Raw genomic sequence first — 71,890 nt, forward strand, 5'->3', positions numbered from 1 at the left:
GAGAAGTAAAGTATGGACATTAGTTGAAAGGCCTAGTAATAAATCTACTGTAGGTACTATGATAGGGAAGCGGTGGCGGATTGATGAACGTTGCTCTTATTGAAGAATCAAACCTAGAAAAGATCTAGACTCGATGAAGAATAATAAGGGATGAATGGGGAAGGTGGCGGCAATAGATAGGGTTCTTTAGGGTTTCTTTTTTGTGCTGAAAACAAGATAAAAAATAAGATTAAAACAAGATAAAGAAAAGATAAAGGAATTGCAAATAAAATAAGATAACCAAGAAGTCAAAAGATCTCCCTTATGAAGGTGAACGGTAAAGATGATTGATGACGTGGATGGATATGTGGAAAATCAATGGATAATGTCCTATCGAGCCCTCCTAGTCGCAATGAAAAGGAAAACACGATAATATGCCTCTAACCAACCCTCCTAGTCGCGATGAAAAGGAAAATTGGACTGTGAAGATTAATCTCCCTCACAAGAACTTGAAAGAACTCAAGGAGAAGAAGCTTCGAAGGCACAAGGCAATCAACACTTGCAAAAACGAACTCTCGTTGTATTATTAATCAAAGAAATCTTGAATTACAAAGTTTAATGAAGCCTCCTTTATATAGGGGTTGAGTTCTAAAGGTTCTAAATAACTAATGAATAAAATAATAATAAACTAAACATATCTTAACTCTAATACCTAATAAAATAATAATAACTAAAGATAATATTTTTAACCCAATCTTAATTCCTAATAAAATAATAAATCTAATCCTAAAAGATAATGCATCATCCTATATTAAGTTATATTACAAATAATCAATAAAAATATTGAAAATTCGAAATATTTACAAAATCCCGTATATGATTTTCTACATGCACCGTCTTTAGAAAAATAGCCATATCTTGAGTTCCCGATATCGGATTGATGCGATTCAAGAACCGTTAGAAAGATAAGAGACAGACGGTCGTATCTCCATAAGACATCTTGACTAAATAAGATTAGGATCCTATTCAAAAAGTCATCATAAGTCTGATTCTATTCTGATCTTCTTTTCCAATGCTTGGACGAGTGGATCATTTGGAATAGTTATTACTTCTTCCTTTGATGTGAGCCTTGTGATGCATGTATCATACTAGATGAGTGTTTAGGAATAAGCTTGATGAAAGTGGTAATATAGTGAGAAACAAGGCTAGACTTGTTGCTCAAGGCTATACTCAAGAAGAAGGCATAGATTATGATGAAACATACGCTCCCGTAGCTAGAATGGAAACCATTATAATGTTATTAGCATTTGCATGTTTTCATGAATTTAAATTATATCAAATGGATGTTAAAAGTGCATTTTTAAATGGTTTTATAAAGGAAGAAGTGTATGTGGAACAACCTCCATGTTTTGAAGATTTAAAATTTACAAATCATGTTCTTAAATTGACAAAAATACTTTATGGTTTAAAACAAGCTCCTAGAGCTTGGTATGAAAGATTGTCAAATTTTTTAATTGAAAAAGGTTTTTCAAAAGGGAAGGTTGACACTACGTTGTTTTTAAAGCATAAAGGTAAAGATTTATTAGTAGTTCAAATTTATGTTGATTATATAATATTTGGTTCTACTAATGATGTTCTTTGCCAAGAATTTTCTAAGCTAATGCAAAATGAATTCGAGATGAGCATGATGGGAGAGCTCTTATTTTTCTTGGGACTCCAAATCAAGTAAAGAAAAGATGACATCTTCATCAATCAAGCTAAGTACGTTAAAGATATGCTCAAGAAGTTTAGACTGAAAAATGGGAAGCCACATAACACTCCAATGAGCTCATCAACAAAGCTTGACTTAGATGAAGGAGGTAAATGTGTGGATGTTAAATTATATAGGTCAATGATTGGCTCTTTGATTTATCTAACTGCAAGTATACCGGACATTATGTTTAGTGTTTGCTTATGTGCTATATTTCAATATTGTCCTAAGGAATCACATTTACTAGCTGTTAAAAGAATCTTTAGATACCTTAAGGACACTCCTAGTTTAAAACTTTGGTATCCTAGAGACTCTAGCTTTAGCTTGCATGCCTTTTCTGATGCGGATTATGGAGGATGCAAATTAGATAGGAAAAGCACCTCCGGTACTTGAAAATTCCTTGGAAATATGTTGATTTCTTGGTTTTCAAAGAAACAAAATTGTGTTATATTATCTACCACTGAAGCGAAATACATTTCAGTCGGTAGTTTTTGTGCAAAAGTTTTATGGATGAAACAACTGGTATCAGAGCAGGTTGCAGGTTCGAATCCCCCAGGTGTCGTTAGGGGTGATTGTTGGGTTATGGGGTCCAGCGATCACCCTTAGGGATTCTATCGTATATGGGCGCGATATCGATGTGTGACTGCCCAAACCTGCCGAGGCCCACGTGTGCCTTGCGAAGCCCCTAGGCCCGCCCGCAGCACGCTATAGATGCGGGGCTCTGCAATGCCGTGGTGAACTATGGGGGTGCCCCACAAGAATCCACTTTGGCTTGGGGGAACCCAGTGTTCACCCACTATAAAGATATGAGGTTAAAATGACTCATCTACTTATCACCAATTGGTTTTAAGAAGGAATGGTGACCATTCGCTTCAGAACTCTGTGGTTAAGCGTGCTTGGACTAGGCAAATCCAAGGATGGGTGACCTACTAGGAAGTTGTTTGGAAATGAATGACTTGATCCTAACAGTTACTAATAAAAAATAATTTATGGGGATTTTTTTATTTAATAACGCCGAGGCATTTGGTGCCAAAATCCAAAAAACAAATAAAATACTAGAGTTATGGTATTAAAATTCATTTTAATTTTATGATGTTTTAATATTTTTAAACTTCTAATGTTGTTATTAAAGGGCAGGTTGAAGTGGACTTTTGTATAATTTACCGTGCAAATTGAAAAAACTTTAATTTCACGTGTATCCATCAATATTAATTAATTATGTTTATGACCTGACCTAGAATTAAAAAAAGGATAAATTAAAGTAATGATCACTCAATTACAACTACACGCGAATCATGTAGGTTATCTATGTAGAGTAAGTCAATGAAGCATATTTTTATTTTCCAATACTAATATTTCGTGAAGAATCATTACAAACTATAATTGTTTTAAAAATAAAAATGTCATAAATTTATAAATAATATCATTACATATCTTACGAGGCATATCTTTTGAAAATAATATAATGATTGATCACGTAACAAATGATATTAGAGTGACTATTTGATTACTTAGATTTCAAAATATTACGTTTTGAATAAATAAAAAACATTAATCCCATATTAGAAAGGAAAAAATTATGAAATTTATAAATAACAACTTTATACATATCTTATATATACTTGAATATATATATATATATATATATATATATATATATTGAAAATAAAGTAATAGCACGTAACATAGTGCCAACTTGATGTTTCAGTTTGTGGCCATTGTAAGTAAGTGAAAAATAAATTGGAGTTGACAATTTAAACGGAATATTTTGGAGTGTTATATTGACCAAGACAAAGATGAAGACGAGAAGCATCCAAGTCGTCGCGCGTGATACGATGACGAGTAAATCTCTACTTGTGTCCGTACAAGGGGATGGTGATATTAATGGTCGTCACAGACGTTGAGCAAATAATTGTGAAGGGGAAGAAATGTTTTTAAGGTTGTCGACGATGAAGCCACCACTACTGTGTTGTTCCAAATCCTTCTTCTTCTTCTTCTTCTTCTTCTTCTTATTTTCATGCAGTCAGTCCATTAATGCCCAGATTAATCCCACCACAGATCCTTCTGAAGGTACTCTCTCTCTCTCTCTCTATATATATATATATATATATATATATATATATATATATATATATATGCTAGTATTTTATCGAAAACCATATTAATATGTCGAAAACTATCCAACCACATAATTTATATGAATGACCGTATCCACTGATCAGCGACACAGAAATCTGATCTCCCTCGGCCGGCCTACTTTTCTTGCTCTCTCATCTTTTGTTCGTGGATAAATGGTTTGAAAAATGAAGTTTTTACTCTTATGTAAAGTGGTGTGTTAATTGGTTTTGATTTCTGAATTTAATTAGTTATAACAAGTGTTTTATCGAAAAATTTTAACGTGCGACAGTCTTAAAATACGGTTAAGTAAAGATGTTATTGGTTTTGTTATTATTATTTTAACAAAATTAGTAAAAAATTAACTAAAATATTATTATTTATACCTAAAATATTAATATTTTTTAACATTTTTGATAAAATATCCAATAATAATAAAATCGATAGAAAAAAATAATATTTTAGATAATATTTTACCATATATGTTAATAAAATAGGTAAAAATAATAATTTTTTTGATAATTTTTTTCTGATTTTATTTTAAAAAATAATAACAAAACCGTATATTAATACTGTAACACGTGAGACTTTCCCGTGATTTATTTTTTTCTTTAACTTTTTTACATTACCTTTTATAAAATTCGTAAAATATCTTTCACGAGTTATTTTTATATTATAATTAAATTATTCATTTTTCATTTCAAGCCTTCAAATCACATGATTATTGTATATATATAGGGTAAACTATTGGCCATCAAACTATTTATTCATTTTACTTTCGTCATTGATCTTTTAATTTTATCAATTAGATCATCTAACTATTTAAATGATATCAATCAAGCCACTAATCGTTGACTTTGGACGGAAATGATGACATGACAATTAACAAAATTAGTGTAATTATACATTTCATCCTTAGTAATTATACATTCTATCAATTTGGTTCTAAATTTAATTTAATTCAATAAATTTAATACACCAATTAGATGGTGATGTGTGTCACAATTAGATTAAATGTCACCATCTAATTGGCTGGATTAAATTTATTGAATTAAATTAAATTTAGGACTAAATTGATAAAATGTATAAGTATTGTGGATGAAATATATAATTACACCAATTTTATTAACTGTCACGTTAGCATTTCCGTCCAAAGTTAACGGTTAGTGACTTGATTGATATCATTTGAATAGTTAGGTGGTTTGATTGACAAAATTAAAAGATCAGTGGAGAAAGTAAAATGGATACATAGTTTGATGGTCAATGGTATAGATTACCCATATATATATATATATATATATTGAAACAATGATTATTGTATATTAAATATACTTAAATCTATAACTTTCGAGATATTGCAATTATAATAATACATAATCAATTTATATTTTATACAAGAAACTTCCCTAGGAAGTGGGAGGGGTCTAAACGCATCCTCCATTTTTTTAATTGTTTCTTAAATATATTTTGAAACTAAATAAAGTAAATGTTATTTATTTTTTATTTTAATTTTTTTAAGTTCTTACTAATTTTAAAATTTGTAAAATTATTATAATTAACATTTCCATGATTTTGAGTTTTAAGTCATATTAAAATTTTAATTAATTGATTAATTATATAACTAAGTATAGTGATGGATCTAGAAATTTAATATTAAGATCTAAAATTTTAATTTTAATTTTTAAAAATAATGGATATGCAATTTTTTTTTTATTTTTTTCTTAAAATATCAAGATAAATTTAATTATTTTCTTAAAATAACGAGATGTACTTGACCCATACGAGAGATTAATACATGCCATGATTACATATATATATATATATATAGCCATCATCATGATATCATTCCCATGATTCTAACTTGTATAGTTTGTCAATATGTTGAAACTTTTGAAGGCTTACATTGGTCATCGAGACTAAAGGTGGGTATACGGGTTACCCGTCCGTTTAGCCCGCGGGTTTTGACGGTGCGGGCTTAAACAGAACGGGCTAAAAAGCCCCCATTTATAAACGATTTTGAATTTTAAGGCCTGCGGCCCGTCCATTTAACCTGCTGGCTAAACGGGCTTACCCGCGACTCGTTTAATAAAAATAATTTTAATTGCTTTAAATGCAATAAAAAATAATGTTTTAACTTACTACACCTTTAAAAATGATCGAACAACTTGAAAAGGAAGCTAACACCGTCAAAATAATAAATAATATTTAAATTTTATTTTAAATAGTCGGAAATGATTATAAAATAATATTTTTTTAATTTTTTTAATCATTAATATATATATATATATATAATGATATAATTACTTAAACTCAAATTAAAAAAAATATTCACTTACATCACCAAATTGAAAAACAAATAAAACAATAACCACATTATACTTTTATAAAACACGATTATTCAAGGCTATAATATGAAGACACATAAGTGTCTGAAAGCAGAAATTCAAACATAAAAATTCAACAAAGTCAAACATTATACAAATCTAACAAGAAAGTTGTCAAATGTTCCTAATAATTGTATTTTATGGATACTTTAGAGAAATACTAAAACATAATATGAAAATATAAAATAAAATACTTACAGTATAAGAGTAAATTTGAAAGATACAGTTATACTAAAATTGATAAAATATAAGTCATTAATTTGTTAAAATATATTTATTTTGTAAAAGTCTTTAAAAGTTTAAAAGTATATTTTCAATTTTTTCTTTTACTTTTCTTTCTTATTTTTAATCCAAATATTACGTGTCATGTGATATATTATTAGAATATCACGTGACTTTTTATATTCAAAGAACAAAATGGATAACATACTTCATGAAAAAAATAAAAGTCAAAATTAAATAAAAAAATCTTTAAATACCAAAATGATAATGATGTATATTTAAATGAAAAAAATATCAAGCAACTGTAAAATTATGACAAACGCCCTAATAAATTTAAGAACTACAATAGTTATAAGTAACATCATATTTATAGGTAATTTATTTTATTTTTCTATAAAATTCTTTAAGTTTATTTTCTCTAAAATTTTATAAATTTTAAATTAAGCGGGCTTTAGCGGGTAGCCAGCGGTTATACCCATTAAACCCGCGGATTTAACGGTCCGGGCTAAAAAGCCCGTAATTTAAACGATCTTCAATTTTTGAGGCCCGAAACCCGCACGGGTCGTGGGTTAAACGGGTAGCCTGCGGGCCTTAGCCCATATACCCAGCTCTAATCGAGACTCTTTTTCAATATTATAATAATTTCTTTTAAGAATATTTGTCCATTGTCAATAAGTACAGAACCATACAGATTCATCACATTCTCAAACATTTTTCTAAGACTTGTTGACAGTTTCCCCAAATTGAATAACTCAATGACATATTATTATCTTTTTTCAGACACTTGTTTTGAAATTATTTAGAAATTATATGGTTGATTCGACCTAATTCGAGTTTAGATATGAGTTTTTTTAGCTTAATTTAATTTAATCCAATCGAAGTTGAATTTTAAGAAAATAATTTTTGAAATTAAGTATTTAAGAGTCTAGCTTAGAGAATTAGTCCTTTCAATATTTGATATTAATTTCATCCTTGATTCCTGCTATTGTGAACTGGTCCGGACATGGCATAATAATTATTAATATTTAACGAAAAAGTTTCTCTTTTATTATTTTTATTATTATTATTATTATTATTATCAATGTTTATAGTGATTACAGATATTGATAATTGGTAATCACCTAACATGATTATTATCTTTTCTTTCACCATTGGTTAAATGAATGGGGAAATAGTGAGGGCATTGAACTCAATCTTCCAACAGTGGGATACACAAGCAGCGAATACATGGAACACAAGTGGAGAGCCATGCACTGGAAATGCGCTCAGCCAAACTGATTCTGTTTTTGAGGATCGTCTCAATAACCCTGCTATCAGATGTGATTGTACTTTCAACAGTAATACCGTTTGTCACATTACTCGACTGTATGCTTTCTCGCTTTCTCATTCTTCTGCAATATTCTTAAGCCATTACTATCAGTTCTCAAGGCTAATTTGAACCAAAAGCTAGTCCATTCATGTTAGCTGGTTATAAGTTAAAATGGGTCTCCACTTTTCTCAGGAGGGTATATGCTCTAGATAAACGAGGAGTGTTGCCAGTGGAGCTTTTGGATTTGCCTTATCTCAATTTCTTGTAAGAATGTCCCTTTTCTTTTTTATTATTTACAGAATGAATACAGATTTTTAGAATGTTTACAGTATGTCTTCCAGTTATGGAAATGGTTAGTTTTGCAGTAGCTGATCATAATCATTTCTATTGTTTTGTTATGCAGAAAGATTGATCAAAACTTCTTCTATGGTCCCTTGCCAGCATTCATTGGAAATATGTCTAACCTAGGGTTATTGTGAGTACTCACATATAATCTTCGTATCAATGTTCGAATATGTGTCGGACACAAGTAGTAGTCTTAACAATGAGGTTACCTTAATCATCTTCAAACTAATGAAGGTGAACCGGTAAAGCATTGAGTCCACCCTGTTTTATGCATGATGGACAATGGTTCTTTTCCCTGATTTCCATGCAGATCTTTCATTTTTTTTCTTACTGTTTGTTAATTTGTTCGGATCATTTTATTTCGTATAGGTCGATTGCTCACAACGATTTCTCTGGACCAATTCCAAAGGAGATTGGAAATCTTAAGGAGCTATATATGCTGTAAGAATTGGTTATCTTACAATATGTCTAGCTTTTGACAGGAAGTTTACTGCAACGTTTACTTACCATGGTACTATTCTGCAGGTCTTTTGGTAATAATAATTTCTCTGGAACATTGCCTCCAGAAATTGGTAATTTGATCAACCTTCAACAACTGTAAGTTCTTTGTCTTGTTCTTTGTATGGGGATGTTCATGATTGTGTTTACAGGTGACCCTATTAAATTATGACAATGACTGGTTTATGACTTTGGCAGATACATTGACAGCTCTGGTTTGGGTGGTGAGATTCCCCCAACATTTGCTAACCTTGGAAACATGCAAACTGTGTAAGAAAGACCCTTGTCTTAATTTTAAGCCCTTTTATATCTCCTGATCCTGTAAATTTTCTTGCCATATTAACAGTAAGCATTTTTGAATTTCAGATGGGCATCTGACAATGCATTCACAGGAAAAATACCAGACTTTATTGGCCAAAACTGGACAGAGCTTAGAGAATTGTAATTCATCAAATCATCTTGGTTATAATCTGCATATATGTTCTTTCTGAATCAGACATCAGGAAGGATGAATAGCTTTGCCTATAATTTTTTCATCAGTTTGACTAGTATGTCAAATGTTTATACAGGAGATTTCAAGGGAACTCCTTTCAAGGACCAATTCCATCCAGTTTTGCTAATTTAACCTCATTGACTACTTTGTAAGCAGAGATATCTTGCATTCGTGATAATCTCCCGCTACTGCAGCACTCTCTTCCTTTTCTGCATATTCATGCAGGATGCATGTATGATGTATACACATACTTATTTATATGCTCGTGTATCATGTAGGCGACTTGGTGATATATACAATGGGAGTTCTTCTCTTGATTTCGTAAGAAATCTAGAGAACTTGACTGACTTGTGAGTTAAACATACTCTATACTTTTTGAATTCATCTGTTTTCCTTAAAAAAAGATCATGATTTTTCTAAATTTATGGAACTAATATATTTATTTTTCCGATCTTTTGATTTCCTATAGGGTTTTAAGAAATGCCATGCTCACTGGTATTTTTCCACCTTATATCACGGATTTACAATCTTTACAAAATCTGTAAGTTTTATCTAAAAGTTAACTGCATAAGTAATTTATGAATATTCACTTGTTTCATGTATCTAATTCCATTTTGTTCCAGGGATTTGAGTTTCAACAACTTAACAGGCACAATTCCAATTGCTTTGTTCACTATGAATTCTCTCCAACACTTGTAAGCAACAAAAAAATTCAAAATCTCTGCTTAAGATTCGTGGTTTTCACTTGACATTATTCATGTCTTTCATGCAATTGAAATGGTCAGGTTTCTTGGAAACAACAGTCTATTAGGTTCCATTCCAAGCCAAAAGAGTGATACACTTCAGACCATGTACTTCATTCTATCTCACCAACTTATTTAGTGAACCATCTGAATGAAAAAGCAGTTAAATTTTCCTGATTCTGGCAATTTGTTCATACTCCACACTCACTTTCTGCTAATATACTTGTATACGCAGAGATTTATCATACAATTTACTATCGGGAAACTTGCCTTCTTGGGTAAACTCAGGCTTACAACTGTATGTATCTTCAACCAGGATACTTCCTTTACTTTCCTTTGCTTTCTAGATTTTAACACCATTAAGAGCTTGTTTCATGGAATTTTATGTAGGAACCTTGTGGCGAACAACTTCACACTTAACAGCTCAAGCAGAAGGTGAGTTACCGCCCTGCAGCACCCGATTTCCCCCTCCTAAACTTTCTTGAAAGAGTTCTTGTGCCTCTATGAAAACAAATGCTTCATGTTATATCTGCTATGTAGTGCATTGCTTTAAAGTTTCTAATTTCGAAATTGTTTTGAAATTCCACAGGCTTTTACCAGGGTTAGAGTGCCTTCAAAGAGGCTTCCCATGCAATAGGAATGCTCCACGATGTACTAGCTTATACTTTGGACCCAGTATCTGTTGTTGAGGTCTTGATTATAAGATTTAATCAAGACCAATGCTTGATGCTTTACTAACATATTTCATTGTCGACATCGGCAGATGCAAACTTCTCGATCAAGTGTGGTGGATGGCAGATGACATCTAGTGGAATACTATTCGAGGCTGAAAATAGCACGCTTGGCGCTGCAACGATAAACGTAACCAGCACACAGAAATGGGCAGTTAGCAATGTAGGCTTGTTTGCAGACAGACAGAACCAACAGTATGTGGAAAACACTTTGTCACAAATAAGAAGTACCAACACTCCGGAGCTGTATCAGACTTCAAGGCTATCCCCTGGATCACTCAGATACTATGGCCTAGGCCTTGAGAATGGAAACTATACTGTAAACTTGTTCTTTGCAGAAACTGGTTTCCCGGACCGAACCACACGGACTTGGAAGAGTCTAGCAAGGAGAGTTTTCAATGTTTATATTCAGGTAATGTTTTGTTTAATGAAGAATTCCATTCCATTCTAATCCTGTATATCATTTGTTCCTTCCATTCCCCCTATCTGCAGTGTTTTCACACTTAGAAATACTTATTGGTATAATGATTTTTCAGGGAACTTTACAATTAAGAGATTTTGATATATCAAAGGAGGCTGGTGGGGTTTTGAGAGCAATAACTAGGAATTTCACTGTAAATGTAACTGAGAACCATCTTGAAATTCACCTGTTTTGGGCTGGTAAGGGGACTTGCTGCACACCAGAACAAGGCTATTATGGTCCATCCATTTCCGCCATTAGCGTTACTCCGAGTAAGACATTTTGACACTTGTGAATTGTATGCTTTAATGTGTTTATGTTTAGTTTTCTGTTTCTAATACATCTATTATGTGTCTCAGATTTCAGACCAACTGTCAGCGGTATACCGCCGGGAAATCCTAAGGAGAAGAACCACACAGCATTGATTGCTGGTGTCACAGTTCCTGTTGTGGCATTGGTTTTGATCCTAATATTTGCAATCATTTATGCGAAGAGAAACACCGAAGACGAGGACGAGGAATGTAAGAACATCAGTTTTTACAATAAAATGCATATCACATTTCCAATTACAACCTACCGATTGCCTTATTTGACTCTGCAGTGCTGCTTGGAATCAGTCCTAGACCAAACACATTTAGTTATTCTGAGTTAAAAGCCGCTACCGAAGACTTCAGTCCTTCAAAGAAGTTAGGAGAAGGGGGGTTCGGACCTGTATACAAGGTAAACGATGTCTAACGATCTTAGCATGCTTAATATGATTATAGCTTGCCAATCAATGATGATTATGCTTTAGGGTACACTTCATGATGGGAAAGTTGTAGCTGTGAAGCAACTTTCTCTAGCATCAAACCAAGGGAAAGAACAATTTGTTACCGAGATAGCTACCATATCAGCAGTGCAACATCGTAATCTTGTCAAACTATACGGCTGCTGCATCGGAGGAAATCGGCGCCTCCTCGTTTACGAGTATCTTGAGAACAAAAGCCTTGATCAGGCACTCTTTGGTATGAGAACATTGTAATATGATACTATATTTTTTTCTCATTTCTGGTTAATGAAACAACTGTTTGAGATTCCTTACACTATAAATGCAGGAAAAAATGACTTGCATCTTGATTGGCCAACACGCTTCAATATTTGCTTATCAACTGCAAGAGGGCTAACTTATCTTCACGAGGAGTCTAGACCGAGATTTGTTCACAGGGATGTCAAGGCAAGCAATATTTTGCTTGATGCAGAGCTCCGCCCAAAGATATCTGATTTTGGATTGGCGAAACTTTACGATGACAAGAAAACACACGTCACAACTCGCGCTGCCGGAACAATGTAAGACCTTTCAACGTTTTTGTTCATGAGTCCTGCCTCAGTAGCATGTAATTTCTGTTCCCAAATTGCTAGATTTAGAAGTTTTATCAGTAAACATTATTCACCAATGTGATGTGATTATCTTGAAGTGGCTACCTAGCACCGGAGTATGCAATGCGCGGTCATCTCACGGAGAAAGTCGATGTTTACGGCTTCGGTGTCCTCGCTTTGGAGATCGTAAGCGGCAGACCAAACTGTGACAACGCCTTGGAAAATGAAAGAATTTATCTTCTTGAATGGGTAATCCGCAAGTAAATCTTTCCATTTTGAAGTAAAAATTGTTCAAGAACCGTATTACTAATTTGCTTGTACAATGCCCCTAGGCCTGGACACAACATGAAAACAACCAACCCTTGAGCCTGCTTGATCCAAAACTAGTGGAGTTCGATGAAGACGAAGTTCGACGAGTGATAGGGGTGGCACTTCTATGCACCCAGACATCGCCGTCGATGCGGCCGCCGATGTCCCGTGTTGTCGGTATGCTTGCAGGAGATTTAGAAGTAAGCAATGCTACAACAAAACCAAGTTATGTAACGGACTGGGTTTATAAGGATATAACAGGCAGCTTCCGGAATGATGAATCACAAACGTCAGATCACAGCAGCAGCGACAACATGAAGAAGAAGAATAGTATTTCAGGTGAAGGTGGTCAACCAATTCCCTCTCCAATTAATATTACGGGATTCAATGAGATTATCGGAGAAGGAAGGTGATACATGTCTGTGCCATGCTTGCTATAGTACCATATCAGAGTATCTTTAGAGGGGGGGAAAACACAGAATTTAAGCTGTTTCTTCAACTCTGCTAAATTCATTAGTCCAAACTCCAAGCTAATGAATTTATTCGAATAAACAGATGTTTTTGTTTATTTAAATACTTGGTAATTAGAAATGTGAAAATCATATGCTAAAGTTGTATTGCTACGGTAAGTTTTGTACACAACAAGACAACCTACGCATCTATTTGAATAAGTGATTTCAATAAAAAATAAATTTTCTTTAACTATTGAAGCCACTCATCCAATTTTAGTTAACTTGTTTTGTCAAACACACATATATATATATATGGAAAGTTATTTTAGTTTATATAAATTTAAGACTCTTCGTCGAATAAAAATAGATTGCTGAGATTAATTTGTTTTTAAACTAAATATCTTTCTATTTCATATTATTAATTTAAAACGTATATTTCATTTATTAAATAATCATAATTTTACGTGAACTAAAGAATTTTACATTTCCTAATAAAATCATATCCAATCCTATATATATCATGACACTGACATGATTGGGAAGAATTAGTGAATGGATTATGAGCTGTACGTACAGAGCCAACCTAACGAACCAAAACTGTTGGCTTGACTTTCATCTCAGTCCACCTTCTACCCATTAAAATAATAAAATTTTGGCTTATAAAATTATAATACTATAAAATATGCTGGTACGATATTTTGTTTTTGAATTTTCATGTTATTTATCTTTCTTTTCTTTCAACAGTTCATATATCATTGAGCTGCAACTGAAAAAAACAATCACTAGTCTACTACCGCTTGATCCATTTTAATATATTTATATTTCGTTAATCCATGAATAAATCATCAGGTTACGTAAAAGATTGGGAACGGAATGCATGCAGTGGGGTCAAAGACTAATTAAGAGATGAGAAAATTCAACTATCAGCCGCCAGAGTAAACATATTTGTGCCACGTGCAGGAGATGTGTCTAATGTTTACCTCGACTAAACATAGTCGTAGGTGGCAGGTTCACATTGTTCAAAGGTTTAATTAATCAATTCCACCCTTCCTGCTTTTAAGCTGAAAAAAATTAGATGGTAAAATATATAATCATTAAATTACACTAAAACAATTTTTTTTATTTTCAAATTTATTGAATTATTATAAAACATCATTGTATGTTTTAAAATAGAGATAAATTTTAATAAATTTTAAAAAATAATTTTATAATGATTGAATGACTATATTGTAATCATTTGAGAAGTTTAATGATAATTTTATAAAATTTAATGACTTTTTATACCTTGTAAAATTTTAACCAAATGTTTTCCCAATTACAATGTGAAACAGATGAGTTGCGGATGTCAAAGTCGGAGATGAGCCGCCAAAAGAGAAGGAAAATGTTTTGACAAATCCGGACGTTGGGACCCATCTCGTTTCGCCTGTCTTTTACTTTCTTGGGCTAACCTTCCCAATTCATCAAGAGCTCTCGAATTAAGATTAACTATTGAATTAAAAATCAACGCTTCTTTTTTTCTTTCGATTCCAATATTTCATACCGACTCATTTGAATCAATCGTGTTCTGATTTTGGTGTTTTTGGTTGGTGAAACTCAAGTCTCAAAGCATTATTAATGTTAGTGGACTTTGATTATTAATATTATTCCAGCCTGCGGCAATCCTGTTTTACTACAACACCACTTGAGCTAAGCGTCAAAAGAAAATTGATAAATTAAGTTTGGGTAAAACTTAAAAGCTCCAAGCTTTCATTGGCTCATTGGCTGGAGTAGATCTTAAAGCTGTAACTGGTGACGATAAGCAGCCGTATGCCCAATTCCGATAACCTTTCTGTGAAGAAAGGAAAAACCACGACTTCGATGAAGCCACCGCTGTCTTCTTCAAACCGCTTGCTATGCTTCTTCTGGGTTGTTTTCTTTTTGTTCAGCCAATCCGTTAATGCCCAGAACGCCACCACCGTTCCTTCTGAAGGTACTTTCTCCCTCCCTCCCTGTGTGTATATATATTGTTGATGAGAATAAATTTATCTCGTAGATCTTTGACAATTCTGGTTTAAACGGAGAGCTGCACTCGGTAAAGACTCAGCCATGAGCCGGAGTTGACTGTATGAGAAGAGGGAATGGAGATATAAGAAGATGAACACTGTGTGTGAGAGAGCAGGAAAAGAGAGACTCTTCTCATACTGATCATTGATCAATCCCAATTCACGGTCGAGTCTCCACCGGCTGTGGTTCTTCGTCCAAATCAGACCAAACTTGTTCCCATCAATATCGATACATATGTAACAATGAACATTATTGATTATGGGGGAAAAGCTGTAGTGATTATGATCGGTTTTGAGTTTGATAAACTCTGGTACATGTTTGACAAAATGCCAATATCTATTTTAGAATGGAACGAATGATTTAATGGGAGATTGTTTCCTCTTTTCTGAATAGTTAATTTTTTTGGGGATAAATGGTAATCTACTAATATGAATTTTTGTTTTCACCAACTAATTTCTGAATGGGAAAACAGTGAGGGCATTGAACACAATCTTCCAAAGATGGGATATACAAGCACCGGATACATGGAACATCAGCGGAGAGCCATGCACTGGAACTGCTCTCACGACAAGTTTTTCTGTGTTTGAGGATCCTTCCAATAACCCTGGTATTAGATGTGATTGTTCTTTCAACGATAGCACTGTTTGCCACATCACTAGCTTGTATGCTTCCTGCTCTCTCACGCTTGTGCAATATTTTTTAAGCCATTACTATTATTATAGTATAGCTGTTAAATTAAGCAAGGTTTATAAGCAGCAACAAAAAAAACTTCATTATCAATGGCCTTTATGAGAAGTCAAATAATAATATCGTCTGTACTAACTCTTATACATGCTTTTAAACACTTTTATCAGGAGGGTATTTGGTCTAGATAGACGAGGAGTGATACCAGAGGAGCTTTTGGAATTTCCTTATCTGGATTTCTTGTAAGAATGTTCTTCTTCTCACTTTGATATTGATAAGTCAACAATCATCTTGTGATTTTGAATGTTTTCCAAATGAATACAGATTTAAAAATGGTTACAGCATGCTTTTAGTTATGGAAAATGATTAGTTTTTCAGTAACTGTTCTAATAATTTATATTGTTTGGTGATGCAGGAAGATCGATAGAAACTTCTTCTCTGGTCCTTTGCCACCATTCCTTGGAAATTTGTCTAGATTAGGGTTACTGTGAGTACTCGAATATAATCTGATAAAAGCATTTCATTTTTCGTAGACATTATCTGTCTTTGTTGGTTTTCAGGCCTTATGAACAAGTTCCCAAATAACAGTTTTAAGAATTAACAGCATCATAGAAATGCAGAACATGTATAGGCTGCTTTTTTATGGTTCAATTGGTTTTTTCATGAACTTCCTAATCCCATACATGTTATTTCTAATCTGATACTTCACTTCGACTCAATACGATTATGGACTTGTATATGTATTTGAGCTTTAATTTTTGAAAAGTATTTTTCATATATTTAAAGAGTCCGTGTAGGATCATATCTCCATAACCATGTCTGAGAAATAAAGAGTTGAACCAACATAAGTAGTAGGTTTAAATATGAGGTTATCTTCTCTATCTTTCTAACTAATGACTAGAGGAACTCAAACTTAATCTAATTCCTTGCCCTTCAAGATGGCTAATTTGAAATGAAGGTGTATCATTTAAGTGTCAACTCCACTCTGCTTTATATATGACAGGCAATGGTTCTTTTGACATACTGGAATAATAAAGCATTATATTCCCTGATTTTTGTATATTTTCACTAATACTGTTTGCTAATTTATTATATTCAAGAATACACCTTTCTTTGGATTATTTATTTATTTAAATTTGTATAGGTCAATTGCACAAAATAATATCACTGGACCCATTCCAAAGGAGCTAGCAAATTGCCAGAAGCTATATCTGCTGTAAGAATTGAAGGAACTCTCAACAAATTCTTTTTGTCACCGTTATAAAGGAGAAATTAGTTCTGTTGTTAAGCAAACATTTTCTTGTAAAATTGGGTTTCTTTCATGTTTCTCAAAAAAATTATGTCTTGATCAATACCATGCAGGTCTTTGGGTAATAACAATATCTCTGGAACACTTCCTCCAGAACTAGGTGATTTAGTCGAACTTGGAGAACTGTAAGTTCTAACTTCAATTTTTTTTAGGGGAAGTGTATGATTGTGTTAACAGGTTGCCCTTGAAATTAAAACAACATTTGGTTTATGAATTTGGCAGATACATTAACAGTTGTGGATTGAGTGGTGAGATTCCCTCAACATTTGCTAACCTTAAAGAACTGCGAACAATGTATGAAAGACTCTTCTCAATGCTTATTTATCTTTTCTCTCTTCTAGTCCTGCCAATTGCCTTAATTACCTAAAATTCCTTACCTTACCATAACAACAGTAAGCTCTGTTGAATTTCAGGTGGGCATCTGATAATGCATTCACAGGCAAAATACCGGACTTTTTTGGTAACTTGACAAAGCTCACGACATTGTACGCAATTCATCAAAACATATCTTAATACAAGTTCTCTTCGAATCCACATCAAGATGGATAACTTTGCCTAGATTTTTCATCAGTTTGACTAGTCTGTCGAATGTTTATATAGGAGATTTGAAGGGAACTCTCTTGAAGGTCCAATACCATCCAGTCTTGGAAATTTAACCTCATTGACTTCTTTGTAAGTAAATATATCTTGCTTTCATGATAGCCACCATTGAACTCTCTCCCTTTGTCTGCATGTTCATGTATGTATGTACACACATAATTTTTTTTATGCTCGTATATCATGTAGGCGAATTGGTGATATATACAATGGGAGTTCTTCTCTCGATTTCATAAGAAATCTAAAGAATTTGACTGACTTGTGAGTTAACCATACTTCACTTCTTGTATTATCTGTTTTCTTTTTTGGAAAAAAGATGGAATTCTTTTATCTAAATTTATGAGATTGGAATTAAGATATTTATTTTCCTTTTCTTTTCATTTCCTATAGGGTTCTGAGAAATGTCATGCTCACTGGTAGTTTGCCTTCTGATATCACTGAATTGCAATCTTTACAAAAGCTGTAAGTTTTATCTTAAAGTTAACTGCTTAAGTAATTTATGATATTCACTTGTTTCATGTCTCTAATTCCGTTGTCCCAGGGATTTGAGTTTCAACAACTTAACAGGCACAATTCCAACTACTTTGTTCACTATGAATTCTCTCAGATACTTGTAAGCAACAAAAAAATTCAAAATTTCCGCTTAAGATTCGTGGTTTTCACTTGACATTATTCATCTCTTTCATGCAATTGAAATGGTCAGGTTTCTTGGAAATAACAGTCTATCGGGTTCCATTCCAAGCCAAAAAAGTGATACACTTCAGACCATGTACGCCATTCTATCTCACCAACTTATTTAGTGAACCATCTGATAGAAAAAGCAGTTAATTTTTCTTGATTCTGGCAATTTATTCATATTCCACACTCATTTTCTGCTAATATACTTGTATATGCAGAGATTTATCGTACAATTTTCTATCAGGAAACTTGCCTTCTTGGGTAAACTCAGGCTTACAACTGTATGTATCTTAAACCAGTAAACTTCCTTCACTTACCTTTGCTTTCTAATTTTGACACCACTTTGTAGCTTATGGCTTTTTTGGTGCTCATTTGGAGCTTACTTTCTTATTGTTAATAATATCACACTGTAAAAAAGTAATCAGTTGCAAATCAATACCAATAAGAGCCTGTTTCATGGAATTTTATGTAGGAACCTTGTGGCCAACAACTTCACACTTAACAGCACAAACATAAGGTGGGTTATCCTCTCTCAGCACCTGATTTTCTCTTCTCCTAAACTTTCTTGATAGGATTCTTTTACCGATATGAAAAGAAATGCTTGCTACTATCTCTTCTATGCAATGCATTCTTTTAACGTTCCTAATCAGAAAACTGTTTTGAATTTCCTCAGGCGTTTACCAGGATTAGAATGCCTTCAAAGAAGCTTCCCATGCTTTAGAAATGCTCCACGATGTACTAGCTAAAACTTTGGAACCAATATCTGTTGTTGAGGTCTTAATTCAAAGATTTAATCAAGACCAATGCTTAACGATTTGCTAACATATTTCAATGTCGGCATTGGCAGATGCGAACTTTTCAATTAAGTGTGGTGGAGGACCGATGCTATCTGATAGGATATCATTTGAGGCTGATAATAGCACACTTGGCCCAGCGACATTTAATGTAACCAGTGCACGGAGATGGGCAGTTAGCAATGCAGGCTTGTTTGCAGAAGCACGAATTCAACAGTTTGTGCAAAACTTCTTAGGACAAGTGAGAGATACCAACAACCCGGCACTGTATCAGACTTCAAGGCTATCCCCTGGATCACTTAGATACTATGGCCTAGGCCTTGAGAATGGACCCTATACTGTAAGATTGTTCTTTGCAGAGACAAGCTTTCCAGAGCGCGCCTCACAGTCCTGGAGGAGTCTAGGAAGGCGTGTTTTTGATGTTTATATCCAGGTAATATTTCATTTGATGTAGAAATTATTACCATTCTAAGCTGTATATAATTCATTCCATTCCTCTTGTTTGATGTGTTTCTACAATCACAATTATGTTCACATGATTTTACACTAAGTACATATTGCTATAATATCTCATCAATGCTTCATCAGGGAACCCGACAATTAAGGGATTTTGATATAGCAAACGAGGCTGGTGGTGTCAATAGAGCAATAACTAGGAACTTCACTACTAATGTAACTGAGAACCATCTTGAAATTCACCTGTTTTGGGCTGGTAAGGGGACTACTGGCACACCTGAAGATGGTACTTATGGTCCAGCCATTTCAGCTATTAGTGTTGTTCCAAGTAAGCCACCTTAAACACTTTTGAATCCCATGTTATATATCCTTCACGTGCTTATCTTCTGTCCTGTCTTTCTAATACATCTATTCTGCTCCTCAGATTTCATACCAACTGTTAGTGGGATACCACCAAGCAATCCTAAAGGGAAGAGCCACACAGCATTAATTGCTGGTGTTACAGTCCCAGTTGTGGCATTGGCTTTGATACTTGTATTTGTAAGTATTTATGTGAAAAGAAGGAGAGAAGATGATGACGAGGAGGGTAAGAGCATTAGATTTATCATAAATTTTATATATATATATATATACGATTATTCATCACATATCATAAAAAAGGTGTATCTTTTCATCTCTGTCCAATATCAGTGGATTAGTTCATATGAAAAGACCCCAATACCAGAAAAATTATTCTTCCTTCAAACGGGGATGCTTAGCAAAGTTCATAAGATTTTTAAAGAAATATCTAATCATGATAATCGGATATATTAGAGAAGGGTTTTTTTAATAAATGTTACTAATTGCCTTATTTGACTCTACAGTGCTTCTTGGCATCAGCCCTAGGCCAAACACATTTAGTTATTCTGAGTTGAAAGCTGCCACCGAAGACTTCAGTCCTTCACAGAAATTAGGAGAAGGTGGGTTCGGACCTGTGTACAAGGTAAACAATATCTAACCTTTTTAGCATGCTAAATTTCTTGCCAAAGGGTGATGAGATTACCGAAGAGAATGATTTATTACACAATTTTACTAAATCGTAGTATGCTTTAGGGTACACTTTCTGATGGGAGAGTTGTAGCTGTGAAACAACTTTCAGTAGCATCAAACCAGGGGAAAGAACAATTTGTTACTGAGATAGCTACCATATCAGCAGTGCAACATCGTAATCTTGTCAAACTATATGGGTGCTGTATCGGAGGAAATAGGCGTCTTCTTGTTTACGAGTATCTTGTGAACAAAAGCCTTGATCAGGCACTTTGGGGTATGCAGACAATCTAATTTACTAATTTTGATGCTCTTCATTATTTGTTGACTAATGAACAATTCAATGAGACTAGTTGCACTAAAATGCAGGAAAAGATGTTCTGCATCTTGATTGGCCAACCCGCTTCAATATCTGCTTATCAACTGCAAGAGGGCTAGCTTATCTTCATGAGGAGTCTAGGCCAAGGATTGTTCATAGGGATGTCAAGGCAAGCAATATCTTGCTTGATGAGGAGCTCTGCCCAAAGATATCTGATTTTGGATTGGCAAAGCTTTATGATGATAAGATAACACACGTCACCACTCGTGCTGCTGGAACCATGTAAGACCTTTCAACCTTTTTGTTCATGGGTTCTGCCTTAGCAGAATATAATTTATATTCCCAATTTTCTAGATTTAGTAGTTATATTAAAGAACATATTCACCAATGCAATGTAATTATCTTGAAGTGGCTACCTGGCGCCGGAGTATGCAATGCGTGGGCATCTTACAGAGAAAGTCGATGTTTTTGGCTTTGGTGTTGTTATTTTGGAGATCGTGAGTGGTAGACCAAACTCATATAATACCACAGAAAATGACAGAATTTATCTTCTTGAATTGGTAATCCAGAAGCACACCTTTCCCTTCTGCAGCACTATTTGTTTGAGGAAATTATTAAATATGATTATTAATTTGTTCCTACAATGTCTCTAGGCATGGACACTGCATGAAAATAACCAACCATTGAGCCTGGTTGATCCAACATTAGCGGAGTTTGACGAAAATGAAGCTTTCCGAATGATAGGGGTGGCACTTTTATGCACTCAGGCATCACCATCAATGCGGCCGCCTATGTCCCGTGTTGTCGGTATGCTTGCAGGAGATATTGAAGTGAACAATGTTACAACAAAACCAAGTTATATAACTGACTGGGATTTCCAAGATATAACAGGCACCTTTGTGGATGAAGAAACACAAACATCCATTGCCTCCGATCAAAGCAACATTGACATCAAGAGTAAGAACAAGACTACTTCGGGGGCGGATAATCAACCAATACCCTCCCCAGTAAATATTACTGAATTCAAGGAGAGCATTGGAGAAGGAAGGTGAGAATTGATTGTTCATCATTTCTATACCGAGTGAGTTGTTTTGTAATATACGCATAACAATATTATAAACTTCATCATATACTGAAATGTACAATAATGTTCATTGTTTTTTTTCTGTAGATGCATTTTAAGATTAAAAATCTCCTTTTATCTTTTGTTTGTAAGCAAACAATTAAGTTTTTGAGAAAGATAACAAATGTTTTGTTCATTAAAATACTTGGTAATTTGACATGTGAAATGACATGCGAAAATTGGGTTGGTGTGGGAAACTTTGTACATGATTGACTCCATCTTATTCTTAGGAACATCGTCACATGTGAACTATATTATATTATGGGAGTTGCACAAACCAATTAAATTAGATCGCTTAATACCTTAATGAAATATATTAATTTGTTCTTCGGTTAAATAAAACAATAAGTATGGAATAAATTATTCGATCAATTGTAAACTTGAGTAAAATAGAGAAAACAAATGCCAAGGAGAAAAGAACCGGACAGCACTGACTGTTGGTATTACAGTTTCTGTTGTGGTCTTGTCTTTGATACTTAGATTTGCCATTATTTACATAAAAGAAAAGAAGAAGATGAGGAGGAAGGTAAGAGCATCAGTTTTATCCCAAAATATATATTATATAATAATAGTATTCCATCAGAAAACGGTGCATCTTTAGATGTATCTTCAATATCAATGTATTAGTTTACATGGAAAGACCCCATTAACAGAAAAGAGAAGACTACTCGGCAAAATTCATAAATCTTGAAGAAAATATCTAATCATGGTAATTGGTAACATAATATGAGAGAAGGCTGATAATCGCATTTCATTGCTCCTACCTAGAGCCTACTAATCGACATATTTGACTCTACAGTGCTTCTTGGTATTTCCAATAGACAAAATACATTTAGTTATTATGAGTTAAAAGCTGCCACCGATGACTTAAGTCCTTCAAACAAGTTAGGAGAAGGGGGTTTTGGAGCTGTCTACAGGTATAATATGTTTAATAGTTTTCCAGGATGACTTCAGTCCTTCATATAGGGTACATTATCAGATGGGAGGGTGGTAGCTCTGAAGCTACTTACAGTAGCATCTCACCATGGAAAGAGTCAATTTATTCGCTGAGGTAGCCACCATTTAAGCAGTGCGACATTGCAATCTTGTCAAATTACATGGATACTGTATCAAAGGAAAAAGGCATTTTCTTGTTTACAAATATCTTGAAAACAAAAGCCTTGATAAAGAACTCTTTGGTATGATCACACTAATAAATCTTTCATGCTTTAACTGTTTGAGCTTTGGAACCATAAAACTTAGGGAGAATCGTTCTGAATTTCATGATTAGCAAATGCAAGATTATTTTTTTTATTTTTTTTCATTCCTCAGTCTTTTCTCTATAAAATGAGATGATGAGAATTTCAAATTTCCATTGCTGATTAGTCATTATTGAACAAATTGACAAGGTTTTTGACACTTTATGCAGGAGGTAGCTACATGAATTTTGATTGGCCAACCCGCTTCAACATCGAAACTGCAAGGGGGTTAGCTTATCTTCAAGAGGAGTCTAGGCCAAGGATTGTACACAGAGATATTAAGGCAAGTAATATTCTGCTTGATGCAGAATTGTGCCCCAAAATATCTGATTTCAGATTGGCAATGCTATATGATGACAAAAAAAATGCAAATGAGTACAAAGATTGCTGGAACTATGTAAGCCTATTTAGACTTAAGTTCATATATTGTTCTGGAAACATGTAAACCAAGTACTAGATATAGTACTTTTATCTGTAAACGCTAGCAATGTGATTTAATTTATGCTGAAGGGGCTACCTGGCGCCGGAGTATCGTTACTTTGGAGATTCCCAGTGGTAGGCCAAACTTTGATAATTAGCTTGGAGGATGATAAAATCTATCTTCGAGCATGGGTAAGTATTAGGTAGACCCTTCTTTCATTTCTTGCACTCAAATGCTTTGCATTGGCCTCTAAAAGACCTGATTTATGATGAATGAGATACATTTTCTACAATATTTCCAGGCATGGGCTCTACATGTGAAAATAGTCAGAGCCTGGATCTGGTTGATCCAAATTTAGTTAAGTTTGATGAAAACGAAGCTCTCCGAGTGGCCAGGGTGGCACTTTTGTGCACTCAGGGATCACCATCGATGCAGCCACCCATGTCTCATGTTGCAGCTATGCTTGCTGATTATATTGAAGTGAGCAGTGTTATAACAAGACCAAGTTATCTTACTGACTGGAATTTCAGGGATTCAATAGGCACAGTTGTGACCGGGGATGCCCAGGGCCCGGGGTCAGCTCCAATTCCATCCGCAGTAAATGACAGTGATTTCAGTGACATTGCTGATGGAAGGTGAGAGGTTTTGTCCTTCCATACGTCTTTTTGTTGTCGAAAGAAAATCACTGACATGCAAACATACAATCATAATAAGAACATTTGGAATAAAAAAAAGGGTGTGTATCTTTGAGTTCACAGTATCCCATATTTAAAAATGCACGATTTAAGACCAAAGACAATTGATTTGAGATTATACGATTTAAGACCAAAGACAATTGATTTGAGATTATACGATTTAAGACGAAAGACACAATTAGTGATATTAGCAAAAAGCTAAGGGAGCTCAAAGGGAAATTACTCCCATATGAACTAATGAATAATGATGATATTAACAATGGCTGCTCGAGAACCCGGCAACAATCCTTAGCCACAAGGACAATGGATGCAAATTGCAAATTTGTCATTCAAAAAAAAATATAAGAAAAGCGTGAACGGCAGGATTCGACCCTGCGCGGGCAGAGCCCACATGATTTCATAAATTCTCAATTCACTATTTTAAATTGTAATTATTATTTCACTTTTCTAGTCACAGTGCTACCATCGCCAAATTTGTTTGAATAATGTGTTAAAGATAAAAATTGATCATATAAAATTCAGAAAATTTGTTTTTTATTAAGTTTTTTCTTATATTATTTGTTGAAATATGTTTGGATTATACGGCGATTATGATAATTTCTGAAAAATGTTTAGATTATCTCTTGATTACTAAAAGTTATTTATATTATTTGACGACTTTTGAAATGTCATTAACTATTTTCCCTATCTTGAATACATGATATTTTTAATAATTTTTTAATTTTTTAAAATTGTTAGATGATGCAAATGTCTTCTAAAAGTATCAAATAATCTAAATGTCTTCTACTCTAATTAAAAAAAATATTTTTTCACCCAAAAAAATATTTATTGAAGCAATTTTGCAGCTACCGACCAAAAGGAGAATTAGCCGTTACAGAGTTGAAACGTTGAGCTGAAGACCGTTGGCGAAAAATACTTCAAAAAGATCCCTACCCTGTAGCTCTGGCCCTCTTCGTCCACAGTCCACAACACCCTGCACACTAGAAGCCTCTCCATTATTTAAGAAGCTAAACCCGAATCCTCTGAAAGAGGAAACAAACAAGAATATTTACAGACACAGAAATTTTGGGAAAATAGTTGGAAGTTCAAGATGGGTATGGTTATAGTCATCTCTCTGCCACTGATTTTCTTCTGCATATTACTTGGTGCTGGATGTTTCTTCTTTGGAAGAGCTAAAGGCCGCCAAGATTTCCTCACCAATCCTCAGGTTTACGGTGTCCCAGCTTCGCCGCCCGGAGCGGCAACCACCTCTTTCCCATCTCCTCCACGTACAAAGCCCGACAGTTTATCCAATGTTTGATAGTGTCATCTCAGATATTTGCTTGCTCTTTTTGTTTTCATTGATTACATGCGTGCGTGTGAGATTTTTCAAGATACTGGTTGTAAATTGGTTGAAATATAAATCAATAAGATTTATGGAAGCTATAAATCGACAAGATGTTACAGAAAGAACAATGCTAGAGAATTATGTGTTTGTGTATTCATTCCTAAGTGCCATAAATCTGCAAAAAAAAAAACAGAGTAAAAAGCTGTAAGAGAATTTAATTTACGTGCCTTAATTACTAAACTGTGTTACAGATCAGGGAGTTAGCTTGATTATTTGCAGCTTGCGGACTCTTCCTTTCACCAGTAGATCCTTACCATCTCAATGAATTGTCAACCTCACTGTTAAAACTATATAGGTATAGCCTTGTTTAAAACTGCGTCGAGATCTATACAGAATAAACCATTCCTACTTCAATAAGAGACGTGTGTGGAATCCCGAGGGCTGTGGCCGGGTGCCTGCAGTTCTGTCTCAAGAACCCGTAGACGAAGTTTATGACAAACTTCTTCAAATATGAAGATGTGTCGCTTGCCAGAACACAAGTGCTACCCATCATATATACCAGACCAGATTCCTTTGCCTCTTTCAGATCTTCCAGTTCCTTGCTACATCCCAACAACGAAATCTCACTGTTTTCTTGCTCGTTCCGGTATTAACTCCACTCTCAAGACTCGAAGCAGTTACATCGTTGAGAGGGATTGATTGCTGCTGATTTACAGGTTCCAACCTGAATGCTTCACTATCATTGTTGCCACGCTGTAAAAACTCTGCAACGGTTTCAATCAGTTGATTCTCAAAATCATGACTATCCTTCCTTTTGTCCTTGTAACCATATCTAACAACACATTGAAAGAGACAGAGGTCGAGTGGGCCAATACGACTGATAACAAACCGCAGATTGGCAGGAACTTTTGGGACTGTAAGAGATTGCACAGTAACAAATATCAGGATATGATGGATGGCAGGAAAGTTGGTGACAAAATGAGAAAACATTGGAGGAGGCCCTGTGGCCACATTTGAGTAGATTAAGCCTATTCCAGGAACGCGATTTATCCCAAGGTTTGGACCCATACTTAGAAGCATGTCCAAGCTGACCTTGTTGTTCGACTCATATGCCTGTTTCTTTAGAGTACCATAGTGCCATACGCACATCGTAGACAGTACTATTAGCGAGAACATAAGTGGAAACCAACCCCCCTTTTGAACTTTTGCCAGGCATGCAGAGAAGTAAAGCAATTCCACAGATCCAAAAACGATGACAAATAATAAAGCTTCTAAAATATTCCTCTTCCACACCATGACAACAACCAGAAACATCAAGCAGGTGGTAACCAGCATTACAACGATAACAGCAAGACCTAAAACAAGAATAGCAACAAGTCAAAAGTGAATGCGAATAAGCTGCAGGGAAAAGAGAGATATAAGAGATAGTGCGCTCCAAGATTGTACCATATGCATTGCCTATCATGTCTGTATCCCTATACCCAACCACAACAGCAAGGCATAAAACCATCAATATCCAATTCGCCTCTGGTATGTAGATCTGCCCATGTATGTGGTTTGATGTGTGTACCACCTTGACACGTGGGAAGAACTTCAAAGCCCTACACTGGCTGATAATTGAGAAAGTAGCAGAAATAATTGCTTGACTCCCAATCATTGTTGCAAGTGTTGCAATGATAAAAACTGGCCAGAATACAGCCTCTGCATAGAGAAGGGAGGAAATTTGATATGAGATTATGCTTCAACCCCCATGTACTATGTGATAGCCTCCTTAACATTCCTCTATTCCAGAAAAATAAATAAAAAGCAATAGCATCATCAACAAAAAGATTGTTATCTGATTGTAGAAGATATCTAAGCAGTCCAAACATCTTGTTTTTTTCCGCCCAGTTGTAGACCAGCCTAAACAGAAAGCTGTTAAACTTATTCAGCCTTCTATACCATAGACCTTTAAAACTTGATTGCTAATCTATATGGTGTACATGTGACTTGTGACCAAACATAGTAGATATCAAATTTACACAGAGAAATATCATGGGAACTCTCGAATTAAATATTACAAGACTTGTTCGTCGGATTTACCAGGGATTGATTTATAGAAGCTTTTCTGAAGGTCCTCTTTGTTCTTAGAGAGATAAGCAGCCTCGCCCATGTATGCCAAAACTAAGCAAGGGTATACGACAACAGTAAATGCAAGCTGTTCACCAGAAACTTATGTAAATATAAATCAAGAAAGCAGATCATAAATGTCATGCTTTGATAGGAAAATAGAGACGTAAAAGAAAATTCCCAAAGACTTCTATAACATTTGAGGCAAGCAAAATAGATAGGACGTTTCTAATTCTTTTCCAAATTATTCAAATCCAAGCACAGGGAATAACTTACCCGGATTGAAAGTTGGGAAAAATGACCAAGATCAGCAAACATGGCCTCAGCGCCTGATAAATTGCAAGAAGGAAATTCATCATTCTAAACAAAATTTAACTTAATTGGTAGAGGGTTAGCAAGAGAGGTGACTGGCGAACCTGTAATGCAAAGAACAACCCCTCCAAGTGAACTCCATCCATCTTTTCCGGCCTTTTTGAAAAAATTGTATACATAATATGGTGACAGAGCACGAACTACATGTGGGTTCCAGTATATGGTGTTGTAAACTCCAACAGTACTAATGCAAAAGAGCCATGCTAACAGAATAGGAGCAAAAAGAAACCCAACACTACGAGTCCCAAAATGCTGAAGTGCAAACAGCCCCACCAAAATCACACATGCAATAAACACAGTATAATCTGCATAAGAGAAGCTAAATTAAGTATATGCATATATATGTTCATCACAGGTTATACTATCTCCATTCAAAAGGGAGTTATAAAAACCCCTGTCCAAATGTGATTTTGCACTAAGCTTTTCCAGTAGATTTCCAAATAGTAACCGGAAATATGCTGGTGGGCTGACCTTGTAGATACATGTAATTAGGAACTCAGTGACTCTTGATCAATATAAGGGGGTTTCTACAATCTAAAGGGAGAGAGAAAACGCTGATTTGACTTACTCCCATGAAGATTAGGAGCCTTAACTTTGACACCATTAACTGCAGAAAGAACTGTATAAAAAATGCATCCCGTTAGTAAATGCCGGAGTTGATCATAAAGGAGTAGAAAAAAGTTCACAGATAAGTAAAGAAATGCAACTTTTATTATTAGTAAATCAATCAGCATGTGACACTCGTATTAAATTCCATACAGTTCATTTGCAAAGCAACATCAAATGCTCTGTAAAATATCTAACTTCCAGATTCATCCTTATGAAAATAATAAAGGAACTGTAGTTCTAAGTCATTGAGAGAGAGAGAGAGAGAGAATACCAGACATTGATGGGGTTAGGATGCCATCACCAATAACCATGCTAGTTCCCAACAGCACAAGTAGAAGCAGCACAATCTGAGAGCTACGATACTTATCAAAGAACTCTTTTAAAATAGAACTAGCTACAGTCTCCTTCCTGGATGGGCCATAGTTATATGCAGATATGTCATCATCAGGTGCATCGGAAGCACTCAAAAGGCCCAACTTTGCACGCCGGCAAAGCAATGAATATAAAGCAAAGGTTCCACCTGCAGGAATGAGGCCTCCTTCAGGAAATCATTACAAAGTGCGGATAATGTTTTCTCAATAAAAAAGTTAATAAAATATGCAGGTCTTTGAAAGCACCTTCACCATTATCATCTGCCTGTAACACAAATATAATGTACTTGCATAGAGGGATTAGAGTCAAAGTCCAGAAAACCAAAGACAGTACCCCAAGGATTTCATCATCTTCCTCGTGAAGTCTTAACCTCCCCAAAAATGTGCTTTTGAAGACATATATTGGTGAAGTGCTCAGATCACCGTATACAACTCCAAAACTCTGATAAGCTAGGCATAAAGTTGCCTTGTAAAATTTCTGCATGTAAAACAAACATCAAACACGTTAGAATTTCCTCATTCATTATCATTTTTTAACATAATAAAATGTTCCATGATTTAGATTTCTTCAATAAATGGATTATTAGTTGGGGAAAAGAAGCATGTTAACAAATTAACTGCAGGGAGCAATATATGGTTTTACGATTCTGGAATTCCAAATTTTCAAATAAATGTAAATATTTACTAAAACATGGTGCTAGGAACTAGCAGGAAAATAGAACAAACGGATAAGAAAAAAACAAATTTGATAAAAGTTGAATGATAAAGCAAAAAACAATAGTGAAATTTAAATGAAAAATAATTTCAAAATGCAACGTAAACTCAGCCAACTAATCACCTGTATTTCCCTTTGAATAACCTTTAGAAAAACACATATTATCAACATTAAAAAATCAGAATCTTATTATTTCCTTTCACGTTTTATCAGCAAACAAACAGAATCCAAAGGCAACAAACATTTGAATACTACAACCACCGCCAAAAAAAACCACCATCACCGAGACAACAAAAAAAGAAAGATAAAAACAGCAAAAACACAAATAAAAATCGAAAATTTGAAAGGTTAAAAAAAGTACCAGACGAGACTCCCGGGTCATGGACCCGGCTTCCGGATCCATAAAGCAATCTCTTTTTTCAACTGTTTTTTTTTTTTGCCTTTTACTAAGCAAAAACAGTTCCGAAATGGGTATTCTAAACAAAACCCTAAACTCAAAGGAGAAAAATCGAAGAAAAAAAGGGGCTTTTAAGATATTGAAGGAAGAAGTGTAAATGAGAAGAGAGGCAAAGAGTCTCTAAAATAGTGTGTGTGTGTGTGTGTTTTGTTAGGAGAGAGGAGAAAGATTAAGAATGAGTTGGATTGGGAGCGAAGTAGATAATATTAATAATAATAAAAGAAAAGGTGTCAATTAAGCCCGCCAATAAAACAAACAAACTTCTTCTGTTAGTTTATCTGTTCCCAAACAGCAAATCATCTCTTGGTTGGGATAAATTACATGTATGGTCATTAAATTATAGGCTAATATTCGATACCACTGAACTAAAATATTTGTCAATTAGACTACTTTAAAAATTAAATTGTATCAAATAAGTCATTGACGGTTACATTTAATTTTTATTAATTATATACTTTATCAATTTAATCCTAATTGTAATTTAATTTATTTATGATTAAATTTATAAGGTGTGTAAATGATCAAGATTAAATGTGTAAATTTATTTAACTGCCATAATAATATATTTGTTAATTATTAACAATCATTAATTTAATTGATATCATTTAAATAACTAAATGGTCATTTAATTAAGGAACATGTCATTCTCCTTAGAATTGTCGTGTTCGAGCACCGACAGGACCACGAATGTTTATTATCAATTGATTAAGATTCTTGTTCCAAAATTTATAAAAAAAAATACACACTTTTCTCAGTGGTTTCCTTCAAAATATGTTATGTTATTCTCAGTTTGACCAAAAAAAAAACTTTGAATTCCATAAGTGAGAAAACAGATCACTTTAATACATCAATTGGGTTCCAAAAAGTATGCCAGGAAATTTGGAATGCTTTTGAATACGACAGATTGGATTTCTGATAAAAATATAAAATAAAAATCAAAGCTTGAGATTCAAGGCAACCAAAAATTACGTTCTTACCATTTTTATAGACATCAAACAATTTCAATTTTCCATGGTTACTACGTAACAATAACATAAGGGTCAACCGCCAATATGTCGACCAGTCAATGGTGGTGGCAAACGGCAATTCATTTTCACAAGCGTTGAGAGTTCTTATTTGGGTTAAATGCAATATCAGTCCCTTGGTATTTTGTAAATTTAACATCCGAAGAGTACCAAAATTCACCCGACTACTTGATCTCTGTTACAACTTAGCTTTTAAAAAGGGTGTATGTATATATACACACGATTTGTAGCTTCTACAATTTTATTTGACAATATTTTTTTTAATTTTCTGAATCCCAAGAAATTCTTATGTAAATCGTGTATTACAATAATAAAAAATAGAAAATCATGCAATACTCGCTAGTAGTAATATGAAAGAAAAATCATCTAGAAGTAAATACTTGCCGAAAGAATGGAGAGAAAGATAAGTAAACAAAAACTAAAAAGCTTTGAGAATTTAGTAATAACAATAATTATAAATTTTAATCTTGTGTGATTAAGAATGAATATTTGATTTAAATTCGATGAGTTTTTTTTATTCGATATGATCTCTCAGAGTTTAATTATTTTTAAAATTGATTTTAGATAGAATTTCTTGAAGGATGAGATCGGATTAGATCGAGTTCGAGTTTAAGGTGAAAATTTCACAATCGATCCAAAATAATAACATAATTATCTTTTATGCATTTAAGAATAATTATAGTAATATTCCTCTCTATTTTTTAATTTAGTCTCTATTTTTCTTAATAACAATAAAAAAATTATACATGTATATTTGTGTTGGATCACATAGAATACAATTTTTTATTCCAATAATGGGATCAAATTTTGGGTCACATGGAATCTTCTTAGAACCAAAATAAAAATTAGGTAACGGGTGAATGGATGTAATACTCAGATCGACAAGTAACATATGAATGGGTGCAATACTTAGATCGAATTTGGATGAATTAAAAATTTAATTTAATTTAACCTATGACTATTCACACGTGTGATACTATCAATTATCAAAAGTTATGAAAGTAAACGTATTACTATATAGTTGTAATAACCTATCTCTTTATAATAGATACTACCATTTGTAAGCATCCTAGATTAATGAAAAGAATGGTAAGTTACACATTTAGTACCTAAACTTTCAATTTTTTCAAACCATACATAACATTTAGTGTTTGTTTCATTTTAGTACACCGTCGTTAAAAACTTAACGGACGGGCTTAAGTGTCATAAATCTGGTGGGCGGAACGGTGGACCACGAGAGAATGATAAGTCGACGAACATAGTCCAATTTCCGACCCATCAAACGGTTGACGACGGAGATCGAAGGATGAAGAAGTCGAAGGGTCTACTTGTCGATTTGGAGAGATTGAGACACTTTCCGGTGAAACGGGGCTGGAATCACGTTTAGAGGGTCGAAAAACTATGGGCGGGAAAGTTTGGGCTTCATCTCCCGACGAATGTGATGGTCGAAGATTGTAGGCGCGACTGTCAGCGAGTCCATCCATTAAGTTTTTAACGATAGGTTAGACATGTTTTTTTTAAATAAAAAAAAACTTAGCTACTAAAATGTTCCAAAATTGATAATTTAAATACTAAATACGTAATTTACCAAAGACTCTTTGAGCACTTGAATTAATTCCGTTATAATCGATAATCAAAGTCTAAACAATTGTAATCCTGTTGCTTAACCTTTTTAATTTTATTTTTGGTACGAAACCTATGAAAGTAGTTAACTCCTATTTTATTGTACCTGAGATAAGCAAAGGCTATTTGTAACATTTTGAATGGCTAATCAAGAAAATTACATCTACAACTTCTGTTTGCGAATTCCAAATGCTTCCACAGACGAAAAAAAGAAAATAAACTCTACAAAGATCAACGAGTCAAAGTTGGATACCTAACCGACCTAGTAATACGACTAAATTATAAAATTTATTTGACATTTTATTTAAAATTGAGTGAAATATAAATAAGTTATTTAATAAATTAAATTTTATAATATAATATAATCATGAATGCAAAAACAAAACACATTAAATGTATTATTTACATCACTCAACAGTTTTCGTACTTTTTTATATAAAATGTTTTAAAAGATTTTTTTTTTTAGACGTATTTAAAAATAAATTATTAGAAATATTAATTTATCAATTGACTAAACTTTTTCAATAAGTTATTATTAACAAGCCTCAATGTCATGTTTTATGACTAGTTGTTTTGACGAGTTGCAGTAAATCCAACATGCCATTCTTGTATAAGTTAATGTCCATATTGTCTACAAATTAGAAACTTGAACGTATATGCTAATATAAAAATATATAGTTTGAACGATCATCCACCATTGCGGTGGAAGCCTTGAGAGTATGTCAAATAAACGTGGGTTTTTAATATAAACAATTATACTTAAATTTAGATAATTTATTTTTTAATATTTAAAGTAACAATTATATCAAAATTATAAATTAAGTATTAAATTTGTTTTGACGGAAAAAAAATTAGGTAAGGGATGACTTTTCCAATTCTGAGCTACGGTATATTTAAGACTCAATTGAGATTTACATGGAAATTTACAGATTGTCCACCAAGAATGACAGTGGTAGAATTCGAACTTTGCCTTACATGTTCATATTCCTAAATCCCAACCACTTGTATCAAAACTTGTTAGCATTAAGTATTAAATTTGTTTTTGAGTCTCAAAATTGGATTTTTCTTTCATATGCGTCTAATATGTTGTTAAATATAGACTATTTAATAGTTTTACTCGGTGTTTTAATATAATTTTTCTTTTTTATCATTTGGTTGAAATATTAAGTTTATTGAATTAAAATTTAAGATAAAATTAAATGGATAATTAACTAATATCAAATGTATAATCATACGAATTTATTTAATTATCATATTACTATTTCAGTTATCAGTCAATGACTTGATTGAAATTATTTAAATAATTTAATGACATAATAGAACAAATACATAATTTATTAAGAAATGGGTTCTAGGATTTGGGCTGATGTATTTGGTTTATATAAATAAAATATATATTTTAGGTAGTTTTAGGTTTTATTTTAGAGAAAATAACCACAGTGACAAAAAATGTCTTATAATATACGATTTTAACCAACCTTTTTTAGATTTGTCAAAATGACCAACTAAATCGCAATGCGATCGATAATTCGCAACGCGATCTCTAGTATCACAAATCAATTTCCAGATTCGCAACGCGAACATCGACTATCACAATGCGATTTTCCAAATTCATTGCGATAGTCCAAGTTCGCGTTGCGATTTATTCCAAATTCGTTGTGATAGTCGAAGTTCGCGTTGCGATTTATTCCAAATTCGTTGCGATAGTCCAAGTTCGCGTTGCGATAGTCGAAGTTCGCGTTGCGATTTATTCCAAGTTTGTTGCGATAGTCGAAGTTTGCGTTGCGATTTATTCCAAATTCGTTGGGATAGTCGAAGTTCGCGTTGCGATTTATTCCAAATTCGTTGCGATAGTCCAAGTTCGCGTTGCGATTTATTCCAAGTTCGTTGCGAAAGTCAAATATGTAAATCGTAATGCGATAGTCGAAGTTCGCGTTGCGAATCTGAAAACTGATTTGCGATACCGGAGATCGCGTTGCGAATTATCGATCGCATTGTGATTTAGTTGGTCATTTTGGCAAATCCAAAAAAAATTGGTTAAAATCGTATATTATAAGGCATTTTTTGTCACTAAGGTTATTTTCTCTTTATTTTATTTAGGGTTAAACTTGAATTTTGAGTTTTAAATGAGGTTTAAATAAAAATAGACTATAATAATCAAGTATTTCAGTATTTGATTCTATTAATGGAAAATAAGTTTTAATTTTTAGAATTATAAGAGAAAATTATTTTATAGAGATATATTTTTTTAGTCCCTATAACTTTTAGGGTTTATATTAAAAAAAGATGTATGTTGGAATACTGTTTTGAGATATATAAGAGATGTTAGATACATAAGATCTTTAAGTATTTGTATTTTTCGATCTCTATGTTTAGATTATATTATTGTTCTTTTCATCTATAGAGGCCAACAAAACTTAACTAAATTAAATCTTATATCTTGTTAGTGTTTTTTTTTAAGTTTAACTTATAAATTCCTAATAAATTAATCTTTATTTTGCATGTAATAAATATGACTATAAGTGACCATTCATATATATAATACATCTGATCTTCACATTTATGCAAATCACGAAAAAAATAGTTGTTTGATTAAATATCTTTAAGCAACCTGAAATGAAAGAAGAAAAATAATTGGAGTACGGAATTGAACGAATATATTTTGCTTATCGACTAATAAAAAAATATTTAGTTTATTGCAAAATGCATGACCATAAAGACATTGCCAGAGTTTCCTGTTGTCTTAGCTTCAGATGCCACTTCAAAGTTTCCTAGTCTTGTTGGCATCGCTACCTTGTCGATGTTCAACATTTCGATCGTGCACCCATCGACCTAGTTGCTATACTTGACGTGAGTGGTTGCATGACCGGCAAGCCTTCCCTTCATAAGCGAGCTGTTTGCTTTATTATACAAACCTTAGGCCCTTCCTATCGGTTATCAATGGTTGCGTTCTTATCATCTGCTCGAAGAATTTTGCCATTGCGAAGGATGTCTGCCAGTGGTCAGAATGATGCTAACTTTGTCATCAAACATTGAGAAGGGTTCACGAATTAAACGGTCTCGATGGTAAAAGAATTATTGTTATTCTTTGAGGTATCGAGTTTAAACTCCAGTAATGTTAAGAATGTAAACGTTCAATATCAAATAATTGAGAATTATATTTGAACAAATACTATCTTATACATTATTGGAAATATAAACCGCAAAACGAGACGTTGGCACTGACATGACAAATAAAAATATAACGAACAAGTGAACAACCAAAATTGTGTCGTGGTAAAAATCATTGCCTTAGAAACAAATTCGCCATAATGTGTGTAATCGCTGCTTCAGGCAGATTGTCCCTCGAAGTTAACACGATGGTTCCAAATTCTGTACACCGAAAATCATATTAGATTGCCGATTGTACTACTCTTCTGATAGCAGCTGAGAAAAGAGACTTAGAACTCTTTAAATTTGATTAATTTATGAATTTAATATCATGTTTGAAACTGCTTACATAAAAAAAATGAACTTGGCCTCTAACCTATTCAATTTGTTGCTTAATTTTCAACTTTTTGTAACTCTTGTAATTACTTGTGTAACTCATGTAATTACACTTGTAACTGGCATAATAAACAACTCATTATTCACTCTAAACAGAGTTGAAAAACCATGTCGGTACACTCAAACGTTCACAAATTAAAATTCAGAAACTGATTGTTTAAATTTTAATTTTTAGAAATCAGAATAGAATTAGCATATAAATATCATAATAAAATTCTTTCACAATATTTTATGCTTGAGAAAAATCCTTACGAATTTTCTCTAAAAAAATAGTATTCGCACGGACATGCAAGCGAATTGTCTCCAGAGGTTAACACGGTCACTCCAAATTCTGTACACCCGAAATCGGAATGGACTGCCGGTGATACCTATTCTTCTGATAGCAACCGAGAAAAGAGACTTAGAACTCTTTAAATTTAATAGAATTGCGAGTATTGAATGAAATTAGTGAGTTGAGAAGCTAATGAAGCTCTCTATTTATAGGCTCAGGGGTAAAATCATCCATAGCAAAATCAAATATAAATATGACTAATTTTTTAATTTAATCTCATGTTTGAAACTGCTAAAATAAAAAATTGAACCTGGCTCTAACCCATCCAGATTTGCGACTTAATTTTCAACTCTTTGTAACTCTTGTAATTACTTGTGTAACTCTTGAAATTACACGTGTAACTAACATAATAAACAACTCATTATTCACTTTGAACAAAGCTGAAAAACCATGTCGGTACACTCAAACGTTCACAAATTAAAATTCAGAAACTGATTGTTTAAATTTTAATTTTCAGAAATCAGAATAGAATTAGCATATAAATATCATAATAAAATTCTTTCACAATATTTTATGCTTGAGAAAAATCCTTAAGAATTTTCTCTAAAAAAATAGTATTCGCACGGACGTGCAAGCGAATTGTCTCCAGAGGTTAACACGGTCACTCCAAATTCTGTACACCCGAAATCGGAATGGACTGCCGGTGATACCTATTCTTCTGATAGCAACCGAGAAAAGAGACTTAGAACTCTTTAAATTTAAGAGAATTGCGAGTATTGAATGAAATTAGTGAGTTGAGAAGCTAATGAAGCTCTCTATTTATAGGCTCAAGGGTAAAATCATCCATAGCAAAATCAAATATAAATATGACTAATTTTTTAATTTAATCTCATGTTTGAAACTGCTAAAATAAAAAATTGAACCTGGCTCTAACCCATCCAGATTTGCGACTTAATTTTCAACTCTTTGTAACTCTTGTAATTACTCTTGTAACTCTTGAAATTACACGTGTAACTAACATAATAAACAACTCATTATTCACTTTGAACAAAGCTGAAAACCATCCAGATACACTCAAACGTTCACAAATTAAAATTCAGAAACTGACTGTTTAAATTTTAATTTTTAGAAATCAGAACAGAAGCTAATTAACATATAAATATTAGAATGAAATTCTTTCACAATTTTTTATGCTTGAGAAATATCCTTACGATTTTTTTTAAATTAATATTCACACAAACATGTCAAAGACACATATTGTCACAAGGTAGACAAACAACAGTGACACACAAGTTTACCCTTTATTTTCTATCACTCAACAAATGAACGAAGAATGAACACTATAAATACACAAATATATGGTATTTCCCACTCATTGTGGGATAGTGGTTTTAGCATTACCAACATACCTACATGTTAAGATTAGTTTCGATCTTAATCCCATGATTTGACTGTTTGATTTCACATTAAACAACTTAGTGGGTGGGATAATCAGGGTGAGCAATTGTAGTAATGGTTCATGTCGAAAGCGTCACCAAATTAAATGGGATAGAATGAGCCATTACCTTTCTCAAGATTTCTCCTTTTTTTAAAATATATAAGATTAACGTCTTTTACCCATCTAAGATGAGACATTATGCGCAAATGAATTGAAACATAATTGACTACTTTTTTTATTAGCTACTAATATCTAATCAATTAATTAATTAATATAGATTAAATATAGTAAGAGATAGACCATCTAATTTAATTTACTCTATTAAAAATATAAAGACTTAAATTTTTGATCTTACTAAAAATTTAATGTTTTATTCTACTAAATCAGTTTATTATTAATAGAATTCATCTACTTAATATTTAGACGACACTCGAAATTACATTAGACCTACTTAGAGGCTCCACACAGGACAACAAAATACACATAGAAACTTACCATAAATTAATTATTTGTATATAATTTACAGGCACGAGTTGCTTTCCTCCCAGATATTGTAATACTGATTATTTTATAAAGTTGATGCAGAGATAGTTGTAACGTAGTGGTGCTACATTTGATTCGATTTTTTTAAAACCATTATTTAATCAAATATTATTAGACATTAAAAAAAAGGTAAGCAAAAGTTGTCGTCCTAGAAAGTCCAAATCGTCGAGAAAGAGAAAGATGGAATTATCAGTTAGGCCAGTGATACCGAGTCCAACCCAATAATAACATCTTCTTCTTCTGCCAATTTACCCTTCCTTTCAACCTCCTTTCTCCCGGACCTTACCTTTGCCTTGCCATGAAGTTTGAGGTGAGACACGTGGCTGGAATAGAAGACTGTTTCGTATCTCTTCCCCTTTTACTCATCCAAACTCTTCAATCCACGTGCGCTTCTCCCCTCCCTCCCCTTCTGGCTCTCGAGCTTCTCCTCCCACGATCCATGGACCGTCGCTTGGTCCGGCGCTACTTCTTCTTCTACCGCTATTGAGGTAAGCTAACTTTCTTCAACTAATCCTTTATAAGTCATATTTGAGAATTCAGATGTTTTATAAAAAAAATTATAAAATTAATGTAGATTGGATAATCAAAGATATGTAAATATAATTTTGATGATTATTTTGAAATAATTCTAGATATTTGTGAAATTCAACTAAATGTTTTGTAACTTTACATCTCAACTAATTTATATCCAAGTCAGCTTTCTCAGTTTCTCGTTTTCAAATGTAGCATTATTGTTTAGTGTTTAGACTTCGATTTGAGTTGGATTTTTCCTACTTTCCTCTAATTCCGTAAATATATTTTTTATTTGGCTATGAAGGTTTCTCAACAGTTTGCTGAATGTATATCGTTGCGGAACCGCACCACAGTTCAAGTCCGAGTTGCGTCTAATTTGGCAAAGGCTACATTAGTCACAATTGAACCTCATACCGAGGATGATTGGGAAATTTTAGAGCTCAACTCTGAGCACGCTGAAGATGCAATATTAAAGCAGGTAATATTAATAAATTTCAGTCAACTTCAAATGGATCTTACATATGTTATGCAATGAATTTCAATCGATACAGGTCAGGGTTGTCTACGAGGGGATGCAATTTCCTCTGTGGTTACATGGCCGAATAATCATAACCTTCCTTGTCATGTCAACTTTTCCCAAGAAAGCGGTGGGTAAGATGATATTGTTGCAACTTCCTCGATTTTAGTGGAAAATTATACTTAGTTTTCCAGATGTTTGTGTAAACATCAGTTCATTTTAGAACCAATTTTATATGCATGTTCATTTATAAGTTGCGAACATAGTGCATAATTTCAGTGTGGAAATAATTCAGCAATTTTATTTGCTGAATCATGTCTTGCCACTATTTACAAATTATTTGTCATATAGCTGTTGAATCAGATCAACTACAACTTTAATCTTGGTTTGTTGGAATTTTCTCAACTTCTGTTATTCTTTACCAGTTCAACTTTTTCCTGGAACTGAAGTTGCTGTTGCTCCAAAGAGTCGTAAGAAAAGCTTAAAGAACATAGAATCATCTGCTGGAGGATCTCATGGTGCAAAAGCACTGCTTCGCTTACAAGATTCAGACAGAAGATTGTTCCATAAAAGTAATGTCAAAGTTGTTGAGCTAGGGGTAGCACTTACTTCTGTTTCCTTTATTCACCCAGAAACAACTAAAAGATTTTCATTGGCACCTCTTCAGTTGGTTGTCATGGTGCCAAGGTTATCATCTAAAGATAGCACTAAGAATCTGGAAAATGATGCCTCTAGAATGAAAGGAAATGTTGCTTCGAAGGAAGTAAATGGTGGAATTTCAACTGATAAATGAGAATTCCGTGAAGTGATTGTCCGCCTTCTAATTTCAGATTCAGTCGCTAAAGGACATATAATGGTTACACGATCTCTCCGACTTTATTTGAGAACAGGACTACATTCATGTATGTGAATTATTTTCAGGAACCAGTTACTTATTTACCCTATTTACCTCACTTGGAAAGCTTTTTTTTTTGTTCTTTATATCATTAAACAAGTTGTTAAGATGCTTTTCTGAATAGAAGAATTCAGATTAAACATGTTTATTTATCAATCCTGAAAAACTTTGAATTGTCTCCCAGGTTGTTTCTATGCATGCATCATCTCTTCCAGGCCTACTTTATTGTTTAGACTCAAACTTCGTTCTTTGCTCCATTATAGTGTTAAGGGAAAGAAACTTATTTATTGATTTTATGGCGTACACTTCTTTTGATTGAGTGAAAGCATCTAGATTTCTTTTACTAGATGGAAATTGTAGATGAAAAATTGTTGTTGCTAAATACTTTGATGTGTGCATCTTTTTCCACCTTAAGGAACTCACCTTCTGTTCGATGTGTTTCTTCCCACTGCTTTACTATTTCAATGTCTGGTTTTGCTAGTTTTTAAAGGAGAGGAGAAAAAACTGGCATTACTATTCTCACTTTATTTTATGTAAAAGATATTTGAAAGAAGGTTCCCATGCATGCAGTGGTTTATTTAAAGGGGTATAATGCTGCTTTGGAGAAGGAAATTCCTGTAATTTCACTTTCTCCATGCCACTTCAAGATGGTTGCAAATGATAAGGCTCTTGGGAATGGACCTGAAATGCTTGATGATCATAGAACTCATAGGACACAAAACTCACTTCCAATATCTGGTTCAGGAACCTCTTTGGAAGTAGTAAATTGGTCAAACCATGAGAATGTCGTTGCTGCACTTTCTTGTGAGTTTCCTTGCCAAGACGCTGAAGACTGCAATCATCAAGATGATAATAAGAAGGGCTTAGAATGTCTTCTTCAGGCATGGTTTCTTGCTCAAGTTGATGCTATAACTTCAAATGCAGGGACGGAAGTTAATACATTGGTTTTGGGGAATGAAAGTTTGCTTCACTTTGAGGTTACCATAAATGATTATGGAACTGGATTTGTCTCATCAAATGGTTTTAAAGAGAAGAGAAATAAGACAAAGTTGCCTTTGGAAATTTCATACATACTGACTATCTCGGAGGAAACACTGCTCAGTGGACAAGTTAATGCATATGAACTTGAACTTGATGATAGAAACAAGAGGGTTGATGTTCAGAGAGGTATAGAGTTGTTTGGAAAGCTAAATTTGGGCAACCCTGTGTCCTTGTGTTCTGTTAAAGACAAAACATCTGTCAAGGGGTTTAGCACGAATGCATCTTCATTAAGCTGGATGGGTGCAACTGCTTTTGATGTAATCAATAGGAGGCATTTTTCTCTTTGAATTTTCTAACAAGTATTGTTACAATTAGTTTTATCTGGATATGTTCACCTGACAAATACTACATGCAGGGTTGATGGTGTTGCTAGCTCCTTCTTCTGGAATTTGGTTTAGTACTTATAATCTTTCTTTCCCCGGACATGTTCTAATATATGGACCTGCGGTGAGTTTCTATATTTTTTTGCTTCTTTTGCAATCGGTTTTGATAAAGTATCAGGGGAAAACATGCTTTTCTCTAAACTTATTGCAAATTTTTTCCATAACAAAAGTGAAATTCTTAGGTATATATTGTAGAGAACTTTGTGGTGTTTCAAGTAGATATCACTTTATGTTGACTTTAGCTTTGAAAATCTTAAATGAACCTTGTTGGCTCTTTATGTTTTGTGATCAAGAGTTTGGTGCATAATTTCTTTTGGGATGACTCTTTGAAATTGTGTTATCTTAAAACCTGCTTCTGTCGTTTTCTTAAGAGGGCTTTATTGTATTTATTTGACATATAAATTTTGATAATTCCTACTTAAATAAAAATTGGTATATTATTTCCTATTAGGGTTCTGGGAAGACACTATTGGTAAGAGCTGTTGCAAAGTCCCTTGAAGAACACGAAGACCTGTTAGCACGTGTAAGAAATTATTTGAAAATGCATATGCATCCTTCTCAATGTTGATATTTGGAAATGCTCTAAGCATGAACGACCCTGGCTGGAAAAAAAACTCCATCCTGTTATGGTTTTCTAGTTCTTATTGGTGGTTTTGGAGGGTAACACCTGCTTTTGATATTTGTCTGTACTTGCAGAATCTTTATAAACTGCTCTAAACTTTCTTTGGAGAAACCTCCAACCATTCGTCAAACACTTTCAAGTTCCATATCTGAAGCTCTAGATCATGCTCCTTCAGTTGTCATATTTGATGATCTTGATAGCATCATCCAGTCTTCTGATTCAGAAGTATCTCAACCTGTGATTTTCCGTCTCCGCGTGAAAGGTTGGATATTCTGACAGTTCTTTCAAGAAAGGTTAGTGATACTTACTAATCACCATTTAATGTTCTATGTCACGTTTTCCATATTTTCTTTTATTTTTGTTTCGTCATAGAAACTGAAATATAAATTCTTCTGCAAGTCATGCTTCCTGGAATTACATGACTCCGTTAATCGTATGTAGCAGTTTTGTTACTTCGATTAAGGGTTGAGTGCCCGATATTGATGTCTGACTTGGATATACTCAATTTTAAATGTTTTGCTACGTATGGAACTAGAAATTTAACTTTCTTTGAATGCTTTAGTTTCTTTCCTTTGTAATACTTTGTTTTTGCACAAACAATGCAGCTGCCATTGGCCAGTGATGTTGATTTAGACGCCATAGCGTACATGACTGAAGGATTTAGTGGAGCTGATCTCCAAGCTCTTCTCTCAGATGCACAGCTTGCTGCAGTTCACAAACATTTGAGCAGTGCGAACAGCAACGAGCCTGGTAAAATGGCGGTCATAACTGATGGCGTTATAAAGTCTATTGCTTCGAAGGCAAGACCATTGGTTTCAGAAGCCGAAAAACAGAGACTCTATGGAATCTACAGTCAGTTTCTTGATTCAAAGCAATCCGCCGCTACACAGGTATGCAATAAACCCTTGTATTTGCAGCTTCTCACATTAGTTACCCCCTGACTATAAATTTGGAAACTTTCTTGCAGTCAAGGGATGCAAAAGGCAAGAGGGCAAAGCTGGCATGACCAGCACATCGTTGCAGACCAGACCAGACCAGACCAGACTGGAAATAGTCATGCTCCTTTTTCCTTTTGAATATTGAATTTGCTTGTTGGCTAGGGAAATATTTTTCTTGGCTTCTTTAGATCTCCTTTCTGTTTTTATGTCTATTATAAGTTTTTTTCTCACATAAATATGTATACATCATATTATTTTTATGTCTTTGAATTGAATACAAAGTTAAATAAAAAGGATCAAATAATTTGAATATGTTTATATTTTCATTGTTGTTGGGAGAAATATTATTAGTTGTTTCGGTAATTTTATTGGGGAAATGCTAGTTTTGAATAAATAAAACAAATATATTTAATTTATGTTGTAAAACAAAAAAAACGAAGATAAGAAGAACAAACATGATAATAAAAAGAAAGAATATGAATTATAATATTTTCTCTGAAAATTATATTTATAGACCTAAGTATTAGATATCATATAAAATTTTAATTTTAATATACTGATCTTTATTGTTAATGTCTAATGTCAAGTGTAGAGAGCCATGAAAATTACATAAGTTGAATGAATACGATAGTTTAACAGTAAATTTCGCATAATTGTGTATTCTATACCGGTGTGCGATTTGATTCAGGGTGGTTCTTCTCATTTGAATCGAAATGAGGTATGGCACCCTCCAGCTCGTGATTGGATTAAGGTGAACACTGACGGTGTCTACCGTAATCCTTTTAGTTTGGCAACCTGGGGGGGCGTCTTGCGTGATCATGAAGGGGCCTGGATCTCGGGTTTTGCCAAGCTCATTGGGTGGTGTTCGACGCTCGATGCAAAGATGTGGGACATCTTTGAAGGTTTATTTTTAGCATGGGTTGTGGGTTTTCAATCTGTTATGGTGGAATTGGATAGCAAGGAAGCTGTCCAGGCCTTCAACGATTCGAGGATGTGCACTGGAACTTCACTGACTCGGCATATCGACGGTTTGTTCAAGAGGGAGTGGATGGTTTGACTGGTTCACGTTCGAGGGAATGTAATACGGTGACTGACAGAATGGCTAAACTGACATGGAAGCTCTCTTTCGGAACCCATTTATTCTACACTCCTCCATCGATTTCTCTGACTTTCTTTGTCGATAGTAGCCACAGCACTACTGCTTGAGACTCTTGTTTATCTCATTTTCAGTAAAAATATGGGTAAAGTATAGTAATGGTCACTGAACTTTTCTAAAGTTTTCATTTATGTCTCTAACTTTTAAAACTTACAATACAGTCCTCTAACACTTAATCCGTTTACAATATGGTCCCCGAAGTAACTAGCCGTTTGACGCCGTTACACTGTTGTTAGTGTGTTTGCAATATGGTCACTGAACTTTTCAAACGCTTGTACTTAGGTCCCAACTTTTAAAACTTGCAACATAATCTTCAATTTCATTCTAAATTCATTTTCGATCTCGAATTTATTTTTCGTTTATCTCTTCTTATTTCTAGCGTAACTTTTCAGTCGGTGATGCATGAGAAATTCTAATCTAACTTTTAATTATGTGGAAGTGTTGACTTGAATAAGGGTCCATTGAGAGAAGACCCGACCAAGAGACTATCGGGACCATAAACGATTTAAGGTGTAATGTTAGATACATGTCATATCAGATGAAACATAGATATTCGATGAAATACTTATCAGAAAAAAATGGACAGAGTTAACAAATACTACTAAGATGAGCTAAGCATGTTAATCTATATATGAGCAATGCACTGTCCTATACTAAGTATTTATTCAAATTTCATGTGTGAAAATACTTATAAAGCTTGGTCAGTGTCAACAAGGAAGAAAAAGAAGTGTTGTATGTTTGGGTTTTGATTTGAGTTTCTGATTGACATTTGCTTACATGAAACATGCGGAAACTCCTTTTGCATGTTTGCGAAGGTTTATTGTCACAGCAGTTGAACTGAACTTTTCAGGTTCCTCGAAATCGGTATTGGGGTTTACATCCTCCTCCCGTACCCCTCGAAGATGTTGTGGATGATGGATTGTTGGCTATTCAAATGGCCATTTTCCTCAGAAAAGCAGGTGTAGAAACTGTAGTTGATGAACATTTTCTATCAAATCCACCAAACGGAGCTGAATTGCTGGAGTCTGCAATTAAGAACATTATCAGGTGCTCTGCTTTTGTGTTTCTTTTCTTTTTTTTTTCTTTTTCTCTTCTTTTTGAGGCCTGTGTGTGTGTGTGTGTTTCTCTCCCTACCAAGATCAAGTGATGGGGGGTTATGAAATCACTTGTGTTCCAATTTTGGTTGAAATTTAATAATTTTGTTCTCTTTTAGTATTCTCATGTATGGATGGCTTGTAGCTGGAAATATCCTTAACATTGTTTGAATCTGGACTTCACTGCTACAGGTATTTAGAGGTGTCTCGTCAGAAAGATTTAACTTTGCCAGTGAAGGAGGGGGTTGATACACTTTTAATGTACTTATATAGAGCTCTGAATTATGTTGATGATATGGAGAAGCTGGCTTCTTCTGAGAATTGTTGTATCGTGGTATGTGCTTTTATTTTTTGGCTTATCTCATTTGGTAATCATGCATTTATGTTAGGTTCACATCCTTGCTGCATTAAATTGTGTATTTTGTTGGATTGAGTTTTACAATGCCTCCGATTATGCATGTATGAATGTTAAAGAATGATTTGGTTTTAAGGACTGATAGTTTCATGTTGAAAGAAGATAATCTTGGAGGTCAGAAATTCTTAAGTAAATAATTTGTGTAGTATTTTAAGTTCTCAACACTTGGTATCATAGAGTATGATTGGCTGAAGAAAAAAAAATCAAATACATGACTAAGGATTTTGTTAGTGATATTTTAATATATAAGTAAAAAGAGGTTGTTGTGTATAGCTTGGGCTGTAAGGTTAGAATTTTAATGTTACAAGAAAAGTCTCCTTGTTAAAAGAAAAAAATGGAGCTTTTGCTCAAATAAACGGAGAACCTGCTCTTAAGCTGAAAATGTTTTTGCCCTTTTATCTTTTATCAGTTTAACATATTTTTATTCTAAACAAATGAAACTAAAAGAAAGTATTTTCTTTTTAACATGAATTTAGTACCGATTCATAGGGGTGTTCATTCGGTTAATTCGGTGGCCGAACCACCATTTTCGATTTAACCGAACTTTTTTTTTCTTTAACCGTTAACCGAACCGAATTTTTTTCGAAAATATTAACCGAACCGAATAAATTTCGGTTAATTTTCAAATTAACCGAAATTTTTTAGAATTTTAGAATTTAATATTTTTTTAATTAAAAAAAAACAATTTACAATTAATTTAAATAATATCTAATTAATTTGATTCAAACATTTTGCATTTATTTTGATATTATTTTAATTAATTAATATTGATTTGGGTTTTAAATGGATTGAGCCTCTTAATATAATTATATTTAAAGGTTAATTCGGTTAATTAACCGATTTCGAACCGAATTAACCGTTAACCGAATTCCAAAAAAATCCTTAACCGTTCCCCGACCGAATTAACCAAACTAATTCGATTCGGTAGGTTAATTCGATTAAAACCGAATTTTGAACACCCCTACCGATTCATGTGCCGAGTGGGAGTAATGATTGGTGTGGGAGATGGTACCATTCCAGCCAGGTCATTCAGGTTGAATAAATATTTTCTTGGTTAGGTCTAGTAAAGTTCAAATTATAGTTATAGGCCTAAAGTAAATAACTTATGATCAAAGAATGTTGATAAAATGTGGAGTCTTAGTATTCCAATGCATTGGAAAACAGAGACCGTTGTTAGGAGCTTACTTGAAGGATGACTGTACAACTTGCATGGGCAGTGCAGGAGGAATTAGAAACTTTATTAGATGGCTCTGGGCATTTGCGGGCACTTGCCTTCCTATATACTAGTAGAGGGATGAGCTCAAAGGCTCTTTCCATTTGGCGCATCTTGGCAAGAAATTATTCTTCTGGTCTCTGGAAAGATCCTGCTTCGGGAAATGGCATACATGATGGCAATGCATGTGTAACATCCGGTAGGGAGGCCGCTGCAATGGAGGCAGCAAATATTCTTGAGGATTCATCTGACCAGGATTTGGTTCTGCAGCATCTTGCATGGGTATCTACTTATTTCTTACAAAAGATTCTTTTTATATTATTTTCAAATTGAAGGTGTTGACTTGAACTTGTATTAATTGACCTTGAACACATTGATTGCAGCAGACTCCAGTACTTGCTGTACGAGTTTTGACATCAGGTAAAAGGGAGAGTCAGCTTTCTCAAGGTGGATCACATTTCTGAGTGAGTTTGTATAGGATTATGCATGGGCGATTTTAATTGTAAATTTTATTTCTGGATGTTGTACAATTTGTTAATTAGTATCTTGCTGCAGATGAAGTGATTGCGGCAATTGATCCAAAAAAGGTTGAGATTCTCCAATGGTATGTTTCTATTTTATTTTATGGATTATAATTATTTCTGCAGTTTTGGCTTCTAGGCTCTACACTCACCATTATAGACAACATTATACACAGGCTTATTCTTTGGCAACTCAGCTTGTATTGGAGTATTTGTAGCTTTATTATCCTTTACCTTTTTATCCTACACTCGCACTTGGAACATAATTAATTTGTTTGTCATAGTATTCACCTTGTTTCGTATGAGCCTTTAAGTTTTTCTTATACAAGTTCTCTTTCTTTTTAGCATTAGATGTCATCTTCACTGCATCGATTTTGGTTTAAGCTTCCTTGTCTGTGCAGCTATCTCCAGTGGTTAATTGAAGAACAAGACTCTGATGACACTCGGTTCCATACTCTCTATGCTGTTTCACTTGCCAAGTCAGCTATTGAAACCTTTAGTTCAGAAAGCAGCTCACAAGGCCCTTATTCTGGAAGGCAAGAGCATTTGAAAAATATTGATACTCAAAGAGATTCAATCTTTGAAAGTCCTGTGTGGGACCGGTTGCAGATATGTTTACAGACTTCAGATTTGTATGATCCAGGAGAGGTCCTTGATTTGATAGAGAACTCAGAGTTATGGTTAGAAAAGGTCTGTTAGAGCTTTGTATATTGTGCTGTTCAGTTGACTATTGAGATGAAATTTTAATGCTACACTCAACTACAAATCCTAGATTGGCTGTTTATTCTTTTATGAATTGTGTTTTAGATGCGTATATGAGTAGTTGTTGCATTTAACATTTGCTAATTTAATATTTTGGTTTGATTATTAGGCTATTCTATACAGAAAATTGGGACAAGAGTCATTGGTGCTCCAAATCTTAGCGCTGTATGATTCAAATGATTTCCGGATTATTAATTAGGATGCTTGGTGCATTAGGCAGTATGACATAAAATTTATTCATGAAGATAGCAGATGAAAAGAAAATGAATTGTGTTCCTATTATTAACATTTAGTGGCTTGTCAGGAAACTGGAGGATAGCGAAGATGCAGAACAGTATTGTGCTGAGATTGGCCGACCAGATGCTTATATGCAGTTTTTATTTTTGTTCTTCCTTTCTCCCCATAATTTTTCTTTTTCCTTTCTCTACTTGTGCTTGCGGTCTTTTTTATTTATTTAATCTGTTTGTGACATGATAATATCAGGCTACTGGATAAGTATTTGGATCCTCGAGATGGTAAAGAGCCTATGTTTAAGGCTGCTGTTCGTCTTCTCCACAATCGTGGAGAGTCACTAGATCCCCTGCAAGTATTATAGGTAAGCCCCTCGCTTCTCCTATATGTCAGGAACCTGGAACTTCAGCTTTGCTGGCATATGTGCAAACATGCTCTTATATTATTATGTGGCTAGTATAATAGATAGTAGTACAGTCCCTTATTTTTATTTGTGTAATCTGGGTGTTGATTTTGCAGACACTCTCTCTTGACATGCCTCTCGAGCTTGCATCGGATACAATATTGAGAATGTTGAGGGCTCGACTACATCATCACCGTCAAGGACAAGTAAGATAACTTTTGGATTTCTCCTGCTGCTTATAATTTAAGCTTAATCATGAGCTTTCTTTTTGCGAGATTGTGCATCATCTCCTGTGCCGTAGACATAGACGCAAGACTTGCGAGATTGGAAGAGAGGTCACGGCTTGTGCTGATTAATGACGAGAGCCTTTGTGATTCTTGTCATACCCGCCTTGGAACAAAGCTTTTTGCCATGTATCCAGATGATACAGTTGTCTGTTACAAGGTTGGTGATGACTCACCATTATATATAGTTTCTTCATCTTTCCAATAGTTTGGATCAGAAATAGGGATCTTTTTCAATATGAAGTTGTTAAAAACTACCATTTCCTTTTGTATCTACGTCTGCATTCAGTTACTGTATGTTTGAAAACTGCCATCTTCTTTCATCTGCAGTGTTTCCGTCGTCAAGGCGGGTCAACTTCCGTAACTGGTCGTGATTTTAAGCAAGACGTCTTATTCAAACCCGGTTGGCTGGTTACCCGGTAAGCCTCTGGAAGTTACTGCAGGTGACGAAGCCATGGTTTTCCCTTAATTTCTTGCTTCAATCTTCTGTATAAAACTTCATTGTTAGCATTTTGACAGAATTCCGTGCGTGTTAAAACCAGAATGGTGACACCTTTTTTGCATGACATCCCTTTTCTCTTTGGATCTCATCTCTTCTTTACCATTATACAACAAAATCATAACTTGGCGATAATATATGTATATATATATGAGCTATTATTTGATACATTGTCCACTGGAAAAAAAATTCAGTGGTGTTTCTTAAGATTATGAAAAATGTACTTTTAAATTTTAAAAATCTAAAAAAATAAATATGATATGTGACATCATCTAAACATTACTTGTAAAATTATTTTCACATTATTAAGTACAGTTTTTATTTTCTATTTTTACATATAATTATCAAAATGTTTTTTTTTTGTTATTGAAAAAAGGTGGATATTAAACTTAGGACTTGAAGAAAGAACAACACTCTTTCTATCAAATAGGTCACTCAATTGATTCAAATTATCGAATCAATTGAGTTAAATTTAGTATTTATACGTAGAATTAAATAAATTTATCAATTGAGTTAAATTTAATAATTATATGATGAATCAAATAAACTTATCAATTGAGTTAAATTTAATATTTATATGATGAATCAAATAGGTTTGATAAATGTTTTTTCGTAATATTTCATCACCCATATTAATGTTTTTGGTATGCTGTTTTGAGTTTATTAGTATTATATATTTAGAAATGTCATCCAGCTCAATTGGTAGAGCACAAGGCTATTAACCTTGGAATCGTGGGATTGAGTCCCACGGAGGGCATTTCATAATTCGGAGGTCTCCTACGGAAGCTACTCTCAACCTGATGTTGGGGGCAGCCTACTATCCTACCTCCCTCTTACCCCATTACATATGGGGGTCAGTTAAGTATTATATATATACCTTAATTATATAAAAATTATTTTTGAAAAATATAATTATAAAAATAAAAATATGATAAAAATGAAAAAATAATTTAAATATGGAAGTATACTATTGATTCATGCAATCTTGTATGTATTAATATAAGCCAATATTAACCAAAATCGTCAGAATATATCGAAATTTTAATTGAAGTAAAATTAAAATTATTTGGTACCATTTATGACATAAACGAGCAAATATGGTACGGACTACCATGCCTATAAGGATTGTACATTTACATAATTAATGATGGGTTAAGTTCAAACAGATCAATAATTGAAGGGTCATTCTTTATATTCCAAAGGAGAAGAGGATAATTATGTAAATTCATTATGCCGTTTCACTATAAATATAAACCTCGAATTTTTACTTCGTATTTTGCCATTTTTCCACACGCAGAAAAACACAATATAAAGAAAAGGAAGAAGAAGAACGAAGAAGCGAGCTGTAAGGAGAGCAGCCAATAACCTGCTTCGGCCTCAGCCTCCGTCAGGTCAGTTTCTTTCTCTAATTATTTGCATTTAATTCTCTTCTTTTTTCTTCTCATTATCTTATTAGAGAAACTAGAAAAAAGTAGATAGATTTTGAATTTATTGGGAGTGAAAAGGGTTTCGGATATAATTTTCGACGATTTTAAGCTCCGAGCATTCGATATCCAAATTTAGGAATTCTAAAATCGATATCCTTGAATTTGGTTCTCTTTCTATTCTTCGTGACCTAGGTTTGGGGAGACTGCTTTTCTTTTCTTTCTCTCTTTCCTTTTGTAAGCTTTACTGCGAATGTTAAATGATAAATGTCATGTTTTTAGTAAAATTATAGACCAGTTATAGGTTTTCCCTTTATTTTGCGATTAAAAATCCAATCTTTTACGTGGTTTGGTCGATTTTCTCTCTTTCGTATATCCTATGATTTTTTTTGTCCGTGTGTGACATTTTTAATCTATTTTATAGGAATTCAACATGCTACTTTTTATGCAACTTCTCTTTCCAAAATACGCGCTTATGATTTTCTTCTGAACCGATGGATATACATGTAGGCATAAGATAAGATAATCGTTATTTAAATGTTAAAATATTTTCACTTTCTCTATAGTTCTATGTACTGATAACCAGATGTTTCATGTGTTCTTTATTGTTGGTAGAACTTAATATTAGGTTTCTTGTGTACTTCATTGTACTATCAAACTGTTGCAAATCCTCATCTGGTTGAGAATGCTGGGATGCCATTAGAAATAAGATGGAATCATCTAAAAATCTTTCTCAGTATGTTTCGATATCAAAATTTGGCCTTAACCTTATCTACAACTATTATAGGAGATTTAGTTTACAAGACAGTGCACCAAGACATGAATCTAGGATCTGTTCCCTAACAACTCCCATCCCCTGTTGCAGGGACTCTTACTATTAGGGACTCTCTTTCGATATTTTCAAAGACGTCAAGAAGAGGTGGAGAATGTAATTAGGCAATGCTGAACGTCCTAGGCTTTTTATTTTCTTGGTCCCAGAAGCTGTCATTTTTCTTATTTTGTTATGATGTTCTCGCTACCTTGTTGACAAGTTGTCTCATCTGATTGACTGTTAAACTGGAATGAAACAATTGTTGGATTTTTTCCTTTAGGCAAATCATACATAGGGTCTAGGGCATTTGCAGTTCTTCACGTACTCATTGTTTTTCTGTCACTGATCAGAGCAATACTAACTGGTGGTTATGAAGAAATAAAGTGTTGGTCCTATAAGAAGTTGTCTTTTTTCTGCCGGATTAGTGTACGTCAGAGATATATATAAATGGCAGGAATGTTAACTGGAGATTCCTCACACCACTCAACATCTGATAGTGGGCCTTCCAGAAATTCTCCAGAAAAGCAAGAGGAAGTAGGACGTTGGTATTTTTCAAGAAAAGAAATAGAAGAAAATTCCCCATCTAGAAGGGATGGTATAGACTTAAAGAAAGAGACATACTTACGCAAGTCATACTGTACATTTTTGCAAGATTTGGGCATGAGGCTGAAAGTGTAAGTTCATGGTTTATTTTCAGATGCAGTACTTTTCTTTTTGGATGCAGCAAATACCTGATTTGTGCTATTAAACTTGAATATTTAGTTTCATTAGTAGCTGTTTTTTAGTGAAGTGTCATTTAAAATGGAAATGGAAGTTAATATAATTTTGTGTTTGTTCTGTTGTGTGGATGCATGTGGGCATGTGGGCCTGTTCCACTTGTGATCAATCTCTGTATTCATTTTCTGTAAAGTATGCTTAAGTTTTATTATAGGTATAAAGTTGTTAATTTTTTTATTTATTATGGTTAAATCACAATGTTAAAATGTTGAGATTTCATGTATTGCAGATCTCTAACTGTTTTACTGCTAGTATCTGCATGGAATATACAATTTGAAATCACCTAATCATAATTTTGTAACAGAAAGATTGATCTAAATATTAGCATTATGATTTTGAAATGTCAAAGTATCTTCATTTCCTCGTCAATAGTGGTCATAGCTGCTATCACCAATCCTTTTAGGCAGCATTTCCTGGTTTTGTTAATGCCCTTTTTGTGAGCTGATCCTTGATCTCTGTTGTCAGCTATAGTGCAAATATCTTAATAGATAGTTATTTTGAAGTATACTGGTGCAGGAGATTATCTTTGTTTGCACATTGGCACTCTTGCATGTCTGTGTGTTTTCCAGTCTGTCATTCTGTTGGTTTTTGCCTTCTTTTTATACTCATACTCTATCACTAGCAGAAGATACTGCATATTTATGTGTCAGCACATTGTATGTGAATATTTATTCTTTGCATATTTTCGCATTATATTATTGTAAAAATGATTTACATCAACAAACAGTGGGTGTCAGTTGGTCATTGCTTTTCTTATGTGACTTCCCGGTGTATCAACAGTTGCTCTAACCCTGAAAGCATGTGATGTAATTATGATTGTTTCTTTTACTTTCTACAATCTTGTGGGTGAAAGGAGTTGTTTTGGCATACTGTTGTCTGATCACAATTCTGCACTTCTGACATTATGTGTATTCATCATATATTTTTTTCTCAGATGGATTGAATTTGGCTAAATTTCTTATCTGATACAGGCCTCAGGTAACAATAGCCACAGCAATTATCTTCTGTCATCGGTTCTTCATTCAACAATCACATGCGAAGCATGATAGAAGGGTGAGTTATCATTTTCGTTGTCTAGTGAATCTTGTCAAAACTCCATTGTGCACCGTTTGGGAACTCTGTGTAAATGATAATAATGAAATGTATATACATTAGGGATAAATAATTAAGATTCAAATCAATATATAGATGAAAAGCATAGAAACTTGGATTTATCAAATCCAAAAATAAACTAGGGATTTCAAAATCACTACTGTATAGGCATTTAACAAACCCAAGGATTTAGAATTAAAATCATCAATGTTACATTTCTAAGTATTTTTTACTCCATTTGTACTATCTTTGATAAGCGAATTCAAATTCTGAAATCTAAGCTGGCTTTATCTTTTGTGTCTATTTCATTGTGAACTTTTATTCAGTTAGGATTCATTTTGGATGATATAATGATAGTTGGGTATACTGGAAGGCTTCAGGAGTGAAAACTGTGAAAAGTGTTATAATGGGCGCTTGTAAACATAGTTTCTTTGGTCAACTTAACCTATTCTGATATAGATTTTTGTTAAGAAAGATAGCATTGAATCTTAACAATTTTTATATCGCATGCTTAACTTCATTTCCATGCTTCACAGACCATTGCTACTGTGTGCATGTTCCTTGCTGGGAAGGTTGAAGAGACACCTCGTCCATTGAAGGATGTGATTCTTGTTTCCTATGAGATAATACACAAAAAAGATCCTGCTGCAACCCAGAGGATCAAACAGAAGGTGTTCTTTAAATTTATGGTGCTTTCATCAGTTTTTTTGTGTGCCTCTTTCTGATGCTCAAGTTGCCAATTGTCATCCATGTTGTGTCTGTTGCTCCCTGGCTTGTGCAATTGTTTTCTGATTTGCTCTCACTTGCTATTCCATTTACTCTTCTGTTTATTTGGTTTTCTTTTCCTCCATTTTGTTATCCCTCGGGCGTATAAGACTGACCCCTGTAGTTATATTTCTTTTTATAAAACCCAACTAGCTGAACTTCCCATTCACAACAAAATTTGTCCAATCTGTTCTTGTGATATATTGCCAATGTGTGTAAATTAACTGGCAGAGATATAACTTTCCAGCATTTTGGTCTCCTGTTTCCTTTATTCAGAATTTACTTCCTGTTCCTATTGAACTCAAAACTCTTACTCAGATTCTTCTTTTTTTCCTCCAACAGCTGTGTCCTTAGCAAAACATCTCCCAATTTCTGTTGCACAATTGTAGCTATAAGGCTGGTTCATTCAGATTCTTCTTGTTTTCCTCTAACAGCTGTGCCCTTAGCAAAACATCTCCCAAGTTCTGTTGCACAATTGTAGTTATAAGAGTGGCTCATTAACTTTGGTATATGTTGCAGGAAGTGTACGAGCAACAAAAGGAGCTAATTTTACTTGGGGAGAGGGTTGTCCTAGCAACTTTGGGTTTTGACTTCAATGTTCATCACCCATATAAACCTCTTGTTGAGGCTATAAAGAAATTCAAGGTTGCACAGAATGCCCTTGCCCAAGTTGCATGGAATTTCGTTAATGATGGGTACGTTTAACTGGTGTTTCTTCAAGTGTTTAAAATGCTCTCTTCCTAGTGTTCACTTTTGACACACTGCAAAGCGGCATGCAGGCTGAGGACGTCGCTCTGCCTGCAATTTAAGCCCCATCACATTGCAGCAGGTGCCATTTTCCTTGCTGCCAAGTTCCTCAAAGTGAAGCTACCGTCGGATGGTGAGAAGGTCTGGTGGCAAGAGTTCGATGTCACCCCACGCCAATTAGAAGGTTTGTGTCCGCTCCATAACTCTAACAAAGATCAGGCCAATAAAATTGATTAGTTATTAAATGTCCCCATGGAGCTGGTGTTGCTATTCTTAAAATCGACCCACTGTATGATTTGGTAGACAGTCTGTTCATTGTCATGCTTTGTGAAATGCAATGGATGCTGCTGTGGTTCTGTCTTTCTTTTTGCGTTTTTTTTCATTTGCCTTGGTCGGATATTCTACTTAGTCATTGGTTATCTTGCAGAAGTTAGTAACCAAATGCTGGAACTTTATGAGCAAAACAGAGTACCCCCATCTCAAGGAAGTGAAGTAGAAGGAAGTGCTGGTGGTGGCACATCTCATCGAGCCCCAGCAAAACATCCTTCTGGGGGTGAGGAAAAACAAGTTTCATCACGGTATGGAGCCGACCACTCTTCTGCGGATAATCATGGGGTGCCATCAAGAACTTCACAAAATCAAAGGAATGATGATGGGAGTGGAGAGATGGGCAGTGTTATTACTGATCACAAGATGGATACAGAAACCAAGGAGAATCAACATCATGAACAATTGCCCCAAAAGGAGAACACAAAGGAGGTTTATGATAAATCAAGGTCCGGATTGGAGCGAACTGGGGGAGAAGATCAGGAAAGAACCAGTGGAAGAAATGAAAATGCTGAAGCAGGTGAGTGGAGAGATGATGGACCATCACGTAAGGCTAACAGTGTGGTTGGCCGAAACTTGGACACTAGAGAAGGGCCAGTTGGCCAGTCTCCCAAAGAAGCTATTAAAATCGACAAGGATAAGGTGAAGGCCGCACTTGAGAAAAGAAGGAAGTCTCGTGGGGAAACAATGAAGAAAAAGGATGTCATGGACGAAGATGATTTGATTGAGAGAGAGCTGGAGGATGGGGTCGAATTAGCCGTGGAAGATGAGAAAATCAAGAGAGAGCATCGACAGAGCTGGTGTAGGAGTGAGAATCAAGACCATGTTAAGGACCAGCGGGAAATGGGAGAAGGGAACAATTTCAGTACAAAGGGACAATCGTTGAAGAAATTTGAAACAGAGGGTGCTGAAGAAGGCGAAATGCTGGATGATGCTTCTCTGATGATGAACAGCCGAAAGAGAAAGGCAGGAAGCCCACCCGACAGACAGATTGAAGGGAAGAAGCGCCACGAGTACATGTCGGGTTACAATCAAGACTCCATAGAAGATGGGCAAAAGACAGGTCGGGGTAGTTATGCAGATAAATAATATAGAAGGCATGCACACGAGAATCATTAGTGAGGCGGTAAAAGACGTACTTTTTCTGAAACGACCGTGCATGATCCGTAAGATAATTTCATTAGATACTGATTTCTGACCATCAATATTTATATTTTTGAATTTTGCAACCATATATGGTCAGAATGGTCCTTCGGAAACTGAGACATTGGCAGAAATGTACTTGGAATTAGTTTGATTTTGGTTGCCTACAATGGCACATAATATTTTGGCTGTAACAGAATGTTGGGAACGACAATATTTCAGTCGACATAATGGCAGGGGGCTTAATGAGAAAGTAAAGAGGCAGCTAATTATTTAGTTCTTGGCGTTGTTGATGTTCTGGTGTGAGTTCATTCTCGAATTTTTAAAGTATTCGTGTTTGACATCTATATAACAATTCTATCTGGTATTATATTGATAGCCATTCAGGTATATGATATAAAGTTTTCATCTGCTCATTACATAAATCTAAAATAAAGTTAAATATATATATTTATATATATACACGTAGTGTATTGTTAATGCAAGACCCTTTTCAAACCTTGACGCCGCCACTCTAACCGCTGCTGCGCCACCTCCCATTTTCTCTATTCTAATTGTTGTATAGAAAGGATTTAGGAATTATAGCTGGGGGGAAATTAAGCATAGGGTGACAAAAATGTAGCCTATATGATAAGTAAGCTAGCATGACCACATGGGCTCACCCAAGCTAGCCTGGTCCACTATCATATCCATGTCGAAAATTTGCTTGGCTTGTGAGCCGACGTGCTTGGACGAAGGTGACCCGCTATTAGTTGGGCTTGTAGAGCCGAAGCCATTATGTGAAACGGATGCGTTCTGCTGCCTCACTTGAAGGTGCACCACCTCTGCCTGTGCAAAGGCCAATTGGGTTTGAAGGGTGTCTATTTGCTGCTGAAGGGAAGATATAGCTCCGACGCAGCCGTATACGGGGTCGCGTATCCTAGCGCTGGCCTCGTAGACCATGCTGCTGACGGCGTCGCCCCGCTGGTGCACCGGCAGTTCCTGTAAGCAGAAGAAAATGATCCCACTTAAACTCACCCCAATAAGTAAAATAAGTAAATACAAGGAGTTGGAAGAAAGTAAGTAATAAACCTGAAGCATCTTGTTGACATTGCTAGCACCGAAAACCTTGTGGACATTAGCAAACTTGTGGGGCTCATCGGCAGGGAAATAAGGAGCAAAAACACAGTCATGTGCACACCTTCTTCTTAGAAGCTTGCATGCTGCACATGGAGCTGCTGCTCCCTGCTTCCTCCCTCCACTCTCCTTCATCTCTGCCCACTACTCTTCTCTCTCTCTTTCTCCTACAAGTTATGATACTTAAGAGAACTTATACCCTACTACAGTTCCTGTAGTTTTAAATGTTTTCCGAGCTGGGAGATGAAATATACTTAAGAATTGCAGAAGGCTGAAGGACCAAAGAACATGAAAGAACCGACAACTGAAGAAGAAGACGAGGAAAAAAGAGAAAGAGACTGAGAGTGAATGTGGGGGGTTTCAGGTGTTGTTAAATAACCATAAAGGATGTGAGGTATGGGCCCTTTCAAGAAACCCCTTTAGATTTTGGCTTACACAAAAGTCATCACCATTGATATGACGCATTTTAGCTCCATATTTCCAATCATTATTTTACATTTTTTTCTAAAAAAAATAAAAGTTTATGATTATTTTATTTTACAATCATATGTGAAGTTCTTAGTTGTTCCATTCAATAATATAATCTTTAAATTTTAAATTTAATTTTGCAATTTAAAGTATAAAAATACATGATAGATATATTCAACATATCGCTCCAACTTTCATTAGTTCGAAAATGACATTGGCCAATGGAAATAAGTAGTGTATGTGCATGCTTAGCTACCGGAGGATAACATGGTAATTTGAATCACATTTTCAACATTAATCATCATCATATATAATAGAATTTGACCAACAAAATATAAAAAAAGTTTCAACCTTTTGAAATTTAGCTGCATAGAGAGCATATTAATTTATTTTTCATGCTTGAATTTTCTAATTAATTTAATAAACCATATTTACATGTCTCATGCTTCACTAGGCTTTGCCTATCTCGTACTTACAGGATTATTATTTTTATGTACTGCCAATGAAAAATATATCTTATAAATAAAGTTTTAGTAGTGATGTACGCATGTAGCTGCATCCTTTGAATTCTGTTTTTTATTAAGTATTTTTTTATGTTCAATTTAAAATTTTATGAGTTCATTCATGAATAAAAATTATATTGCTAATAAATGTGTATTTACCAAAAAATGTATTTTTAGATCCATCACTGAATCGTATTAATGGTATTTATCTCGTTTAAGGTTTAGATTTAAATTTTAAAAATTGAAATTCAAGATCATCGAAGTACATCAGATGTAATTTAAATAAATATATTTATTGAATCTAAAATTTGTATAAAAGAAAAGGAAATAAGTAGAATGATTATGATGCATTAATGGTAGAAGAGCATCCATTGCCGAAAATGTTCAATTTTGGGTGCATGCCAAAATGATTCAATCCTGCTTTCATTTGTAAAAGAGAAGGTAGTGAAGTCGAATTATCAATAATAATAATGATGGAAGAAATAACATGGAAACAAATTAAAAATAAATTTAAGAAAAAGCCAATGAGGTGGGGCCAATGACAAGGCAAAATTCATAATGAGGTGCTCAATACGCCCTAATGGGTCCAAATAATCAATTATTAGGTTTGGGTCAACTACCCTTGGGTCAATCAATGTCCTTTAAACCTCACTACCCTACACCAAACAAACCTCTTTAAATAAACAATATTCTTAGGGTATGTTTCATATTTCAACAAGCTATCATTGGTCCAGCCATTGACTTAAGGTTTGTTATTTTTAATTTTCAAATCAAACACCTACTTTTAAATTTGTTTTTTTATTAGTCGATAGATACGTTAGTGATAGGTTTTTATTTAATTTTTACTATAACAATATAATATATACATATATTATAGATTTGTTTTGGTACATAAAAATTTAGGGAAGAAGCGACTCCCTCGGTCCAAGGCCAAGACATACTAAGACTCAATTAAGATTTACATAAGAATTTACAGATTGTCCACCAAGGGTGACGGTGGATATATTATATGTAAGAAGTGGAATAGGTTTTACTCAGGAAAAAAATCAAATTTTGATTAGAATAAAATTTCTCATAATTTGAATTGAATCAAAATTTAAATAAATATAATTTCTCCTACCGTAACCGAAACCGAAACCGAACCGACTTATGCTACCGTGACTTTGTGCCTGTCCACGAGAGTAGGAAAGGTTGAAGACTGAAATTGGGTTGGAGAGTGAAATGGCAATGATAATGTGGAAAGACGGAGATGCAACAACCGCACTCTTTGCTGAGTTCTGAGGAACAAACACATAACCCATCATTTCATTTTTCCACCCTTTTCTATAGGAAATTATTCGAATGATCCGGTTTATCACGTTATTTATGATCTCAATTAATAAAATTTATCTATTTCAAAATAATTTTTAAATAATTATCTACTCATTATTTACATGTAGGAAAGATGTGAAGATTTATCTTAGAAAAAAATGAGATAAATGGGCTTTATTAGTTTGGACTATATAGATGACGTGGTGAGCCAAGCCCGTCTAATAATTTTTCCTTATCTAGGTACTATCATCTAGGGTTGTAAATGAGTAGAGTCAAGTTTGAGTATAACTGAGTTCGATTCGACTCAAAAACTTTGAAATTGAATACAACTTGACTCAAACGCTTACGAGTTTAAACTCATCAAATTTGATTTGAACTCGAAATTAAAAATTGAAGCTCAACTCGAAAGCTTGCGAGTTCAAAATTTTCAAGCTTGACTCGAAATCAAAAATTGAAGCTCGACTTGAGTTCGAAAAAACTTGAACTTCAAACATTCTCAGGCTTAGCTAGATTGAAGCTCAAACTCGAGTTTAAACTCAAATTTTGAATCAAGTTTGAATCTAAACCTTAAATACATGGTAATCTTATATTGTATTTCAAATAATATATAAATTTTAACATTATTAATATTAATTTTTAAAATTAAAATATTATTTTTTAGAGTTACTTACGAGTTTTTCAAGTCGAGTATCAAGTAGCTTGAATTAAATCATCTATGTTTCCTCAAACAAATGGAAATTAATATTTCTAATCAAAATGGACATCAACTTATTTAGTTTATATAATTACTTTTTAAGAGTTATATTAATATAATTAAAAATCATAGAAATGAAGGAAATAAAGTAATAACAAATTCGAAGCCAAGGGCACACGCTCCGAAGGCCTAAAGTAGTGGATATATCTATATATGATAAACTATTCCACTAATCACTCAATTTAAATCTATATATCAATTTGGTTACTAAATCTTAAAATGTTTCGATATTAGCGCTAAACTTTTGACGTTAATTTCTTTTATCATTGGGCTGATAAATTATTTATCACCAGAATGATGTGACAATTTGGTGTTCACGTGTGCTGATGTGGAAGTAAAAAAAACCATCTCACCATATTCTTTATGAATTAGAGTTTTTCCACTCATTTTTAGTCGTAGTTAGAAATCAACATTTTCTAATGTCTTTTACGATCATGCTAGACACCAATAAACTCATTTCATCGTCCTCTATCATTTCATCAGTTTAAATTTTTCTCAAAATCTATTTAAACTCGTGGAACTGTTATACAAAAATCCATCAATTTGAGTTTTCTTTGAACTTGGTGTTTTTGATATGTTTGTTCAAAATTTGAACAAAAAACAATGTTATCACAGAGTTAACGATTTAATAGTCCAATGACAACAACAACGAAAAAAAACGTTGACGTTTAAAGCCGAAATTGAAATATTTTAAAGTTCAATGACCAAATTGATACAAAAACAAAATTTAGTGACTAATGAGATATTTTACGCATTTGTATATTGTCAACTAGAAGTATAGAACACTGTATTGGTCCTCCAAATATCCTGCATGAATGCATCACGTGGATGCATACAAATTATCGTTTATGTGAAATCTCTAACCAATTCGTGTAAAAATAGGGTTTTCTTTTTAAGGTACAGACAACATGTGTTCTACGAGACTATAATGTTTTGTTCAGCACAAAATGGAAGTCTAAGTTGAAAAAAAAGTCTTACATTAAAACAAACATTGACGATGATTATGATCAAATTTAGGAATAATTATAGGTGAGGTTGAATTTTTATCTCTCCCAAATTTGATTGAGTATAACGGATTTTTATCTGTCATTCAAGTATATTCGAAATTAGAGAAGTTATATCCGATTCGAAATTCAATCCGATGAGTATATTAAAATAGAAGCATGTTTGAAATATATATACATTGATGAATATTACAATAATTATCTTAAATATATAAAGATAAAATATACTATTATTCGTGAATCGGTTAGATAATTTATGTAAAAAAACACCTCAAGAAATAAGAGGAAAGATCGAACCAAAGAATTAGCGGATATAAGTTTATATTAATTGATTGATATTATTATCAGGGTAAATTACGAATTTTACCACTAAACTTTACTTTCTCTCCTATTTTGTTAATTGAATTTTAAAAGTTTTAGTTTCCTTACTAAACTTAATATATTAAGTTTTTTTGTCACTGAACTTTACTCTCTCTTCTATTTTGATCACTTCGCCATTAAATAGTTAACGGCGTTAAAAACGATGTCGTTTTAAAAAAAACAAAATTTTCAACAAAAATACGTCGTTTTGTATCAATATAACTGCCCGTTTTAACGTCGTTAACTATTTAACGGTCAAGTGTCCAAAAAGACCCAATGTATTAAGTTCAATAAGGAAATTGAAAAGATTTAAAGGACAGTAAATGAAAATGGTGAGAGAGTAAAGTCCAGTTACCAAATTTGTTATTTACCCTTATTATTATTATAAATATTTTAATGTATAACAAAATCTAAATTTATTATTTTATATTTTTATAAAAAGTTCAAATTCATTTGAATTAGATGCATATTTTTATTTCAAATTTCATAGGATTCCCTTTCTCGTGTAGCAATCGCCTATTGACCAAATCAAAACTTGATAAACAATAAGCTAGCAAGTCAATTTCTGGTTATTTTTGAAGAATTTGGGAGTATGTAATTGAGAAATTGGGGGACAAATGTTTGGTCAAGCAATCGGTTACCAAGTTTTCACACCTAAATTTTATACTAATATTATCCTGAAAATTATCTTTAGAATGGTATATTTTTAAAGATTTAAGTTTGAACTCATTAAGTGGTCTCAAAAATAAATAAAAAAATATTATTTTTTTGAGATCCCACGTTCGAACAATTACATTTATAGGGCGTGCATTATCAGTATTCACAGTCGCATATTCATATATTTTCATAAATTCTCTCATTTTTAAAAAAAATACATGTCAAATACCGTAGACTTGAATAATCAGAGAGTGTTTGTGATGTGCATGATATTAGAATACCAAACACCATCCATTTTCAAACTGCAAATTATATGAAGGCTTAAATATACAAAAGGTGTTCAATCTATGCATGTTTTTCTAGTTTAGTGCCTAACATTTATTTCGTTTCAATTTGGTGTCTAACGTTTAATTCCGTGACTCAAAATGAGTCTAGCTGTGACAGACCGTTAAGTTTGATTGTTAACCAATTAAAAATGCCACATAACATATTTTTTAATATTAAAAAATAATTTCTGAAAATAATAAATTATTTCGTTCTAGTTTGGTGTTTAATGTTTCTTTCACTCTTTTCTCCTTCTCTACCCAAGAACCCTAAATTGAATTCAAGAGCCCTAAATTTAATTCAAGAACCTACTGTTCTTCCTCTTTTTCCTTTGTTCCACTCCTTTGATCTTAATTCAAACACAATGACGACCTAACACTCAAAACTATGTACGATTTCTCCTGAATTTCTTCTTCTTCACTGTCTGAGTTTTTGCCAAAGAAGCTATTCTTCAAGTTTTTAATATTGTTACAGATAAATAAGGAAATGAAACCAAAGAAAAATGAGTTGATAATCTTCAATATTTATATTTACAACTATTTTAAACTCATCCCAGTTCTCATATAACTAATTCATTCCAATTATTATCAACCCTTAGAATCCCACCAATGAAATTAACAAACAAATGAAGAAGAAATAGAAAAAATGGATAATACCCAGAAACAAAAACACCAGTTCCGAATCGGAAGAACAAGGCAAGAACCGCCCCAAATGGGTAGGTTCTTGAGTGTGGAGTGGAACAAAGGAAGAAGAGAAAGAGCAATGGGTTCTTGAATTCAATTGAGGGTTTTTGGGTGGAGAAGGAGAAGAGATGGAAAGAAAAATTAGACACTAAACTAGAACGAAATAAACGTTAGGCACAAAACTGAACGAAATAATTTCTTATTTTCAGAAATCATTTTTTAATATTAAAAAATATGACTTTTCATTTTTAATGGTTAAAGGCCACACTTAATGGTATGTCACGGAATGAAACGTTATGCAACAAACTAAAATGAAATAAACGTTAAGCACTAAACTGAAAATCGAACATAGATTGGGCACATTTTGTATATTTAAGCCTTATTTAAAAGTATAATGATATTAATAAAATATTGGTTTAAAGGAAAAGTCGAGACACAATTCATAAAATATTGAATAATGGATTCACCTAAAACTAACAAATCAGTTGAAGAATTCAACAATTTTTTTTTTTTGCTTAAATATAAAATAATTGATCAAACTAACTATAGTTTTTTAACGAATATGTCTCTAAACTAAATTTTGAATGATTTTGATGTCTAACGTTACAAATGTTATCATTTTAGGTGTCTAAGGCTGTCAACAACGTTAATTTTATCCGTTAAGTGACATGTGTCACAATCTGGTAATTTTAAATTTTTTATTTAAAATTAAAAAATTAAAATTATATATGTTAAAAATACAATAATTTTGAAATAACTCTAAAACTTTAAAAACATTCATTTCAACCCTTAAACCCATGCCAGCCACTACCATTTGCCTTCGCCGAAGCTCCACCCAATCTCACCTCCCCCGGCGACCAAAACCGTATAAAATTGTGACAGATCGAAGATCAATTGGTTGTGAACCGACGTTTTATACCCCACGAACCCTAGGATGAAAATCTTGATCCCATGTGATTTGGATGGTCAATCGACGACAACTACAATGACATATGACTAGGAGAATGGCAGTGACTACGTCGGTAGTGGTGATCGTGGTTAAAAAGGGTGATGACGGTAGGTTATGGTTAAGATTTGAGGAATTTAGAGATTTTGGGATTCTTTGTAATTTAAGATAAATTAGTTTTTTTATAATTATATTAATATTTTAAAAAAATTAAATTTTAAAATTATCATATTGTGACAAGTGTCACTAAACGGAGGAAATTAACATCGTTGACGGACTAGACACATACAGTGATAATGTTTGTAACGTTAGGAACTAATATCATTCAAAAAAAAAATTAAACACCTATTTGTGAAATTGTGCTATAATTGTGGTACTTATTTAAGTTTTTTTTAGGTTTAAGAGGCGCAAGAAACAAAATATGGGTATTATTACAATGGAAACATATTTTCAGCAAAGATCTTGTGATTACAATGGTAAGATCCTGCCTGGACTTGAATTGAACAATTAAAACCATAAAGGTGACATTGACCTTTGAAGGTTTTATATATTATCAACAAGAACTCATAGGCTCATGCACTATATATAATACTTAGGATAAATTACACAAATAGTCCCCTGATTATAAAATATTATTTTATTGAGTCTCCCAACTATTAAAAATTACAAACGGTCCATTGACTATAGGACATTATTTTATCGAGTCTCACGCCTATTAAAAGTTACAGAATGGTCATCCAACAATTCATGTGTTTCAAACTCATCTTTTTCGTTAAAAAATTGACGATCGTCTGAGTTGGACGTTAGCATGCTAATTGGTATGATAAAATCATATTTTAATGATGTCTACTATACCGCCGTTGCTTTCAAGCACTGACTCGAGGTCATAATGTTTCAAGCACTAGATTGATGATATAATGTAAATAGAGAGTCGGTCCACAAAATACAACCCAAACGGTTCTGAGATCAGATTTTATCATTTCTCAAAACAATAGGTTAACGTTCAGCTTAGACGGTCACCAATTTTTTAACGAAAAAATACAAGTTTAGAACGTATGAATAGTCGAATGATAATTTTGCAACTTTTAATAGTTGGAGGACTCAATAAAGTAATGTTCTATAATATGGGACTATGACCCTAATAACTAATCAAAGTTTGAAATTTCTGTTTATTTTATTATAGCCGGTGATCTCATATGGGAGAGGGAATGATTTTTATTGGGAATTAACATCATCGAGAGGTGGCTTGATGCTTAAGCAAAATCTTCGTAGGTCCAATGCCCATTTAATTAAACCAACTAATTAAAGCTGATTAAGGGGCCTTAATTTTTAATGTCTTCAGCCGACATTATGTTCATAATCTTGATGCCATAAGATTCCTTGGCAGGCTTTGTATTCATACCAAATAGTTGAGAGTATTTAGAATAAATATTACTTTATAATCACTTTAGCTTAATAAAAAAATTAAATTATAAAAAGTGAATTCTCTCAAAACTAATTAATATGGGTGTTTATTATTTAATTTTTAATCGAATTAACCAATTGAAAAAAAATTTAATTTGATTTAAATATAAATGAAGTAAAATTACAACATAATCAGAGAGATGAACCTATATAATCTATATAGAGAGCCCCTCCTAAAATTTGTAGTCTAATAGCATCTTAAATTCTTATTAGTTTAAACTTAGTAAAATTAGACTTTTATCCCCTCAAGTCTTTTAGATTAAATATGTAACAAGTCATTATTTTAAACTTAAATGCCTTGATCCTCTCAATATTTGATCCTAAATTCGTCTCTGACCGCAACTAAACAATTTATCCATTTCACACATTATGCTGAATGTGAACTCTAAATTCACTATCAGGCTTATCTTAGGTTACTTGTTTCCAAGTAGCATGTAACTATTCTATTCCATTCAGTATAATAACAAGAATCCCTATTCTAACAAGCATGCCAAGTAGTTTCTTGACCGATTGCTAATTATAGTCGATGCATTTCATGACCATCCCTACAAACAAGGAACCGTATTCACCACACAAACAAGCCTTAAGATCTACCCTAATTCATCAAGTTCACATTCTTCCATCAATCGTACATGTACCATTCGAACTAGTAAGAAGCATGATCAGCACATCGCACGCATATGCAAATAGATACAAGCATAACTAGAATTCATTAAATTCAAGGATAATCATTGCCGCAATTGCCAATGGACGAGGCAAGCTTTCGATAGCCAATTCCGCAATTGCCCATGGAAGAGGCGGGCGGTTGTCGTCTGACTCTTTAGCCTCCTAAAATAAGAAACAAAATCATTAGAAAGATAGCTTAAACTATTTCCTCACTGGTATGCCATCACCGGCCGCTACTAGCAAGAGTAGCAACCAACTAGAGCATTGGATTACGTACCCGTGCTAAAATAGCTTGAGTAACTGTAAATTCGGTCTCTGCTATGAATTGTCTCACAATGAATGCATTGCACCGGTGTAATAAGGGTATTTTCAGGAGGAACCTAATACATGTTTGACTCTAAATAAGAAACTTTGGTTTGATGGTGTACGTACTACATTACTGTTAGGAATTCTTAAGCGAAAATATAATTAAAATGAAGTCAACCTAAAATAAGATACATGCAAGAGATTAGATTTCACGTGACATAGTTTTGCCTACATCTATGTACAATCGCATAATTTTACGTTAGAGATGATGAATTTAAAAATTTTTAGGGACAACAATAAATTATCAATAAAAAATACAAGATTGCATCAACGAATAAGAAGAACAATAGTTCACTATAAACGTAGAGATCACAAAAAATACAATACATGTTATACCATGTATCTCGAAACTCCATATATATACTAAAATTCCATGCACTCCAAAACACCCTCCCGATATCCCTATAAAACTCATGTTTATAACATTAATCCTAAAATTATATAAGTTACAAAAAGATTACATCTATCAAAAATAATTCTCCTAATCCTAGAAGTTAGGATCTATTCAAATACTTGATCAACAAGAATACTTATTTCATAAAAATTCTTAATTAAATAAATTTAATCACCAAATAATCTTCAAGCTATAACTATTAGAATTATAATAAAATCAAACGATTACAAAATTAAACAACTCACGTTACCTCTTCCCATGTGCTAGAGGCAAGAGGGTCTGGAGAAGTAGCTGCTCCTTCCATTACGTGAATAGTGTACCTGAAAAACTGTTTTCAAAAGCGGTTTGTTGGCAGCCTGCTCCCGACCAATATCATGACACACCTATATCAATACCCAATATCTAATTAACATATAAATTTATTTCTAGCATCCTTTTAAAAATAGGCTGAAATATAGGAACAATGTCAGATTCCATTAAGCCAAACCCATACGTTGGCATTGAAGCACCATGAATATATAAACAATAAATAGATAAAAGATTAAAAAAACAATGATGATAAAAGACACAACGATTTACTTAAATGGATCACATTATGAATTGGGTCTATATTCAAGATTGTCCAAAAGCTTCATAACATATCGTAATATTACTCATTCTAATTCAGGTTTCCTTTGCAATCAAAAAAGAAAAGGAAAGAAAACAACAGTACAGAGCCACACGGGTGAGCAATGGAGATGCTATATAGGCAGGCCTTAATTCCAAAGCTAGCCTTTGGAAAACCCAGTGAAATCAACCAATTGATGCTTGAATACATGTGACATACTGAGAATTTTGAAGGTTCACACACTCTTTGTTGAAAGTTCTACAAATGTGATTGAGTTGTTCATCCATTACAGATTATTGTAATGCCCACGTATTCAAATTTAAATACAGGGCAAGGATGTACTGGTAAGATTTATAGTGATTTAGAGGATCTTAGCAGTACTGCTCATAATTTTTCTTTTAAGACAAGAAACCCTTAATGCATTGGTCATCATATATATGAGACATCAAAAGCATATATTTATATACTCACATGTTAACTAGAACAACATCGGCAATCGCCAAAGCAAAAAGGGCACTTTGTTTCTCAAATGTAGTGTCGTCTTGAAAGAAAAAGAGGAAAATTAACAAAAAAATTAATCCAACGTGAAGATAGTGACAAAGAAATATGACTAACCAAAGAAAAGTGAAAATGAATGGGATAATTAACACACATTTTACATCTAGTAATATATACTTTGAGGTGCCCTTCACAAATTCAGAACTCTTATATTTTCCGTGTTGGTGGTTTTGGAGACCAAAAGGAAGCTCGACAAATTGGATGTGAAATAAGCATCCAGTTAATTCCCCAAGCCAGTAAATGAATAAAACAGATCCTGAGGACATTTCGGTATTTCAATCTAATTTGATTTGAACAGAACTCTTATCGAATAAAAGCCCTTCCTCTCCAGATGAACCAAGTTATGGCCTGGTTCACAATGCAAATACTATAATCTTCAACAATGAAAAGTTCTTTTTAAAAGGATAGTTACCTCGCCTCTTTCTCTTCCATCGGTACCTTCCAAATCCATGGCAATTGTGAAAGGTTCTATTCCAACACAATGTGTAATCCAAATACCCTTGGTGGTTTGACTCCTGCAATGAAATTAGATCAGTTTAGACATCTATCATATGATAGAGGAAATAAAAGCTTGGTAAGAAGATGGAAATGAGGAATGATGGAATTTTTTTCAGTCAAATGGTTAAGATTCATAACCACTTTCTTACATTGGATCTTAACCATTTGATTAACAATTTTTCCATCCTTCCCGATTTCCTTCTTTCATACCAAGCAATGCCTAAAAGAGTATATTAGACGGTAAATTGAGAAATGCAAGAACTAACCTTCCCCTATATGCATCCATCTCCCTGAAGTTTGTGTGGAAAAGATAATTTAGCAGGGTGCTCTTCCCTATGAACAGAATACAATACCTTTTAGTCGACAAGACAAACACCATTGTAAGCAATTTATAGTAAAAGCTAAAGACACACGCTGGCATTCCTATAAACCATCAGATTGCCTCAGAAAATATTACAACAGTTGGGATCAACTTAACGGGTTATCAATGAACTAACCTCAGAGCGAACAACTAAAGAATCTTAACAATTACGTATAAGTATATATATTACAATAGTAAGATAAATGGTAATCACTGTATTAGCGTACAATCATTAACTTTAAAAAACTAAATTTCAGATTTTAAAATAACAATAGGACGTAAATTCTCTTCCAAAATCTTCTAAATTTCACAGGCAAGCTCAGCGTTTACATTAGATATTTTTAGAAAAGTGTATTTTGAATGCACAGGTTCACTTGCAGAGAAAGTTATGCACAAAATCCGAATTCAACTAAACACAATCAATCAACTTCACTCAACATTCAGTTTCATTGTAGCATTAACAGAAGTAATTCATTATAGAAACTCGATCTCGAATAAATTAAGTATTCGAGTTGGACAAAATTGAATTAAAAGTAAGTGTTGAAAAGAATATTACAAATTCAACAATAATCTAATCCTCGAAACTTCAACGAGCTAAACTTAGACGTTCAGGAGGCAAAGATAACAGAACAAGAAAGCAACGCACCACTACTCTGAGGGCCCACGATGGCGACGAAAGAGAGACCACAGTTTGAGAAATTAGTAGTCCGCATGATGTTATCAAGTCCAGCCACATTAAACTCTCCATCTCCATCGATCAATTGCGTTGAGCAACAATTGTCTAGCTCCGGCATCTCCAAAAAAAAAACGGATCAACAATCCCAAAAAAACAGAGTAATTAAAGGTGAATATGTAAGCACCGAATAATCAGTAACGAAATTAGCTTTTCAGTTTTTTCATGGCTTTACTGAGGAAGAATCAGATACTGCAGACAAAGCTTTTATTTCTTTGAATTTACTTTGAACTTTCGTTAAAGTTTGTTTGAATTTTGGCGGTTGCGTAAGAAGGAAAGCGCGGGAAAAAGGCGAAGAATACAGAAGAAGTAACCGAATTGAAAAGAAGCAGTATTTGTTCAGGGATAAATTACACAACTCGATTTCAGGAGATAAGAGAGTGTCTAAAGGTTGTCTCTCTTCATAATCTTTATGTTCGTCAATGATGTTTGTTGTGTTGCTTTTATTTCTGGTATTATGTGTTTTTTTTGCTTGTTGAAAGCTGGTTGAAGCAGGGTAAATGTTGAAGAAGAATCTTGGTAGGGTATATGTTGAAGAAGAAACTTGGTGAGGTGTTGAAAGCTGGTTGGAGCAGGGTAAATGTTGAAGGTCAAGCTTAGTGAGGTGTT

General features: G+C 33.7%; 5 protein-coding genes and 3 pseudogenes across 7 annotated transcripts; 6 read left to right on the forward strand and 2 right to left on the reverse strand.

Annotated features, from left to right (window-relative positions):
* Positions 1 to 3,656: 3,656 nt before the first annotated feature.
* On the forward strand, positions 3,657 to 13,157 carry LOC120169554 (probable LRR receptor-like serine/threonine-protein kinase At1g56130). Its single transcript, XM_039177675.1, has 24 exons — positions 3,657 to 3,799; positions 7,626 to 7,815; positions 7,952 to 8,023; positions 8,163 to 8,234; positions 8,474 to 8,545; positions 8,630 to 8,701; positions 8,801 to 8,872; positions 8,969 to 9,043; positions 9,172 to 9,243; positions 9,374 to 9,445; positions 9,565 to 9,636; positions 9,719 to 9,790; positions 9,881 to 9,946; positions 10,074 to 10,136; positions 10,229 to 10,273; positions 10,428 to 10,489; positions 10,602 to 10,981; positions 11,106 to 11,301; positions 11,389 to 11,550; positions 11,631 to 11,749; positions 11,823 to 12,033; positions 12,124 to 12,355; positions 12,484 to 12,634; positions 12,718 to 13,157. The coding sequence occupies exons 1-24, from the start codon at positions 3,658 to 3,660 to the stop codon at positions 13,105 to 13,107; spliced, it is 3,132 nt and encodes a 1,043-aa protein (XP_039033606.1). The 5' UTR covers position 3,657; the 3' UTR covers positions 13,108 to 13,157.
* A 1,757-nt stretch (positions 13,158 to 14,914) lies between these two features.
* On the forward strand, positions 14,915 to 24,484 carry LOC120169553 (probable LRR receptor-like serine/threonine-protein kinase At1g56140). 3 transcript variants are annotated; one of them, XM_039177674.1, is made up of 25 exons: positions 14,915 to 15,115; positions 15,662 to 15,851; positions 16,044 to 16,115; positions 16,289 to 16,360; positions 17,018 to 17,089; positions 17,236 to 17,307; positions 17,405 to 17,476; positions 17,596 to 17,667; positions 17,783 to 17,854; positions 17,969 to 18,040; positions 18,170 to 18,241; positions 18,321 to 18,392; positions 18,483 to 18,548; positions 18,676 to 18,738; positions 18,930 to 18,974; positions 19,131 to 19,192; positions 19,305 to 19,684; positions 19,840 to 20,035; positions 20,132 to 20,293; positions 20,571 to 20,689; positions 20,800 to 21,010; positions 21,103 to 21,193; positions 23,669 to 23,810; positions 23,924 to 24,036; positions 24,136 to 24,484. In XM_039177674.1, the coding sequence occupies exons 1-25, from the start codon at positions 14,953 to 14,955 to the stop codon at positions 24,152 to 24,154; spliced, it is 2,742 nt and encodes a 913-aa protein (XP_039033605.1). In that variant the 5' UTR covers positions 14,915 to 14,952; the 3' UTR covers positions 24,155 to 24,484. The 3 variants fall into 3 exon arrangements, with proteins under 3 accessions (XP_039033605.1, XP_039033604.1, XP_039033603.1); XM_039177673.1 differs by having other exon boundaries at positions 23,924 to 24,025; XM_039177672.1 differs by lacking the exons at positions 23,669 to 23,810; positions 23,924 to 24,036; positions 24,136 to 24,484 and adding exons at positions 21,462 to 21,612; positions 21,706 to 22,245 and having other exon boundaries at positions 14,916 to 15,115; positions 21,103 to 21,334.
* Positions 24,485 to 25,549: 1,065 nt separating this feature from the next.
* Positions 25,550 to 25,883, forward strand: LOC120169558. Its single transcript, XM_039177676.1, has one exon. It carries the CDS (start codon positions 25,620 to 25,622, stop codon positions 25,827 to 25,829), a length of 210 nt encoding a protein of 69 aa, XP_039033607.1. The 5' UTR covers positions 25,550 to 25,619; the 3' UTR covers positions 25,830 to 25,883.
* A 178-nt stretch (positions 25,884 to 26,061) lies between these two features.
* LOC120169555 lies at positions 26,062 to 30,637 on the reverse strand (annotated as a pseudogene).
* An 8,501-nt stretch (positions 30,638 to 39,138) lies between these two features.
* On the forward strand, positions 39,139 to 44,020 carry LOC120169902 (annotated as a pseudogene).
* A 403-nt stretch (positions 44,021 to 44,423) lies between these two features.
* LOC120169903 lies at positions 44,424 to 50,347 on the forward strand (annotated as a pseudogene).
* A 1,372-nt stretch (positions 50,348 to 51,719) lies between these two features.
* On the forward strand, positions 51,720 to 57,788 carry LOC120170018 (cyclin-T1-4-like). Its single transcript, XM_039178083.1, has 7 exons — positions 51,720 to 51,813; positions 53,008 to 53,331; positions 54,406 to 54,487; positions 55,063 to 55,197; positions 55,811 to 55,986; positions 56,071 to 56,222; positions 56,466 to 57,788. Exons 2-7 carry the CDS (start codon positions 53,105 to 53,107, stop codon positions 57,452 to 57,454), a joined length of 1,761 nt encoding a protein of 586 aa, XP_039034014.1. The 5' UTR covers positions 51,720 to 51,813; positions 53,008 to 53,104; the 3' UTR covers positions 57,455 to 57,788.
* A 194-nt stretch (positions 57,789 to 57,982) lies between these two features.
* Positions 57,983 to 58,953, reverse strand: LOC120169563 (LOB domain-containing protein 4-like). The gene is made up of 2 exons (XM_039177681.1): positions 58,580 to 58,953; positions 57,983 to 58,489 (listed from the first exon to the last, which is right to left on the reverse strand). The coding sequence occupies exons 1-2, from the start codon at positions 58,757 to 58,759 to the stop codon at positions 58,148 to 58,150; spliced, it is 522 nt and encodes a 173-aa protein (XP_039033612.1). The 5' UTR covers positions 58,760 to 58,953; the 3' UTR covers positions 57,983 to 58,147.
* Positions 58,954 to 71,890: the final 12,937 nt, after the last annotated feature.

This window comes from Hibiscus syriacus, unplaced genomic scaffold (genome assembly GCF_006381635.1).
Source record: "Hibiscus syriacus cultivar Baekdansim isolate YM2019G1 unplaced genomic scaffold, ASM638163v2 tig00111769_pilon, whole genome shotgun sequence".
Taxonomy (NCBI): Eukaryota; Viridiplantae; Streptophyta; class Magnoliopsida; order Malvales; family Malvaceae; genus Hibiscus; species Hibiscus syriacus.

Excerpts from the sequence above, each read along its gene's own strand:
- LOC120170018 (XM_039178083.1), top strand. The coding sequence starts at position 53,105 with ATGGCAGGAATGTTAACTGGAGATTCCTCACACCACTCAACATCTGAT. Across the intron at positions 54,488-55,062 it reads ATGCGAAGCATGATAGAAGG|ACCATTGCTACTGTGTGCAT; the intron begins GTGAGTTATCAT and ends CATGCTTCACAG. Across the intron at positions 55,198-55,810 it reads CCCAGAGGATCAAACAGAAG|GAAGTGTACGAGCAACAAAA; the intron begins GTGTTCTTTAAA and ends TATATGTTGCAG.
- LOC120169554 (XM_039177675.1), top strand. The coding sequence starts at position 3,658 with ATGTTTTTAAGGTTGTCGACGATGAAGCCACCACTACTGTGTTGTTCC. Across the intron at positions 9,446-9,564 it reads CTAGAGAACTTGACTGACTT|GGTTTTAAGAAATGCCATGC; the intron begins GTGAGTTAAACA and ends GATTTCCTATAG. Across the intron at positions 9,637-9,718 it reads TTACAATCTTTACAAAATCT|GGATTTGAGTTTCAACAACT; the intron begins GTAAGTTTTATC and ends ATTTTGTTCCAG.
- LOC120169553 (XM_039177672.1), top strand. The coding sequence starts at position 14,953 with ATGCCCAATTCCGATAACCTTTCTGTGAAGAAAGGAAAAACCACGACT. Across the intron at positions 16,116-16,288 it reads TTTCCTTATCTGGATTTCTT|GAAGATCGATAGAAACTTCT; the intron begins GTAAGAATGTTC and ends TTGGTGATGCAG. Across the intron at positions 17,855-17,968 it reads TTAACCTCATTGACTTCTTT|GCGAATTGGTGATATATACA; the intron begins GTAAGTAAATAT and ends TATATCATGTAG.
- LOC120169558 (XM_039177676.1), top strand. The coding sequence starts at position 25,620 with ATGGGTATGGTTATAGTCATCTCTCTGCCACTGATTTTCTTCTGCATA.
- LOC120169563 (XM_039177681.1), bottom strand. The coding sequence starts at position 58,759 with ATGAAGGAGAGTGGAGGGAGGAAGCAGGGAGCAGCAGCTCCATGTGCA. Across the intron at positions 58,490-58,579 it reads ATGTCAACAAGATGCTTCAG|GAACTGCCGGTGCACCAGCG; the intron begins GTTTATTACTTA and ends TTCTGCTTACAG.